Genomic DNA, 72,089 nt, shown 5'->3' on the forward strand with positions numbered 1-72,089 from the left:
CTGCAAAAAGAATTTTTTTTATGTTAAATGCACAAATTCACACACACAAGAAAAAACACATGCGCTGCCAAAGACATGTAGACCTCAATTAAGTAATTTTTTTCTTATCTCTTGCCTCTACTACTCTACACCTTATTCCCACTTGTCTAAGTTTTCACTTATACTGTATGCTCTCAAGAGAAGAGAAGAGACATGGCTTTCTTTAAAATATCTTCAGCGGAGTGCCTCGCACACTCACTGGTACTATAAACATCACCACAAAAGAAATGGGAGGTAAGGCAAATGGGTGAGTCCTCTGTTCAACAAGATCCTGAAACATTTCATAAAACATGAAAATAATTTGCCCACAGAAATGCAGCCTCCACTTAGGCAGAACTCTTCAACAATTTGAAGCATCCAACAACATTATGTGCTGGTTCAGAACAGGCAATAAACAAGAATAGCATATCCAAATGAAAGAGTAGGTATGGGAATTAGTCTCAAACTGAGGTCAGGCCAACACACCATGATTAACACTTCTATCCATATGAAATATGCCAGGGGATTTTTAATAGCCAAAGATATTGGGTCTTGGTTTTCCATCTCATCCAAAACAAGGTGTTTCCCACTCCACAGTGCCTCCCAACACCAAACTGAATTGCAGGAAAGAATACTACGCACAGGATTAATAACATCACTTATGCAGCACATAGGGGTTGTCAAGAGGTCCCCCAAACAAATTACTAGACCTTAGCATGGCTAATACTGTAACAAAATGAAAATGGAACAATCTAACATCAGACTGACAGTGTGAAACAGCTTTAGATTGGCAGCTTGGAAGCTGGTTGTGCCAAATTGACGGTAGCTTTCATGTAGTCCTTCACCCAGAGCCAAACCCCTTCACTGTATTAAGAGCTAAAAGCAGAAGTTATTTAAATGTGACAAAGAGGACTTTATTTTAACTGAAAACTAGAAGTAGTTTAAATACAGGCAAAATTATATTTAAAATTATACTTGGACTGTCACTGAAGGGCGGTGAAAGGAAAGGGAAGACTTTTTTTCCCTTTCAAGAAAGTAAAAAGACTTACTTTCAGCTTTCATTTGTTCATCATGTGACCAAGCCACTTCTAACTGTCATTTCCTGTTGTGAAAGCTATATATGCGCTCCTGAGTCCCCTTTACTACTAGGCCAAGCTGACTTGTAAATATACATCTCCCTGCATCGTACAAAAGAATGAAATCAATAAAGACCCTCCTCACTCATCCTTCAAACATTCCATAAACAGGGCTCCTGTTGACTTAACGGGGAGGGGGCTTCTAATATTTTCCAATGACCAACATTAGTTCAGAAGAATGACAGATGTTCATAGTACCATTACTGTATATATGCCTTGTAACCGACTTAAAGGGCTTCTGCACTTAGCTTAATTAAAAAAAAAAAGATTAAGTTCCTTTCCTTACACCCTCCAGTATATTGAATAAATTTTTTTTGTAAAAGTTCTGTCAGTTTAATAAATTCTTCGCTGCATTTCTTTTTTCCGTCTTTTGTCATTTTTGTCTCAGTGTCTTTTGGCGCTATCCTGCTCCCAATGAAGTCAATGGAAAGACTCCTAATGGCTTAAATGGGAGCAGAATTAGCTCCTTTTGATGCAGATGACTTTGTCAAAGCTCATAGGATATTTGTGGTACTGCACATATGTTTTATAGTAATTTTTATATTCATTTTTGCTTGACAGATAGTCCTTGATGATAAAGCATGATAGATAGCTGCCAGGTTAGGTGATCCTGCCTCAGCTACACATTTGGCGGGGCAGAAGGATGTGAAATTATTAGTAGCTGCAGGCTAAATCTTCATCAACTTCAATAAGGGAGAATATGATTGCTGTACCAGTGGCCTGGTCAGCCAGTCACAAATAGGGCACCCATAGCGTCAGCCAGCTCTGGCTTTGCACACCCCAAATGCTTCAACGACAGTGAGGCTGTTCTGCAAAATGGGCCACAGATCAAAAACACATTGTGGCCTCCTGAGTGTAGTTACTAATATTATGGGTAAAGAATTGTTGGGTTTGTTTTACATCTGGTTTATTTGGTTCAGTTGGTTACTCACTAAAAGCTGCTCTCTATTTGACTTCCAAACCATCTGAGTCTATTGTAACCTTGCACTTAGCAAGTGTCCATTTTATTTTTCCTTCAACCATAACATGCATATTGTTAATATTAAATCTTTCCTGATTACATTTACAATTCACAAGTCCCACAGAAAAGACTGTGCAATGTTTGCACACTGTCAGTTACAATTTTCTTTGGATGAGAATCAGGTTGTCATTTAGCAGAGATTATTGTGACAATTGAACACATAAAAATAACATTATGATTGTAAGTAAAAAAGAAAAAAAAAGACCAAACAATTTTAGATGAAATACAATAGTTAAAAACTCCATCCTGGTAGCTTGTGGCACCATAGCGCCCGCAACATCCTCCAGGCTCTCATTCCATAAACCAGAGCAGCTCAGTTACATTGTACAGCACCTTCTACCCATGGAGCAGCACTGAGGTAAACTTCTGGGGTCACTCTCTGTCGTGTGTCTGTATGGGACAGGATTCAAAGGTGAGTGAGGGGGGTGACGATGGTGATAGAATGGAGTGGTGTTTAATATTTAATAGGCCTGCCTGAATTGACTTTTAGTTCTGTCCAGATATGTTGAGAAAACACCTGTTTCTTGGTGAAATTGTTTTTATTAGGATTGATGGTAAAGTGCTTGTCTTCTTATACAGGAGTAGGGAAACACTTCCTCTGAAAAAAGAACAGGCACCTTAGACACTAACAAATATAATTGAGCATAAGCTTTCATGGGCTAAAACCCACTTCATTGGATGCATGCAGTGGAAAATAGAGTAGGAAGATATATATATAAACACACACAGAGAGCATGAAAAAATGAGTGTTGCCATACCCACTATAACGAGAGTGATCAGTTAAGGTGAGCTATTATCAGCAGGAGAAAAAAAAAACCTTTTGTAGAGAGAAGAGTTGACAAGAAAATATATAACCAGTTTTAGTTAACTTACTGTCCTATATTGCTGAGTTGGTAAACTAGTAATCAGCTCTGCAGTGCAAGAGGCAATGCTGGTTAAGCATCACACCTCTTCATTCTCCCTGTATCAGTCCACACAGTCACTACCCCTTGCTCCTTGAATTCTATCCTCTACAGATATACTTCCTTCAGAAAAATGCTCAGTTAGTATTACAGGTGAGAGCAATATAAATAACTGGGCAGACAGACTTTAGCTTGTTATGCCTTCTGCTATGTAAAATATTTGTATATTAGTATATTGTATATAAATCTCATATATAAAATACCAGATTTAGCACCAGGAAAAAAAACTACTCAAAATATCTGATGCTATTTAGCAAACCTTCATTCACATTTAAATCACAATATTAAATTACACACTCAAAAGTAATTCAGATTCCTTAAATTGAACTTTTTTTCTTATTGTGTAGAATTACTATAGAATTTCTATATTCTATAAAAATACAGAAGATGTGACTATGAGTTACAATAATTATATAGCTACAAAGTTCATTTCAGACATTTAGGCCAGTTATTTTAAAACAAAAAAGAATTTTATAGAAGCATTTACAGTCGTATGAGCCATTTTTCTTAGCTGTTCACATTCCCCATGTGTTAACACAGAAGCTTCATGAGTAATTTTCTTTTCTAAGTTAAAGGACATGCTGGGTATCTTGTTGGAGCTAAACAGGCTAACAAATTAAAACAATTTTTCCCTTTGCACTTATCCCTTTCTGTACTCTCAGTCCAGGTCAACAATAATAGCATAACTATAGACATGTATCTTTCCAATTATTGAAGGAAAAGGACACCATAGGTGGCTAAAATAAAATAGGAAAAACAACAAACAACTCACCTGGGTAAATATTTTATCAACTGTCCATCTTTTCTCGAAAGTCTGGGTCAATACAATTAGTTACATTAAAAGTAAAGATAAGAGAAGAGACAGAGTTGTTCAGTGTGTTGGCCTGCTCCACTTCTTTTGATTTCTATTTCTGTCCCTTAAGCACAGAATCTGATTAGTATATTTAATTCCATGCAGCATCAGGAATGGTCTACCTTTAATCAGCCTATTGGAATCCACCTTCTTTTTCCTTCACATATTTTACAGATTGAAAGATAAGAATTTGAGATGTTTTTGTCACTATTCAAACTTTTAAGATACTTATGAAATTTATCACACAAAATTCAATTTTTGATAGTTATTTATCATGTTAAAATGTGCAGCTCACCAAAATTTGCAAATTGAAACTACTGACATTTTATTTTTCACAAGTTTACATCTTCATTATAATATATTTTAGTTACAAGAAATATGCTTAAGGGAAGGGTTCTGGTACACATCAAATATTTAGTTTTTGTATACAAATGTCACTTCTGAAGCCTTAGATCATATATGCTATATTTTTAATGTGAGTTTATCCTGATTGCTCAGTGTTTCCTCATATATTTATATTCTATTGTTTTGTCTCTTTTTGACTTTCATACATCAAGTACATATGTATTGCATACATTATATTTTTATGTTTATAATTACAAGGTATTTTATATAGGATAAACATTAATAGTAATCAATGTAAATGTGAATAGGAAAGAAAAAGTATTTATGTCCTCAGAAACAGCCCTTCCGCTCTCACATTTCCATACAATCACAAATGCTTTTCAGTTTGCTGTGGTATCAAAATGAAAGTGTTTTAAACAAGCACCAAGGAATTTTCTTTCGTTTCATACATTGGGTCATAGAGATGCATCCTTATTGGGATTGAAGCAAAACCACTAAACAGTATTAGCAGTTCAATAGACAGTATTTCTCTCTTTCCAACAGTACTAGTCCAATGCACTGTCATGGTTCTCAGGAATACTCTGCTGTAAGTGCACTCTACTGAGTGAGACATAAAACATTAAAATCGGTCTAATCTTGGTCAAATTCCAATCTGAGTAATTATATTCTGTCTACTTTAATTCTCCATGCTAAATTTCAGTTGCATACATTCCTAATGTGCTGCAGTGCAGCATTTCATGCAAGAGGTGGCAACATTTCAGCTGATCCATGTATATAATATTTGCAAATAACTATCCTTAAGAAAATTACTATATATGTACAGTAGATATTTTTCAAACTAAAATTCAAAATGAAGATTCCAACAATGACAAATTTCATTTCAACTAAGTGGCAGCAGAGTATAAAGAAAGCCGTGGCAAACAGCTAGCTAAAATATCCTTTATTTCCCATAACAACATATAAGTATTAATGTTTCATTACAATCGTGTTTGATGTAATAGATAGAGGGGATGTAGGCTTTTTGACACATCAGCACCTTCTTGAAATGTACAACTTTTGGGAAAAGATGGGATGGTCATTTACATGTTGCAGAGAAGAGGGTTAAAAAGGCCTGTCAGTTTAACATGTATATAATGTAATATTTAAAAAAATAAATTTCCTTATATGTTACAAATAAAACCAGAGAGGATTAAAACTGAAAGATTATTAACACAATACTTTGTGTTTTTACCTTTCATTGTCTTTGGGGGAAGAAATACAAACATAGTATAAGTGACTAGAAAATAATGGGTCCTTTTACAGTAGTAGTACATGGGTTCTCAAATTTTTCATTGCGTGGTCTGCATCTTAAGAAAGAGATTGTCTTGTGGATGCCCGCCTATGAACTTCACTATTCATTCTATCCCTATGGCAACTAACATGAAAAAATATTATTAGGAAAGGGCTGTACATCCATATTTTTAGCTGCTTAATGTGATAAGTGATTTGTCTTTACAATGTCTACATTTGCTCTTCCCTTCTTCTCCCCCTCCCATCTGGTCCAGTCTCTCCCCTTGCTTATCTTTCTCCACTCTTAGTCGTCATCATCATCCCCCTGCCCATGCTTACCTACATCACTTAGTCCTCCTTCCTCCTTCACATGCTGCCTATTACTCTTCTGCTTCCCTGAACACGCTGCCACCTGATTCCCTTCTCTCCACCCTCCTCTGTCAATAGGAGCAGCAGTTCCATTGGTGACACTTGGTTCCAGTCCTACTGGTGGCTCTGGCCCCTGAAAGCGTTTCCTATATCCTCTCCACCTGTGCAGCAGAAGCTCCTAGTGGAGGCAGATAGGCTAGCTCACCCTCCTCTCTTCCAGATGATTTAACAGACATCCAGGTTCTCCAACAGTAGATGCAGCTGGAACAAAGGGAAGGGGTCAGCAACATATGACTTGTCAGCTCTCTGTGGGCTGCCTGGACCACAGTTTGAGAACCACTCTTAATAGTAAAATACTGCAGTGTTTGCATTGCAAACAATGCACAGGAAAACTTATTTCTACTGGGATTTGAAAAAGGCCATACAAATATTCCTGTTGGACTCAGACTCTGCAATTAATGAAAGAGTCACTTACGTCAAGTTTGGTCTCACATTTTCTACAAAGACATCTAATTTACTCTGACTAAGTGAATCCCATAAAGCAATACACTATTTCTGTTTGAGTCTGATATAATTACAATTTCTTCAGGTCATTTGCATTTCTCTTCAGGCCACTACATTCTCTGTGTAACCACAGTTTATTAAATAAAAAGCTTTCAGTATGATGCTCGCTAGTAGCCCTTTTGCTATGTTGCTCCTAAGCGGCTGTTGCTGTTACTGGGAGTGTCATCTGACCAAAGGTGTATGAAGTGTTAAGGATGTTTCAGAAGGGGTGGGGCAGCCATACTGTGTGTGTAGGGAGTTTGGGGGTGGGGGAACCCCAAGAATGGGGGAATGAAGTAGCTGAAGAGAGGATTACTCACCCTGTGCAGTAGCGGAGGTTCTTCCAGATGTGCATCCTTAGGAGTGCTCCACTGTAGGTGTGGCACTTGGGATGGGACATCTTTGGTAGCAGTGCCCACTGGCCCACAGACGCACTCCTCCCTGTCTTGCGCCATGAGAGGCATGCATATATGGCGCTGTGTGGTCCAAAGCCCCCCTTCCCTCCACTACTTCTCCACTGCAGAGCTTATCTTTCAGTTCCGAAGCAGAGGGGAGGGCAGGCCGTGGAGCCCCAACAGGGACACAAATCTCGAAGAACCTCAGTTATGGTACAGGGTGAGTAACTCTCTCTTCTTCTTTGAGTGATTTCTCTGTGGGTGCTCCACTGTAGGTGACTATATAGCAGTACCTCTAATTGGAAGACTGAGGCTTTGGAACAGCATTTAATGCAGATGATAGGACAGTGTATCCTAGTAGGGCATCTGATGTAGCGCCATGGGTATTTATATAGTGTTGGCTAAAAGTATCTGTGGAGGCCCAGGAGGTCACTTTGCAAATGTCAGTAACTGGGAGATTGTTGAGAAAGGCAATCGCGGTGGATAGAGTGTGTTGAACGTGCTCAAGTTCCAGGAGGAGGTTGTCGATTGTGTAGTTGGTAGAAAAGGTGTATACATTGCAAGATCCACTTGGAAAGGTGTTGTTTGGAAATGATTGTGCCTTTTGATCTTTTGGCTGTTGAGAAGAATAAGTGTGGCAATTTCATAAAGATTTACAATTTCTGTCCAAGTAAAAGGCTAATGCTTGCCTGACATCCAATATATGTAACCGCTTCCTGCTGGTTGCTATGTGGTTTTGGGAAGCAGCAGGGAAGGCAGATAGGTTGATTTAAATGGAAAAAAGACAGTACTTTGGCTAAGAATTTTGGATGTGGACATAATGTGACCTTGTCTTTATGAAAAACTTGGGAGGTGGGGGGTGGTGGTATGCCACGAGAGCACCAATTTCTCCTACCTGTCAGGCAGAGGTGATGGTGAAAAGAAATGCTGTTTTCAGGGACAGATGAATATAAGAGTATGTTGCCATGGGCTCGAACAGTGATCTGGTGAGACAGTGCAAGGTGAGGCCAGGGTTCCAAGCTGGGGTGGGATCTCGTATGTGAGGGTGAAGGTTTTGGAGATCTTTCAGGAATCTCTTCATGAGTGGGTGGGTGAAAATGGAGTGGCAGGCTATATTGGAGTGGAATGTTGTGATGGTGGCCAAGTGTACACAAATGGAACTGGTGGATAACCCTGATCTTTTACGATGTAAAATATAGTCTAGGGTGAGCGGTAAAGGAGCATTCATTGCTGTGATGTGATTGGTGGTGCACCAGGATCGGAACCAGGTCCATTTTGGAGAGAAATGCAGCAAGTTGTATCACATCTGCTATTCAGGAGGATGTCTTTTACTGCCTCTGAACAGGTCACCTCTGAATCCCAAAAACATGGAAGATTCAGTCTTTCAGATGGAGGAGCTTCGGATTGGGATGGAGGATTTGACCCACACCTGTGAGAGGAGGACACACTGTCATGTGAAGGAGGTAAGTATGCCAAATCTGTTGTGGCCATGCTGGAGCTATGACGACGACTCAGGCTCAGTCCTCTTGCATCTTATGAAGCAATCTGAACAAGAGAGGAAAGGGTGGGGGAGGGGAGGTGTACAGTAGCAGAGCATCCCATGTGAGGAGAAACACATCTTCCAGGGATCTGAGATCTAGGCCTGCTCTTGAGCAGAACTGAAGACATTTGGCATTCTCTGGTGTGGCATAGATTTGTAGATAGCAATCCCCAGCGGCTGAATATGTGGCGTAGGGTTTGCGTATCTAGCTACCACTCGTGGTCTTGGGAGAATCTCCTGCTCGATAAATCTGCTGCAGTGTTCTGGTGTCCAGGTAGGTATGTGGCTGAAATGCTGATGTTGTGCTGGATACACCAGTTCCATAATTTCAGTGCTTCTGAGCATAGAAAGTGAACTCTCACTCCGTCTTGCCTATTGATGTAGAACATACTGGTGATATTATGTCATAACTCTTATAGTGCAATGTCTGATCAATGGTAGAAAATGCCAGCAGCCACTGCACACAGCTCATAACTCTAGTAGGCTGATGTGTAGGGTGGATTCTACTAAGGACTACCTGCCCTGCACGGTATGGATCTGAAGGTGTGCTCCCCAATCAGTTAGGGAGGTGTTGGTTCTTAGTATCAGAGACAATACTGGTTGAAGGAAAGGGTCCCCGGCACAGATATTTTTGGGTTGTGGCCATCAGAGTAGCGAGTCCTTTATTTTGATAGGCATGGATAGGAGTTTGTGAAGGGTGTCTCTGTGAGATACATAGACTATGCCCTCAAATGGTAGGTCTTCAACAGTAGTTTGTGCTTCCTTAGGGAGTCTGAATAGGTGTAGCCATGATGCTCATCTCATCACTATGGCTGTCATGATGGAATGGGCAGGTATATCAGCAGAGCCCAAGGATGCTTGTAAAGCCATACAAGCCAACAGCTGTCTTTCAGATATGAGTGCCTGGAGTTGCTCTTCCTTGTCGGGAAGATCCTGGCAGAATTCCGGTATCTTAGTATGCATAGTTGTATTTGACCATGAGAGCCTCATAACTGGAGATTTGGAACTGAAGTGTGACACAGGAATAAGCCTTGCAACTAAATAGTGCCAGTCACTTCCAGTCCCTGTCATAAGGGGTTGACCTTGAGTGGTATTGGCGTCCCTTCTCATGAACTGCATGGCAACCAGAGAGTTTGGAGTGAGGTGGGAAAAGAGAAATTCCATGTCCTTAGCAAGGATGTAATATTTCTTGTCCACCTGCTTGCAAGTTGACAGGATGGATCCTGGGGTCTACTGGAGAACCTTGGCCGGGTCCAGGAGGGCCTCATTGATAGGGAGGGCTACCTTTGTCAGTGTTGAGGCATGCAGGATATTGAGCAGCTTGTGCTGTTGCTCTCTCACTTCCTCCAGAGGGATCTGGAGGGAGTCTGAGATCCTGCCAAACAGCTTCTGGAAATGTTTGAAATTGTCTGCTGACATAGGGGGTGGAAGCATGCTAGTCTCACTGAGGGAAGAGGAAGAAAAAATGGAGTGGTGGTGTAATCTTCTACTCCTATTCTTCTTCATGGTCCTCTATTGGGAGTGGATTGGCAGACTGATGAAGATGGCAAGCGTGGGTGTCTCCAGCTCTGTTCTATGGGAGGCTTTGGGAACTGTGCTCCGTACATGGCCCATGGACCCCAGTATGGCCAATGTGGAGGGATTGGCACATATGGTTGCATCCATGGAGGTCCATAACAGGGCCCTGGTTCAGTTCTGGTTTGTGAATAATGAGGATGCGTAGAGGATGCTTTTTGTGCCTGTCCTGAATATGAGGGTGGGATGGAGTATTCCCCCTCCTCTTCCTCACTGGGGAAAGGTGGTGCTGTCCTCGAAGTGGAAAGGGAGCAGTGCTGTGACTCTGGAGAAAAGGCATGAGTGGAGGGATCTTGTGTCTGAGTAGCAGTGAATCAGGCATATCAGATACCATCACATCTTTAGGGTATCTGAACTCCTGTGAAGGAGGGAGGAGCATCATCAACACTGATGGTTGTGTCGGTGCTGAGGGAGGTATGCATTCACAGTGCAAGAAGGGGAGGAGCACGGGTACAGTCCAATGGCCACTGCTACCGAAGATCTCCAATCCCAGGTGTAAAGGGTGCTGCTGCACCTGCAGTGGAACACCCATAGGGACATCATTTGAAGAACCCTGGGTTTGGCAGGGACCCTTCAGTCAGCAACGTGGCTGAGCGAGCCTGGCTGCTGGGGACAAGTTGAGGATGCTCCCACTGGCTCCACCTTCGTGAGGGATGGATGGCTGGGGAGGGCACTGTGCACAGCCTGCAAAGGAGGGTGGTGGGCTCCTAGCATGAACAGCGGAGACTGAAAGGGGGCAGGTCAGTGTTCTGTAGTGTGGGGGGGTCCCCCAACCTCTCAGTGCAAAACAGCACATCAACACCCCACTGTTGGCAACAGAGATGGTGGGGCCAACTCAGTGTACAAGGGGAGTCCCCGATAATCCCCACCACAAAATAGCAACACTCCTCCCCACACCACCTGCAAGCCAGACACTGAGGGAGGAAACCTTCCAGCTGTGCCTCTACTGCTGCTCTGACCCCAGCTTCCCCCCCCACAAAAATCCCTCTTCCAGACCCTTCCCCCAAACTGCCCTCTACACATGCTCTCCATGCAGGCTCTGTCAGGCATGCAAGTGGATGGAGCTATGTGCCCTGGAGCTACGCTGAAGGGCCAGAATTGGGAAGAGAGGAAAGATGCACCCTATGAGTACTGGCCCGCTGCTGACTCCAGTCCTTGAGTGCAACCCCATCTGCTTTTCCTGTGCACGCTTGATCAGACAGGTCGAGTGGATGGGGATGTGTACTCTGGAGCTGCAGTGAAAGGCCAGGGTTGGGAGTGGAAAGAGGCAGTGCGGGGGAGGGGGAGGGGAGCAATGCTCATACATGCTCCCCTCACCCCCCCAATCTCCCCTCATACATGCTTCCCTCACCCCTGGATGTGATGTCACAAATGTTGCTCTTATGCAGCAGCTATGTTGCTGTTACCGAGTGGAAAAATCGCAGTAAGGAAAGTGTTCCCAGGGGAAATGTTGCTCTTACAAGGTGTTGCTGCAAACAAGTGTATACTTTATAGCCTTCCGTTTTGAAAGAAAGTAATTTGAATTCTCGTCACTAATTTACAATTAAGGCACAAAATCTGAAACAGTACTGTAAATTGCTAACTTTAAACATACAGCAATAAATTAATATTTTATTTTTCAAAAATGTGTCTTCTCTTCATTACATTTAGATTTGGTATATTTAAGTTACCTAACATTTTTGATGATACATTACTTATATATGCAGCATTCCTTAATGCCTCCAATTTTAGAAAACACTATTTTGTATTTAGATGAAATGTCACTCATTCTTGTGTCTTTTTTGTTTAGTTTAATCTACTTGTCTTCTGAAGTCTCTACACAAATTTGCACTGACCAAAGAAGCCAATCAACCGCAATCTTGTTTGCTGTCTACCAGTCAACAAGTCTGTGACTGTTTATAACAGTATCTAATATTTAGGCTTATGGAGCACCCCCATTTGTTGCAAACACAATATTGCAAAAGGTCTTTAAAATAATTTTTGGACAATACATTAGTGGGTTGACAGGATCCACATAAGATTGCTGGCTCAAACTCTAGCATAAGCAACACTAATCATGTAAGATATAAAAAGCATTACACACCTAGCTTCCAATGAATGTACTACCAGCATGTGATACCTGTTGCTAATAGAGCTTCGAGAATTAAATGCTAACATTGTTGCTAAAATTTAATGCTAAGTGTTCCTTGGGCTAGGGGGGAGTGACGAACAGCCAAAGGGAGGGGGAGCGTGGAAAAGGGAAAGTGAGGAAGGTATAGAACAAGAAAGAGGAAACAGGAGAGAAAAAGGAAAAACAAACAACTAAACTGCAGGTAAACAAAGAGGAAAAGAATCTCAGTCACAGCAGGCATAATCAGCGGACTTGTCACAACTTACACCAGGGCTGATTTTAACCTAATGTCTCAAACAAAAATAGTAGATCCAGAAGAGCTCAGACAAGTGCTGGAAAATAAAAGGAGGGATAGCGAAGGGCAGAATAATAACCTGATTATAAAAAAACTTCAAAATGATACTTTAATGTTGACTTTTTTGTTTGGGGTAATCAGTGGGTCACTGTCCCATTCCAACAAATTTCTGAAAAGAATCACTGAGTACAAGTATATCTTAGGAGTCAAAGGACTAAAACTCAGAAATTACTGTAGTCACACACTTTACTAAATGACCAATTATTTTTAATTTATTTACGTTAGCAGTCACTGGAAACAGTAATTTAACACAAAGAACTCAGTTCCTTGAATTTAAAGGTGAGCATTCATTCCAATCCAGTGTTTTATCAACTGGTATGCAATAGCTTGACGCGGTGGCACAAAGAAAGAACGCTGGTTTCCTTTAATGAGAACGTCCACGACCTGCAATACATACAGATTTTGTTTTGGTAAATTAATCTTATAAACACATGGAATCTATCATGAACGCAGGAATTTCCGTACAGGAGTGATCTAGTGGTCTTCTCCAAGTCCAGTATCATTTCTCTGACTGAGGCCATTACCAGATGCATCAGAGGAAGGTGCAAGAAACAAGAGGAAAGGCTTTTTAACCCATCAGGTAGCAAGTGAATTATGTCCTAAAGCCTGCAAGCTTATTATTCTAAAGTAACTGTGTACACTCTCACTAACCATATAAATGTCTAATCTTTTTGTGTAGCTGATTGCTAGGGCAGGAATCACAAGATTCCTGGTGTTACACTATCTTACAAGTTCTTTTTCTTTGTGTGTGAACAAGCTTCCAGTTTCGGAAGAAAATGTTGTGTTGTTTATTTTTCTGATACATATTTTTGGGGAGCTGTGGTAAGCAGTAATGGAATTTACTAATTAAATTCTTGAGGCAGAGTTGCTCCTGAAAAGCAGATCTTGGTGTCTGCCTGAAATCCCTACAAAAAGGGATTACCCCACATGCTGTTTATGACATCTGTGTTTAAAACCTGCACATATCGTTTAAAATAAACAAGTTGCTCTAAGAATATACCCAGACTCTACGCCAGTGATTTCTTCTTTAATGGGAAACTGACTTTCAAAGTCCCAACATTTGCTACTGCTTTGAAAGATGGGTGACCCTATTAAGATCTTGGCCTAACGGTCCCTCGGGGCAATGAGATTATATGGTGTGTTTATTAAAAGCATTTCCTTTTATCAATTTTAAAATTGCTGTCTATTTTTATGAATGGCTCCCTTGGTTTTGTATTCTGAAAAACAGTAAAGAGGTGCTCCTAATTTACTTTCTCTATATCATTCATTAATTTATACCTCTATCGTGACCTCTCTTATTTGTATTTTCCTTAAACTGAACAATCCTTTTCAATCTTTCCTCACATGGAAGTCTTTTTGTTCTTCTAACCACTTCCATTGCTTGTCTTAGGATCACTTTCTATTCTGTTGTATCTTTTTTCTGGTGGAATGGCAGAACTTGAACACAGTCCAGTTGAGGGTGCATCTTTGATATATACCTATAGTGGCATTATAATATTTTTATTATTATTTTCTATTTCATTTTTTCTTCTACCATTTGGAGTGTGGGGCATTGACCTCCGATGAGGACTGAGAAGATATTTACACTGAATTCTCTGCAACAATGCCTTGGTCTTTTACAACGTGGTCACATTTAATTTAAAACCCAGAAATGTGTACATTAGGTAAAATTACTCCTCCCAATGTGCATTACCTTGCAATTACAGTAAGACATTCACATAGGACCATCACCTTATAAAATTGTGATTTACATGCTATGAACATATTTACACTATTTTAAAACTAGTTTCTGGTAGACTCTTTATAATTAAGGATAAGCTATTGTCATGGAAGTCATGGATTCTGTGACTTTCAGAAACTTCTGTGACATTTTCTGCTTCAGCCCCGTGCCCTAGGGTGGCGGGGGCCCCGGAGCTGTCAGCCCTCCCCCCCCCCCATTATTTTTAGTAAAAGGTCACTGTTTACTTTTACTAAAAATAATTGTGACCAAAATTTTAACTTTATTTATAATACACAAATCTCTTACAACATGTAAAGCCAAATTCAGAACTGGTGTAAGGCTGTGAAACTTCACTGAAAGTTTACATTTGCCCCATAATCTTTCAATCATCTTTTGAGAAACCTCTACTGTATTTAAAGTATCCAGTTCATCCTACTTTCTGCTTTATGAAAATAATTGGCAAACAGATACCTGAAGTTAGGCTTCTAAATAAAAGTGACCTAAATAAAAGATTTTCAAAGGTGCTGAGCACCTGCACCTCCCCTTGACTTTCATAAAATTTGTGGGAACTCAGCACTTCTGAAAATCAGGCTACTCTTATTCAGTGCCTACATACAGGTTTAGGAACCTAATTTTAGACACTCCCTTTTGAAAAATCTGAAAATAAATTATTCTCCATTTCCATTACAAATTTAGACAGAGAAACAAAAAAAAGTAATGCACAGGTAGGCTAGGTTTAGGCCCTATGTATCGTACAATTCTAATTTACTGAACTCTGATAACCCTAACTTGCCTATTCACTAAACTACAGCATGTTGCCTTGTAAAAATGGAGGTTCACATAGGATTTCAGTACATGGGGAGTGGAGCTGCATGCTTCACGCCTGCACAACTTACGTCATACAGAAGACTGAAACCAGCAAGGAAATTTACAGTCTAAAGACAGGAGAATCACAATATAATAAACTTCTGATTATTCAAACTGAAATGCAGATGAGTAGGTGATTCAGATAACTGGGGTACTCCTGTATTACTCAGACTGAACTGGATGCATACATGTGTTTTTCAATAAACTTTATTTTAATTTCTATCATGACCATACAGGATACAGCCCCCCCCCCCCCAAAAGTCCTGTTTTAATATGCTAATAAAATGCACACCTGCATAGTATATAAATGCTGCACTGATGCTACACACTAACTCCTCTTTCCTTCAGATAGTGAAGAATTCTGTAATAAAAACAGTGCAGGGATCTGTAGGAGATGGAAGTGAAAGCAATATGAAGGTGGAAAAGAATGTACATATCTTTCCCCATAATTTATTTCCATACTTTTAAGGTTTTAGGTGGAAGGATATGGCCTGATGCCATCTTCACTGTTGCTGAATGTAGTTTTTGTTTGTTACTTATACAAAATGTATAGAGACACATTTGCTTCACTTATATAAGACATTAAGGACCCTACTGCAGTTTGAAGTACATATAACAATGTAAATGTTAACCGACAGAAAAGGTGGGGGAAGGAATTGAGCAACAACAACAAAAAAGCCTTGTGTAATTTGTCTTACAGTTATGCTTAAAATTCCATCCATTGTGTTTTTTATTAGTTTTCTAGTTTTACCCATTTAGACTCTGATCCTGGAGTGTGCTGCACAGTACACAGGGCATGCCCATGCACAGTGAACTGGATGACTGGGGCCTACAACTGTATGAAAAATATATGTAAAAAAATAACAAATCCTCTTTTTTAATCTCTTAAAAAATAGTACAAGTATTTCTAAAAAAAATATTTTTTTTTAGAAAAAGCTCAAAAATGAATGCTACTTAACCGTTCTCTAATCTAGATCCAAACAAAACTCAAGGAAGTAAATAGAAAGGTACTAGAATAACTAACAATAAATACTGCCCCAAGAAAAGGACTGAATAGTTAAGAATGGCAAGAATGTCTTCAAATGGGCTTGCAGTGGGCAGAGCATTCATCACGCAGTCTTTTATGAGTAGCTATCTTTCTCTGGCTATGTGTAATTTACAATTACAATGTAATCACTGTATGATGTGGTGCGTATAAACACCTATTCAACTTGCTGAAAAAGAGCGCATCCCTATTGTATACCAGAACCGATACAGTCACAGAACAATCAATGAGAGAAAGAAATTAAATGGAACTTTACCTGTTCTCTAGTAAACCAGCGGGCATCCTCTATTTCATTCTGGTCAACTCTTATTTCTGTAGACACTGCAACAGCTAAGCAACCAATCATTAGGGAGGAGGGCATTGGCCATGGTTGACAAGAGACATACTGAACATGGCCAATTTTGACTCCACTCTCCTCCTCTACTTCTCTTCGAACAGCATCTTCTATTGTTTCCCCTAATCAAACAGGGCAAAGAACAAGCATCTGATGAAAATTCTCCAAGCAAGGATTACGTTCTGTGCTTTGAACTGACTCAAAAGATTTAAAATTGCCTTGAACAATTATCTACAGGCATCCAGTTCCCAGGGTAGCACACAGATCTGAAGTATGAGAATCAGCAGTGTAATAAAAGAAAGGCAGGCACCAAAGCAACATTTTCAAAATGAATAAAAATAAAATAAAATAAATACTATAAAAATATCAGAATACCAGCATCATAATGTATATTTCCTATGTAAACCTAACATTAGTCCTTGAAATTGCTATGTGAAATGTACAGAAAATTTAACACACTTTACCTCAAATTAACTTTGAAACAAATAATCGTTTTCTCACTATAACAGATAAATAATTTTGTTAACTTTAACTTAAGGTTTGTACTATGACTATAATAGTGTGGAATGTTACAGTTTAAAAATTAACAAAGCCTTTCGAAGTATGACAATCAACAGTAAAAAGATGGTAGATATTCAAATACACTCGAACAGATGCCTACATTACCCACTCTGACACATTCTTCCTCTCTTCAAGGAGCCTCCTTTGCACCTCACAATATAAAGAAACATAAAACAGACACTAAATTCCTCTAACTCAAATTATAATGGAAAACTTTAACTCGACCCTCAGGAACATTCATATTTATATACTGTGGGCATACGTGCACTGGATAAGTTTATAATATATTATTTGTACATGGGAAATGGCTGAAGTCAGTTACATTTTTCCTTAATTTTCCTACCTTCTGGCCCTTATTTTTGAAAATCTTGGCCTACATTCTTTAGGATTCTAGTACCCTACATATTTCCCATAAAAGAAGAAGCTTTGTTCATCAAAGGATGAGCTGTCAGGTAAGACTAAAACATGAATAAATGTCACCTTTATCTTGGAAGATCTCTAGCATAAAGAAATACACCATTCTTCTGCCAAACTGAATGGTGACTAGTACCCCTTGGTACAGTAATATGAAACTCAGAATTCTAGCGCTATTATATCCTGACAATGCCTCTTGTTACTTTTCTTTTGTGGATAATATCCAATTATTTTCTTCCATCTTTGCTTTAGATATGCAAGTGACATCTTCCCTGGCCGAATTAAATTACAACATAGGCATTACTGTTACATGAGATAACTCCTAACCTGTTCCTTAAATTCTGTGGTCAAAGGCTCCTTAAAGTAGATAATCCATGCATCAACATAGTCCCTTATCTACAGATATTTCCAAAATTCCCTTCTCTGAAGTTTAAACTGGATCTGCAGTCATTGGAATTTCTCTCAGGCAGATCTTAATATACTGTGCATCTTTTATGTTTTCTATTCTGACTAGTAAGAGACTAGCCCATTAATGCAGAAGGTTGAGTTCAACCAACTAGGCGCTTAGCTGCCAGATAACAGGCTGTTCTTTCATAATTTATGTTTGTTCTCCAACACTTGATTGTTATAAGGTTTCTCAAGTAAATAAATAGCTCACGGGTGAACCTGGAAGAGTTGGGAAGCTCATTGGTTGTTTATCCAAACTAGCCAAATCTCTTTGATAAGCAAAACTGGTATGAAGATAGCATGAAAATATGCTGGCTCATGAGATTTCCAATAATACAGTCTTTAATTCAGCCTGGAAATACTCTGATAACAGGTGTCCTTGTATTTCAGAACTTTATGTCCACTCAAAATGAAAAAGTGCAAAGAGATACGACAATGAAAAATACAAGGGAAGGTGGAACAAGTGAGGAAGTGAAAAAAAAAAAAATCCAAACTTTTTCTACCTCTAAAATAATATTTGAGTCAATTCTTACTTTATCTGAACCAGTTCATTCAACTACATAGCAGAAGTCAGTCACACATATAATTTTTGGACCTAGCTATGCATTATGGTCTCTTTAGTGAATAAGATGCATTAGAGTAAGTGTTTCATGAAATAATTTTTACTCCTTTTTTCCAAAACAAAGAAAAGTCAATACAAAAAACTATGTTTAAATCATAGTTGTAGATAGTGACAAAAAAACAAGTAATTCAATATTAAGCCTTAATCTCTGTCCTTAACATGCGCAGCCAAGTGCCCTCCTTCTCCCCTGCTGTTCATTTGTACCAAAACCTCATAGTAGTGAATGAGTACAGTTTATTTGTACTAAATTCTCTAGACAATAAAGGAAAAGAGATTTCAGCTGAAACGGATGCCAACAAACTGAAAATCTCATTTCTGTCTGAAAATTTTGTACCCACTATAATTATGTTACTACCTGAGACTATTATTGCTGAAAACAGCTAGCAGAAAAAAGTATCTTCACTTTACCTTGTGCATTTTACAAAGCTTTTTGAACTTTCACTGTTCCTCTGCACAGTCATTTACGCCTTGATCCTGCAAAAACTTAAGCACATGCTAAATTTTAAGCATGAGTAGTCCTGCTGAGTTCAATTTCAGTTTCTTCCTGGCCAAAAGTATTCTCATAAATACCATGAGGGGGAATAGAAAAAAATCCTTATATAGATGCGTAAAGATTTTTTTTTTTTAACTTAGGGCATGGGATGCTCTATCATAAAATGGAATTTTTTGAAATTAACCTTAAAAAATATTCAAGTTGACACATGTTCCTTAAAAAAACCCAACTGCCAATATGTAAGGTGTGTGGAATGTTTATTAAAAAACACACCTAATAGATAATATACACATTTAGTTGACCTAATGTAGACCAAACTTCTGACATTCTTTTCAAAGTACAGTGCTATTTAAAATCAATTTGTAGGAAAATCCTTTTGAAAAGCTCCAGGCAATTTCAAGTGTAAGCTGGGATAGAAATATAAAATGAATTGACATTAAAGTCATGAAAAAAAATCTCACCAGGCTCTACAAATCCAGCAAGGCAGGTAAACATGCCAGGAGGAAACCTCTTCTGCCTGCCTAAAAGGCACTGGTTCCCATCTGGATGAACGACTTGCATTATCACTGCAGGATCTGGAATGCACATGAAAGAAATATATTTAAACTTTTTTGGGGCTCAAAATATAGTAACAAATTGCAGGCATGTATAATCCTTTGTTCAATATTCATGGTGTAAATACAGATTTAGTTTATTTAAGAGCTTGAAATTCCAATTCCGTAGATGCCTCAATGCAGGTATTATCAAGATGTGTTTTTTAACGAGATCTCTATTCACCTATTTTTGTAATATACATGCCTAATAGGTGTACTTATCTAGCCCAGGCTTGAGAGCCAGGATATAAATTACCTGCAACTGCATGCAATTTCTTGAAATAACCACAGCTTTAACCTAGTTACACATCCAACAGAAAGCAACAATTTCAGCAGCAAGGATGATAAGCCATCACCTCTTCCTCAGTCACAGATTTGTGGGATGTATTTCCAAATGAAAAGTACTATAAAAGAGCTAGATATTATTATTATAATGATCTAAATGTTGTCATGTTTTTTCATTTTTACCCTTTTATTTCCTTCTCTTGGTTTCTAGTTCTCATTTTCTCCTTTGGATTTTATCCATTTACCTCTCCTCTTCCTTTTTGTGTCTTTTTCCTTCTTTTAATTTTCTGTTTTATTTTCTCCACTTTCCATCAGTCATATCTACATTGAGCCTCTCCCCTTTTTCTATACCAGTCTTCAGTCATCTCTTTCCCTTCTTGGTTGCCTCTCCCTGATTTAACCATCCTAAAATCTATGTTTTCTTTTTGCCTTCCCTTTCTCTCTCTCTGCCTTGGTATTCATCCTACTTGCTTTATCTTCCCTGCCTCACTGATCCTCCTTCTTGTATTTTCCCCTCTGTTAGAATGACTGATTTATCAAACTCATTAGGCAAATGCTTCTCAAAGATTGGTGCCTTATTCAAAAAGTACCTGCCATGGAGCACATGGCAGAATTTCAAGTCCTGCTGGCTGCCAGCTTTATTAGAAAAAGGTATCACCATCAAATGCTGGCTCAGCAATCTTTCATTTTATCTTACTCCTTTTCTTAGTGTGTCGTGTTGTAGACTGTAAAGAAAAAATTACTAATGATTTTAGTAAGTTGCACAGTCCACAGAGGACAAGAGACGAGTGGAGCAGGTAGGAGTAACAAAAAGGTGAAGCAACAGACAAAAAGCAAGAGAGAAGGGCCAGACATACAACGTACTATGATTGGGAGGGACATACTACAGAGTGAGGGGAAAGGAAAAGAGGTCAAAGGGTGAAGATACAAGAAAAAAGATGGGGAGACAATGAAATGAGAGGAAAGATGCAGTAACTCAAGCTTTTGAAAGGCTAAGGAGAGGAAGGATGGTCCAGTGATTAAGACAGGAACTTAGGAGACTACAGTTCAAGTCCCTGCTCTACCACAGACTTCTTGTGTGATTTTGGGCAAGTCACTTTGCTTCAATGTGCCTTAGTTCTCTACCAGCAAAACAGGGATAACAGTACTTCCTTCCTTTAAGGGTGTTGTGAGGATTTAAAAACTCTGAGGTGCTTAGATTCTAAGGTAATGAGGGCCATTTAACTAACTTAAATGGATTTAAAAAAAGCATAGATTTCAAGAAAATAAATGTGGAAAATATATTATCCATACGGTAAAGGGCCAAGGGGGAAAGAGAGAGACTAAGAAGGAAAGACAGGAAAAATATGATGACAAGGCATAGGTAGAAAAGCTGTTTACTTGTTTAATTTATTCATGTTACTTCAAATGTTTTATATTTCCCTGGCAGAGAGTCCAGAACTCTGTAACTGGAGAGAAAGGATAGAATTCTCTCATTTGTTACCTATGGGCACATATCTTTTTACATGACAAGGGTTCAGGAGCAGGCAATTTCCCCCCTGAATTTTACCTGTTTGTTACAAAAGCTTGCTACTTAAAATAGTTTTTTTAGTCTTTGAAGTAAGTATCCTCTCTATTGCACAGCTGTCCCTATTCTAGTTCACAGTACAGATCTAAATATCTTTTTACAATTAAATGAAATAACTACCTTTTGTACAATATGTACGACATTCAGAATGCCAAGCAAAACAATTCTATAAATTAACCTTTACAGTAAAAAGACGCTAGATTCTGGATTTTGGCACAAGCTTAAGACAACAAATTCTCAAACAACTTTCCAAGTGCAGATGTTACATGGATAACAAAAGAAAAGATTCTAGTTCTATGAGATCTCTTGCCAGGGTCACCATTTATCATGGATTTTCTAGAACTGTTGCAGTTCTTCTGGGGCAAGCCTTTACACACTAATTGCAGAATCATTTTACTGTCTTAAAAATTATTTAAGACTGTAAGATGTAAGCACATTGTGATGCCACACTGTAATATTTTCTGTATTAGAGTAGCACCTAGAGGCTGAGGCCTTTTGTATGAGGAACTGAACAAGTATATAATACAAAGACAGCCCCTGCCTTGAAGGGTTTACAATCTAAGTACCAGACCACAGACAACAGGTGGATAAAACAAACAGATGGCACAAGGAAATAATAGCATGAAACAAAAGCATTAAAAAGAGTGTTGGCAGCAGTAACAGTCGCCTAAGTACTGTAGAACTTCTTTTGTAAACAAAATGGCAGATGAATTTTTAGAAAGATCTGAAGAAGGATGATGAGGTGGCTTTGTGGATATCTATGGCAAGCCTTTCTTATGATGAAAGACAGCATGAGAGAAAGCATGAAGGTGCTTGCTGGAAAATTTAAAAAAATGGGACAACCAAAACTGGCATCTTTTGCAGAATGAAGGCTTGAGTCAATGTCCCTATATCATCTAACAGAAGACAGGTTGGGCAGGGTTAGGTCATGAAGGCCCTTAAAAGTAAAGACAACTAGATTATGACTGATGCAGTGGAGAAAGGGGAGCCAGTGGAGGAACACAGAGAGATGCGTGACGGTGGTCAAAACAATGTCCCAGAAAAATGATTGTTGCACCATCATTTGGATTGGACGTAAGTGGGGATAGATAGGATTTGTCAAAGCCAGAGGGAAGGAGGATGCAATAATCAAGACCTGGGATGATGAGGGCTTGGATGCTTGTGGATGAAGAGGAGAATGTTAATAATGTTATGTTAATAATTTGCTTACATTGTTGTAACATAGGATTTCTAGTGCCCTGCATTGAAACACAAGAGGCTGAAGTTGAATTAAAATTTTTTTTTTTGTCATGCACAACTCAAAGGTAGAGAAGCTTGGACTACTTTATCTTGAATAAACTGACAGAGTGAGGTCTGGCGAGATAGTTAAAAAAAAGAGTTGGAGGGACTGAGTGAAGAGGATTGGAGAATTAAAAGGGATTAAGATACATGAATACAGTGAAGTAAGTGGTGAATAATAATATAATGTGAATAAGATAACGGAGCAAACAAAAATCAAATAATCAATTTGTAAGCACCTAGAAGATAATCAGCTAAGTAACAGGCAACACGGATTTGTCAAGAACAAATCACGTTAAACCAACCTAACATTTTTCTTTGACAGGGTAACAAGCCTCGTGGATGGGGGGGGGGGTAAGCAATAGATGTGATATATCTTGACTTTAGTAAGGCTTTTGATACCTTTCTGATGCTGTATGATTGAATATGACCATATATACCACTGTTACGCATTTGCAACAAATCTTGTACAAAGTATATCATTTAAGGTGTCAATGCAGAAGTTATGATTTGCTAAATGAGATTATCCTGTTTAAATCCATGTGAAGTTATGAATATTGGCTATGTATCTCTATCTCAAATGTGTTTGCTCCTGGTGTAACAACAACAAGATAGCTTACATTCACTCTCACCAGCCCATTGTGAGTGGACTCGTCAAGCTTGATGGCCCATAAAGGACACTTCACTCTAACAGTGGGCCACAGAAGAAACTCATTGCGCACAATAAGCCTTCCTGAGGATACCTCAGCAAGTATATGGGTAATGGCTACCCATGTGAGTCATCAAAGCAGGTAAGGATATGTGATATGCTCATGTGACTCTGGATTCCATTCTGAGCCAGTAACTTTCCAGGCATATGGCAAAGAATGTAAAAGACCCCTGAGGTATCTCCATTTTTCCTTTCCTACCCTGATTCTCTGGAGTATGGACTTACAACAAAACAGAGCATTTTAAACTATGGACTGAGGACTTTCCAATCTTTTGGAAGTTACCAGGGAGACTTTACAAACTAGCAGTCTATTCCATTCACTGCTACAAACATAAGAAAAGGACTTTGCAACTATTTGTATGTATATGATCTATTAACCATTTTTAACTCTCTTCTTTTTTTCTTTTATTAATAAACCCTTAGATTTTAGTTACTAAAGCATTGGCAGCAGCATGATTATTGTGACAGATCTGAGTTATATATTGACCTGGCTATGTGGCTGACCTCTTGGGATTAGAGGACTCTATATGTGATTAAATTGATTTTCAGTAACCATTCATCATAGAGGCCAGTGTCTGGGTGGTAAGACAATGACTGGAATGCCTAAGGAGACTGCATCTTTGACTTCCTGTTAACAAACGTGGTGAGACAGAAGTTTACTTTTGTTACTGGCGTGGTATAAGAATAGAATAACCACCAGTTTGGGGTTAGTCTACCCTATTTCTCAGCAGTTTGTCCTGAACCTGGTATTCTCAGCTGTGACCCACTGAAGCATGCTGACAACTGTCTCATCTGACCTTCTCATTAACAAACTAGAGAAATATAGCTTACACAAACCTACTATAAGGTGGGCGCACAACTGACTGGAAAACTGTACTCAGAGAGTAGTTATCAGTGGTTCATAATCAAGCTGGAAGGAAATATTGTGTTGGGTCCGGCAGGGATCTGTCCTGGATCTAGTTCTAGTCAATTTTTTCAGAAATGATTTGGATAATGGCACAGAGAGTATACTTATAAAGTTTGTGGATGACACCAAGCTGGGAGGGGCTCGAGGACTGGAATAAGAAATGGTCTGAAATAAATAAGATGAAATTCAATAAGGACAAATGCAAAGTATTGCTGTTAGGAAAGAATACTCAGTTGCACAAATACCAAACGGGAAATGACTGGCTAAAGAGTACTGCAGAAAACGATCTGGGGGCTACAGTGGATCACAAACTAAATGAGAGTCAAAAATGTAATACTGTTGAAAATAAAGCAAACATCATTCTGTGATGTATAGCAGGAGTGCTGTAAGAAACACATTAGAAGTAATTTTTTCCCCTCTGCTCAACAGATAAGTCCTCAACAGGAGTAGTGTGTCTGGTTCTGAGCACGCTTTGGGAAAGATGTGGACAAACTGGAAAAAGTCCACAGAAGAATACCAAAAATGATTAAAGGTGTAGAAACCACGACCTATGAGGCAAGATTGAAAAAGCTGGGTTTGTTTAATCCGGGGAAGAGAAGACTGAGGAGGGCACATAAGAAGTCTCAAATAGGTAAAAGAATGGTATAAAGAGAAAGGTGATAAATTGTTCTTCTAATCCATTAAGGGCAGGACAAGAAGTATGGGTTTGAATTGCAACACAGAAGATTTAAATGAGACATTAGGAAAAATTTCCTAACTGTAAGGGCAGGTAAGCACCGAACAAATTACGTAAGGAGCTTGTGGAATCTCTATCATTGGAGGTTTTAAAGAACAAAGTTAGACAAACAACTATAAGGGATAGTCTAGATCAGTGGTTCCCAAACTTGTTCCACCGCTTGTGCGGGGAAAGCCCCTCGCGGGCCGCACCGGTTTATCTGCCGCATCCGCAGGTTTGGCCGATCGTTGCTCCAGGCCAATGGGAGCTGCTGGAAGCAGCGGCCAGTATGTCCCTCGGCTCGCGCTGCTTCCAGCAGCTCCCATTGGCCTGGAGCAGCAAACCGCAGCCACTGGGAGCCGCGATCGGCCAAACCTGCGGACGCAGCAGGTAAACAAACCAACGCGGCCTGCCAGGGGCTTTCCCTGCATGAGCGGTGGAACAAGTTTGGGAACCACTGGTCTAGATAATACTTAATCCTGCCTCAATGCAGGGATTGGACTAGATGGATTCTATGATATAAGCCAGTTTTCTTCAGTCAATTGTTTATTTTTATGATATTCTTACCAACTCTTGGGTACGATGTATTGTGAACACCTTGAAGACTGGGACAATCTTCTTTTAAGCAGGTCGTCTTGTAGCCTCCTTCTTCAATCTTGGTTGCACTGCCACATGTTGGGCAGAATTGGTATCGGTTATGCCATGCTAGAAGAGATCTAGCCTGGGCTACTACTCCTTTAAAAGAATGCACCAAAATGATAGAATCACATAAAATCAATTTACAAGTCTTCTAATCTTTTAAAATATATAGCATAACAAGAAAATTCTCGTAATTCAACAGGAAAATCAAACTAAAACCACCGTTTAAAATGTCCTCTTGATAATCTCATATTGTTCAAATTCCCTTATCTATTTTCCCTAACTATGTTAATTTAAGAGCTGCATTGTCCTGAACTCTGTGCAGTCATTTACACTAGTGCAGGACATAACAATTTCAGGGTAACTGTATTCCCTCTCCCATGGTCTCTAGATAGCACCCATTATAGGTTTCAGCGCCTAGCAAGCACCTCTTCTAGGGGGAGTCCCGTGTCTCTCTCCTTCCTGACCAGGAGTTTTAAGACTGCACAGCAACCTATCTTACACTGCAATATCCCAAGCAAGCCAGTCTGCCTAAAGGCCATTGCCTTTGCTTTGCTGTCTCTCCAAGTGCTATAAACAGTGTATTTATAGCTAGCAGCTACAAATTATAACAGATTTTTCTAGGCAAGCACATTTATTCTTAAGGTAAAAGCATTACAGAGAAAACAAAGAAAACATTAAACATACTAGGGAGTCACCAATCAGTCTTATGGGGCCCTAGCAGGCCAGACTTTCTAATCCTTCTGAAAGGGTTGGGGCCCATCTTGGATAGAAGGTCCTGCCTGTTTGCTGGTTCAGAAAGATGGTCCTGAGTTAATTTAAACTCAGTCTTTTTATATTAAAAGCTCTTTCTTTGTCTGTTGGTTTCTGGAAAACCCAGTCTAAACCAGTATATGAAAGCCTTCCCAGGGGGCAGTACTTCTCTGGGGGGTATTTATCATTAAGTGATTCACCTTAATCACCCCCTATTGTTTTTAGTTCCTGGTGGAGCAGTAGGGAACCATCCCCACTTAGAGGTAAATAAAATCCCTGGGCCAGTGTTACAAAAACCACTCATACACTTAACACAACATGTTCCCCACAGATATTGCATACAGTTACAATATTATTGCCTGGTTTTGCAGACATTAGTATCTTTCAACTGTGTATGCAAATTTTTATAAAACCAGTTGTAGCTAGTGAAAAAATCAGGTCATAGACTTTTAATTAAAACCCCTGGAAACAATGGAATTTGCCTGTACTAGTTGGCTCTCTTTTTTTAATTCAATCGTTCTATAAAAAACATTGTACCTTTTATGCGAGGATCTCAAGACATACTTCAAACAATTAAACAACAAAACTCTCCTATGTGGAAGATACATATTATTACAGCTTATTATGGGCATCACGGAGGCACACAAATTGGGTAAGGATTTGCTGAAGATCATGCAACTAATCAGAAGGAGAGGGGAAAATAGGAGCCAATACAGGAGCCCTTCCATGGCCCTGCTCCCACTTCCCATCCACTCTTTTCTGATTAGACAATTGCTAAAAGTTACATTTTGGACACCTTACCAGCTTCTTTTTCAGTCAACTGCAGCAGTGCAGGCATGGGAGGATGAAGAAAATAACAGTCTTCATGCTTCTGTTTAAACTGTTCAGCAAAGGTAGCATTTATGCTTAGGGCAAACCAAGCAACCAGTCCATCTTCTTCATCTTCCTTCAGAACTCCTCCACTCAGAGTAGCCAACTGAAGTTCTACTCCAAGAAAAATCAAGGTGACTTCTTCAGTCTGGCTCATGTATTCCTTTACATCCTTGTGGCACAGCCTGCAAAGCCTGACTTCAGGCTGCTGGGAACCATCTTCCCCTCCACCCAAAGTGACCAATGGGTTTAAATTTGAGAAAAGGATGTATACGGTGGCTGGATGGTTTTGTTTTGTGTTTAACCATTTAGAATCTGTTCTTTTATCACTCCTTCTATCCAGAAGTGTCCTGCTGAAATAATTTTCATACTCTATTGCATCATTTGGCAGGAAAAAAGGCTTCTGTCCACCCTTAACATTTGCTAGTAAATTAGCTATATGCTTATACCCCCAAAATTTAGCAATGTCTAGTGCAGTCTGGCTTGATTTATTGACAATGGACCTGTCACACCTATAAACAGAAAAGAAAAATGATGGTTACCATAGTGACTGTGATTCTGTAAGAGTCTTGCTGGAGCATATTCTCACGGTGAGATACATCCACACTGCCATAGAGCTTTGGGGGCCTTTAGAAAAGTAGTGGCAATTGGGGCCATGTACGTACTCTTTCACAGCACTGAACATTTAGAAATGTGATCATAAAATGACCAAATGGTCCCAATACCTTCATTCTCTCCTGCTAAATCCAACTGTTGGAGTCTTTGATTCCAAGGCCAGAAGGGACCACTATGATCATTTAGTCTGACTTTCTGTAACAGCTTTGTTAGTCTGTATTCGCAAAAAGAAAAGGAGTACTTGTGGCATCTTAGAGACTAACCAGAGACTAAGACAGAGAACTTCTTCAAAATAATTCCTATAGCATACCTTTTAGAAAAACATCCAAATATTATTTTTAAATTGCCAAGATGGAGAATCCACCATGATCCATGGTAAATTGTTCCAATAGCTAATTACCCTCATTGTTAAAAATGTACACCTTGTTTCCAGTTTGAGTTTGTCTAGCCACTGGATCGTGTTATAACTTTCTCTGGTAGACTGAAAAGCTCATTATCAAATATTTATTCCGCATGTAGGCACTCAGTCAGTAATCAAGTCACCTTGTCACTTTCTCTTTGTGAATCTAAACAGATTGAGCTGCCTGAGTCTATGAAGACAGGTTTTTCTAATCCTTTAATCACTCTTGTGGCTCTTCTCTGAACCCTCTCTAATTTATCAACAACCTTCTTGAACTGGACACAGATTTCCAGCAGTGATCACATCTATGCCCAATACAGAGGTAAAATAACTTCTCTACTCCTACTCGTGTCACAGGACAGTAGGACACTGAAAAAATTCATAAATACCTAATTAACTTTAATGCAATACAACACCAGAAATTAAGGAAGTCTTGGATCAAAACCCAGAAATTGCTCCATGCCTAGAGAGAACAGATTCCTCTGCAGAAGGGAAAGAACTAAGGCAGGTGGACCACATTGCCCTTTTTTTGCTTTGACTCCGAATGTTCAGTGCTGCAAGAGGGAGCTCATGCAGCTGTAGTAGGCAAAGCATATAATCTGTTTCAGACTAGGAGGAAAAGATTACAAGCATAAATAATATGAAACCATTCCATCTTCCCATACAATTTGACTTGTGAATTTTCCTTTTCCGATTAGAATTACTTGTTCATTGACATGCAACACCAGTTTTCTCAACTGGGAGCTAAGCACATGCCCTACGAATCATCTTGAATAGGGAAAATCTGACCCTCACTTTGTAAAATGCTTCAAGTTTAAAATATTTTCTTATAAAACAATTTTAAAATCACAGAGCAACAGCATGCTGTGAATTCTTATATTGAAAATAGCAGTCTTGGTAAACAGAAGGTTCTGAAATTGAGAACTCAAGAAGTCAGGAAAAGAATGCATTTGTTTTTGTAAATACAAAGCCTGGTGGATTATGGACAACAGCATCACCATAAATTACAAAAAAAAATAGTTTTCAGAGTAACAGCCGTGTTAGTCTGTATTCGCAAAAAGAAAAGGAGTACTTGTGGCACCTTAGAGACTAACCAATTTATTTGAGCATAAGCTCAAATAAATTGGTTAGTCTCTAAGGTGCCACAAGTACTCCTTTTCTTTTTTAAAAAAATAGTAGATATTGGGTCAGATTCACCTGTATGTTCCTACTGCTTTGTGTTTCTCCATGAGCTATTTTCTGTTGGTACTGATGCTTGCTTATAACAATTAGTGGAAAATTTATAGTAAAGATTGGATTGGGAAATATTTTTTTAAACAAATGTAAAAGAAAATGATTTCATCTTGTAATTCTACTTTCTTGAAGCTTCCACCTTTCAGGAATCTCAGTTCTGAGTTTTAGCTCCTTAGCAAGAGACGGACAAAACTTCCCTAACTCTTAAGGTTTTTTACCCTTGAGGGTAATGGGGCAGAGTGAGACGTAAGCCCCCTACTTATCATGTTTAGCACAAATGCTGCCCCTCTGAATATTTCAATAAACTCCTTTGACTGCTTGGAAAGCAAAGCTCCAGAGAAAAATGTCAATTCAAGATGAAAATATGTGTCCCACAAAAATGAAAATAAAAGTAGAAGAAAAAATACTTTTAGTAGACTTTAAGACCAGAAAGGGCCATTAAGATCATCCAGGCTAACGTACAAGCCAGAGTATTTCACCCCACGAGTCCTGCCTTAAGTTCATTAACTTGTGGCTGAATTTAAGCATCTTTTAGAAAGACATCCAATCTCGATTCAGACTTCAAATGATTGAGAATATACATTCAGGGTAGTCAATTATTTTTTGTTGAGGTCCAAATTTCTTGGTCAAGGTATAGTTAAGGTCCAAACTCCAGAGAAAATAATAAAAATGATAAGTAAATAAAAGGATTTTGGGGACCATTCAAAAGCCTCTGGCGGTCCAGATTTTGGCCCACGGTTCACCTATTGACAACCCTAAGCTACATCCTTTAGTAATCTGTTCCAGTGGTTAATTAGTCTCACTGTTATAAATTTGCCCCATATTTCCAGTTTTATTTTTTCTAGCTTCAAACTTCCAACCATGGGATCTTGTTTTGTCTTTGTCTGTTAGATTAAAGAGCCCCATCTTCTGCCTGTGTAGGCATCTGTAGATTGTGATCAAGTTGCCTCTTACCCTTCTCTTTAATAAGATAATTAGACTGAACTTCCTTGAGGCTCAGTGTAAGGTGTTTTTGTTTGTGTATAATGTTTAAAATAATTCTTGTAGCCTTAAAACTCCCTTTAATTTTTCAGTATCTTTTTTTTGTGGAAACAAAACTGGATACAGAATTCCAGTAGTGGTCTCACCAATGTTTTATACAGATGTAATATCAACTCCTTACTCCTCATTTATATCTCCAAGGACCATATTAGTCCAGGGGTGGGCAAACTACAGCCTGCGGGCCGAATCCGGCCCCTCAGAGCTTTGCATCCGGCCCACAGAATTGCCAGCCCAGCCCCACTCCCGGAAGAGGCTGGCACCGTGGCCCCTGTGGGGGACAGGAGGGCAGAGGGCTCCGCGCGCTGCCCTCGCCTGCAGGTACTGCCCCCCGAAGCTCCCATTGGCTGCAGTTCCCCATTCCTGGCCAATGGGAGCTGCTGGGGTGGTGCCTGCAGGCGAGGGCAGCACATGCCCTCTGCCCTCCCCCTCCCCCAGGAGCCACAGGGCCATCTGCTTCCGGGAGTGGCGCAGGGCCAGGGCAGGCAGGGAACCTGCCTTCGCCACACTGCCACCCCAGAGCTGCTCCAGGTAAGCAGCGCCAGGTTGGAGCCCACACCCCAAACCCCTCTTGCACCCTGCACTCCAACCCCCTGCTGCACCCCGCACCCCTCCTGCACCCCGCACCCCTCCTGCACCCTAACCCCCTGCCCTGCGCCCCTTCCTGCACACCGCACCCCCTCCCACACCCCAACCCCTTGTCCCAGCCCTACTTTCATGGCCCTGCATGCAATTTTCCCCACCCAAATGTGGCCCTTGGGCCAAAAAGTTTGCCCACCCCTGTATTAGTACCTCTAGCCATAGCAATACACTAGGAGCTCATATTCATTTCATTATCTAACATAAGACGCTAAATCCTTCTCAGAATCACTGCTTTGCAGAATACAGTCCCATATCCTGTAAATATGATATGCATTCTTTGTGACTTGATGTGATCTTGCATTTGGCTACATTAAAACACATTGTTTGTCCCCAGCTTATGAATCAATCAATCAATCCAGATCGCTCAGTATTCGTGATCTTGCCTGTCATTTTTTACCTCAAAGAAGGTATCCTCCAAACTCTAAGGCAGGTGTAAGGTTTCCCATCATAAAGCACACATAATCCCACCGCCTGAGGTAATCCAGTAGTAGGAGAGGGTCACAGTACTGGTTCATTTGACAGTCCATGATGGGCAAAGAGGGTGTAATGAGTTAAAAGAAGATGTGGACAGACCACCAGTGAGTTTGGCCAATTTGTGGCTGCCAAAATGGTCCCTTGGGGCTGTGGATAGCTTTGTGCAAATTATAGAAGCCACCAGATGACTTATTTAGCCAGAGACTGGACCAGGTATGGCTGACTCCAGGAATGGGGGGAGCAAAAAGGTGACAAAGTCAACTTTGCTTCCCTCTGCTCTGACACAAAGCACAGCTCAATCACATTAGAAAAATTTATCCCTTACTCAGGCTTTAGTTTTGAGGGTTTTATACTTCATAGCATTCCAGTCCAGCTTTGTGTTGGATTTGCCTGGGATGTCTAAACAAGAGCTTTGAGGCAATCTTTATGTTCCTTCAAAGCTCACAATTTTATTAGCCATATCTAACAGTACTGTGGTTGACTTCAAGGCAGACAACACAACATACGTGGTGGTCAGCCTTTGACATTGGTTTGGTGTGCTGACATGGTATGAAGATACTATGTGTTCTTCCTCTCTTCTTAGAAGCCACACTTAGAAGTAAGGCAGTGGTGCACAGAGATAAGAGTTGAACCAACTGAGACATAAGTGCCAAGTGACAAAACAAAGAAATTCAGCATCAAGTAGTATTAAGATCCTCTAACAAAATGTGTGGCACAGTAGTGTCCTAACTCAGTTGCCAGTGAGAACAGTGCTAGCACTGGAGTACTAAGAAATACAAGTAAAAGAAAATACTGCAGAAGTACTGAGGTACTAGTCAACAACTGTGCCAAGAAAAGCACTGAAACAAAACTGTTTGCACTACAATACAAAGGGCAGTGCTGGATTAGAGTTAAGGCTTTGAGGAAAAAAAATAAATTTAATAAATCTAAATATTCCAGTTAACATTCAATTTATACATGCAAGGAGAGGTGTGCAATGGCCAGTTTAGGGCACGGCACATGCTCTACCCTGTTACCACTACTCTCAAGAATGAAAATAACCTTAAGAGATAGGAGAATTCCACCAGTCTGGCATGAGGAATTGACTGAGACCCCAACACAGAAGGTAACTTCAGAGAGGAAAGACGTTCATAAGGATCTGTATATAGTGGTCATTCAGAGACATCAATCAAAGGGGCAGGAAGGGCCTGATTAGATCCTAAGTAAAGGATCCTTTAACTTTCTTACCCTTTTTCAAGAAGAATCTGCACAATCTCAAAGTGTCCATTTCTGGCAGCATACATCAAGGCTGTCCAACCATTCTCAGCAGCTTCATTGATAAGGGATGGAGAATGAGTGCACAGCGCTGTCAACCTGATCTTGTCTCCAGTAGCAGCAAAACTGTGCAGCTGAGAAATCATTTGCTGCATGGGGTTCCTTCCGGTGGTTGTCATTGTCTCAGCTATGTTAAAAAAAAACAAACAAAACAGAAATATGTCTGAAATTTGGATTTTATATTATTTAAAAAAGAAAGGATAAAGAAAAAATATATAACTTGTAGAACAACAAAACTCACCCACAATGATCACCTTGAAAATGATACAATTGTAACAATGTCATGTGTAGTGTGAAATCCTTAAGAAAATCAATTATATTCAGTGTTGATTAATGTCAAGTAATGTATACTGGAAAATACATTCCAAACTAAACATACAAAATAATGGGGCCCAAATTAGCTGTTACAGCTGAAGAAAGAGATTTTGGAGTCATTGTGGATAATTTTCTGAAAACATCTGCTCAACATGCAGCAGCAAGTCAAAAAAGCTAATAGAATGTTAAGAACCATTAGGAAAGGGATAGATAATAGAGTAAATATCATAACGCCACTATATAAATCCATGGTACGCTCACACCTTGAATATTGCATAAGTTCTGGTTACCTCGTTTCAAAAAAGATATATTAGTATTGGAAAATATACACAGAAGAGCAACAAAAATGATCAGAGGGAATGCAACAGCTTCCGTTTGAGCTGAGATTAACGCGACTGGACCTGTTCATTTTAGAAGAGATGTCTAAGTCGGGATATGATAGAGGTCTATAAAATTCTGAATGGTGTGGAGAAAGTGAATATGGAAGTGTTATTTACCCTTTCACATAACACAAGAACTCAGGGTCACTCAATGAAATTAATAGGTAGCACATTTAAAAGAAACATAAGAAAGTACTTCTTCATACAACCCAGTCAACCTGTGGAGCTCACTGCCAGGGGAGGTTGTGAAGGCCAAAAGTATAACTGGTTCAAAAAAGAATTAGGTAAGGAGGAGGATAGATCCATCAGTGGCTATTATCTATGATGGTCAGGGATGCAACCTCATGCTCTGGGTGTCCCTAAGCCTCTAAGTGCCAGAAGCCAGCACTGGATGACATGGGATGGATCACTTGATAAATTGCCCTGTTCTACTCATTTCCTCTGAAGCATCTGGCATCAGCCACTGTTACAAGACAGGATACTGATCTAGATGGACCACTGGTCTGACCAAGCATGGCCATTAATTTCAAATGAAATTGTCGTCACCAAGCAAGTTTCTTTATATCAAAACTCACATGACAAAATATCTTTCCTCACACATTTTCCTCCAGGAAAGAAAACTAGCTTTAGGAGAGGCTTGAAGATACAGTAAATTGAAAGTAAACACTGGTGCTCAAATAACAGACACCATCAAATGCTTATTGACCGTCTTGGAAGCTGAGACAGAAGACACAGCACTGAAAGGCCCAGGCCAGGAGTGACACCCCTGCTGGCACCACAGCCCCAGCAGCTGAGGTGGGAGGTGGAGAGTTGGCTGTGGACTTGACTCCCCCCCTGCCCCCAATCAGGCTGTGAACGTCTGTTGTGGCCAAAGGGGCTGTCCCATGCAGCCAGGGCTGTGGACAGCTCTGCTGGCAGGGGAAGCAGGGCAGGTTGGAGTGCAGGGGGTATTCCAGGAGCCACGCAGCAGGCGGGAGGTGGGGGGGGAAAGGGTGGCCTGGGGACCCACATATGCATGGATGGTGATGGAAATGGAACCATTTCTCTCAGAGGTGGTCCCCTTTATTTAGGTTGTCAGAAAGGCACACTCACAGGTCAGTTTGGAAGCTTGCGCAACCACTGCCTCCTTCTGAACATGCTGGACTTTCAGAGCACTAAATAGCTAATCTAGCAACTCTCACAAGCACTACATTTATTATATATATAGTTTTACAGTCCCAAGAAAAAAAGGAAAGTTTCAGCCTCAGATTTACCAATAAAGAATCTAGATTCTCTACATGTTAAATGAAAATAATAAAGTTCAGAATTGTGTGTAATCTCTAGTATATACATATATTTTTTAAGAAATACGTTCATTGCCATTTTAAAAGGCTCAATTCAATGACAGCCCACAGAGGATGCTTTCTCCTGGATACCAATTGTGAAGTATAATGGAATAAAATAAACTGCCATGGACCAAGGCTTAGAATCTTAGAACTGGAAGGAACCTCAAAAGGTCATCTAGTCCTGTCCGCTTCACATAGTATGATTCTTACTAATTTCATTTTGCTAGTGTGCCACACAATATGAAGAGAGAAAAAAAAGGAATACTCCCAGAAAAAATATACTTGAGATAAACTTTTTACTAAGTCTAAAAAATTTATTTCAAAAACATTAAAGATGGAAATATTGATACATGTACCTTTTCAGGAAAGAGCACAGAATCAAAATTGTGTATCATGATCAACCTCTGTAGATTATGAAAAATATTTCTGGGCACGTTTCTATGGCCTGGTCTGCACTGTGGGTGGGGTGACTAATCTAAGTTATTCACCTAGCTGAAGTTGCATAACTTAGCTGAAGTTGACATACTTAGACCTACTCACCAAGGTGTCTTCACTGCGCTGAGTCAACTGCTGCCACTCCCCCCAGCTCTGCCTCCGCCTCTTGCAGCGTTGGAGTGGAGGGGAGAGCGCTCGGGAATCGATTTATCGTGTCGAGACTAGATGCGATAAATCCACCCCCGCTGGATCGATCGCTGGCCGCGGATCTGGCGGGTAGTATAGACATATCCTATAAAATCAGTTTCTATTAAACTGTAGATTTCTCCCGCTTTCGCACCTTCCCAGCCCCTGTGTACAGGCCAATGAATCGGGAATGGAAGGTGCTAACCCCCCCCTTACTCTCACAGATGGAAGACAGGACTTGTGCTTCCTCCCACCAGGGAGGGGCTCGAGCAGGTGGAGAACCACGGGGACACAGCCTGTTCCTGGGCCTGCGAGCGCTGCTCTGGAGAGGTGACAGCCGCACCTCACTGGCGGCAGCTGCCTGACAACTGCTTTTTCAACAGGGCGGGGGAAACCCACGTGCCCGCGCCGCAGCCGCCGCCGCCGGTTTCCCTTCGGCAGTTTCCGGTCTGACAACCGCTGAGGTGTAACCGACCGGCTGCGAGCCCACAGGGGCCCGAGGAGGGGGCGCACCCGGCCTGCTAAGCGGCGGCTCACAGGAAGGCGGGGAGGGCAGAGGGGGCTGGTTGGGGGCGCTGGGGACCTGCCCGAGCTGGGCAAGCCCCGGCGCGCTGCCGTTACCGTTTTGGAGGCGGCGGGCGCAGGCGGAAGAGAAACAACCGCTTCCGGTCGGGCGGAACCGAAGCCCCCACACTTCCGGCGGCGCGCGCGGCGGGGCGGGGGCGTTGCCGAGCCCCCCGCGCCTAGTTGCCCACGGGCGGCAGGCCCCGGGTCTGTTCAGTCGGAGCTCTGAGTGCAGGACCCGGGTGTGGAAGCTTGGTTGCCCCGAGCCTGGTTTGTGCCGCCCGGCCCGGCCCGGCCCTGCCGTGCGCCCTGCCAGCTGGCGAGAACACGCCGGCCGAGCGTGGGTAGCGCCTGGCTCAAGCCGGGCTCAGCTCTGTGCCTTGCCCCGCGCAAGCCGGTACCGGGCACTGAGGCCTGGGTCTGCACAGGGCTTTCGGGGTTGCAACGCCCAGCGTTAGGCTTAGAAAAACGTCAGAGGAACAGTCCTGTTAGCGGCAAAGCTTCAGTTGGGAGCCTTGGCTCCCCCCCATACAACGAATGGGGAGAGCTGGGCACCTAGTAAATAGGGTTGTCAAGTTTGTTTGGATGTATTTCTGGAGATTTAACCACATGACATAATCTTTAATTCCTGGAGACTGCCGGCCAATCCTGGAGGGTTGGCAACCATACTAAGAATGGGGTTAACAGAAACCAGCATGCTAGATTGGGAGTTGCCTCAACTAGCCAAGGGGAGATGCTGGCAAGAGGGGCCCATGACAAGCCTTTCCTCTTGCATTGAGCTAGGCACCTAAGTTGCGACTGGCAGGAGGTGCTTGTCTCTGCTAACCATCCACAGACTGGGAACCCTTCTATTGAAGTCAGATGATTTAGGCACCTAAGCCATTTTTTGTGAGAATGAGTTATATGCCTGCCTTGCTCCACACAAAATGGCTAGAGGCATGAAGAGGTGATGCTGCTGCCCACCTTATAACTTTTAGATTAGTAGTTAGAGCACTCACCTGGGAGACTTCAGGTCAATTCTCCCTTGTGTCTTATGAGAAGAAAATAGGTGGGAATCCTAAAGGAGTGCTGTAAGCACTGAGCTATGGATTATTCTGATGAGGGCCCCTCATTCTCTCCTGTTAAAACTGTTCCACTATGTACAAATAATGAAAGAGTCACTGGTGCAGGAGGGCTGGACCCTGCATCTTGCACTTTACAAGTGGTCATGCTCACCCCAAATGTACAGATTCATCTTCTCTCTCTAATGACTCTCTTTGGCCTAATGACTCTTAAGTATTTATTCAAGGAGCAACAGCTTCACCAGGAGAGACCGAGAGTGTCCAACATTAGAATAGCCATAGCTCCATGGTCAGAATATTCACCTGAGAGGTTGGGCAACAGCTCTCCATCTTCCTATCAGTCAGAGAGGGAAATTGAACCCAAGTTTTTTCCCTGCATGCCGGATGACTGCTTTAACCACTGGGCTGAAAGTGGCAAGGTGGATACCGTCTTCTCCTCTGGTTAATTTTGAATGGGACCTGATCTGATATATGGCCTCTAAACATGCTCACCGGATTGGGCCCCATGGATGAGATAAGCACTTCTCTGCCTATCTTTCTTTGTTCCTGGATTACAGTGGGATTTAGTGGGGAGATAGGGATCCGGACACCTAGAATGAGACAGCAGTGCACATGCTCGGGGGCAAATATGTAGGCACCTGGGGAATTTTTACAATGGAAATTTAGGTGCCAAGTGAGTTTAGGCACTTACAGGATTAGGTGGCAGCTGAGCAGGGATTTTGTCAATTTCAGTGGTGTCTAAAACTGATTTAGGTACCTTGCTTCACATTACAGAGAGCTAGATGTAAAAGCAAAGTTTATTCCGAAATAATAATTGAGTTAATTACAGAGCAGTATGTCCAGTTCTATGTGAATTATTTTAATAGTCAACATTAATAATAGAATCATAGAATATCAGGGTTGGAAGGGACTTCAGGAGGTCATCTAGGCCAACTCCCTGCTCAAAGCAGAACCAATCCCCAACTAAATCATCCCAGCCAGAGCTTTGTCAAGCCTGACCTTAGAAAACCTCTAAGGAAGGAGATTCCACCACCTCCCTAGGTAACCCTTTCCAGTGCTTCACCACCCTCCTAGTGAAAAAGTTTTTCCTTATATGCAACCTAAACCTCCCCCACTGCAACTTGAGACCATTACTCCTGGTTCTGTCATCTGCTACCACTGAGAACAGTCTAGATCCATCCTCTTTGGAACCCCCTTTCAGGTAGTTGAAGGCAGCTACCAAATCCCCCCTCATTCTCTTCTGAAGGCTTAATAATTCCAGTTCTCTCAGCCTCTCCTCATGAATCATGTGCTCCAGTCCCCTAATAATTTTTGTTGCCCTCTGCTGGACTCTTTCCAATTTTTCCACAACCTTCTTGTAGCGTGGGGCCCAAAACTGGACACGCTACTCCAGATGAAGCCTCACCAATGCCGAATAGAGAGGAATGATCATGTCCCTCAATCTGCTGGCAATACTCCTACTTATACAGCCCAAAATGCTGTTAGCCTTCTTGGCAACAAGGGCACACTGTTGACTCATATCCAAATTCTCGTCCACTGTAACCCCTAGGTCCTTTTCTGCAGAACTGCTGCCTAGCCACTCGGTCCCTATTCTGTAGCAGTGCATGGGATTCTTCCCTCCTAAGTGCAGGACTCTGCACTTGTCCTAGTTGAACTTCATCAGATTTCTTTTGGCCCCATCCTCTAATTTGTCTAGGTCCCTCCGTATCCTGTCCCTAACCTACAGCGTAATTACCACTCCTCCCAGTTTAGTGTCCTCTGCAAACTTGCGGAGGGTGCAATCCATGCCATCCTCCAGATCATTAATGAAGATATTGAACAAAACCAGCCCCAGGATTGACCTTTGGGGCACTCCGCTTGATACCGGCTGCCAACTAGACATGGAGCCATTGATCACTACCTGTTGAGCCTGATGGTCTAGCCAGCTTTCTATCCACTTTATAGTCTATTCATCCAGCCCATACTTCTTTAACTTGCTGGCAAGAACACTGTGGGAGACCGTATCAAAAGCTTTGCTAAAATCAAGGAATAACACATCCACTGCTTTCCCCTCATCCACAGAGCCAGTTATCTCATCATAGAAGGTAATTAGGTTAGTCAGCCATGACTTGTCCTTGGTGAATCCATACGGACTGTTCCTGATCACTTTCCTCTCCTCTAAGTCAATCAGCTGGCTTGTGGCGTTCAGGTGGCAGGGGACGGAGGGGGAGCCTGCGCGCTGTGTCCTCGCTCCTCCCCGCTCCCTCCTAAACACCGCAAGCCAGCTGATTGCCACTGGCAGGCCAGGAGGCAGGGGAGGAAGGGCTAAGGGAGGAGCAAGGACGTAGTGTGCAGAGTAAAGGGTGGGGGGGGAGAAGAGGCGGGTTAAAGGTGGGTGAAGGGGTGGAGTGGGCGGGCCGAGGGTTGGGCCCCCAGCCCCTGGTGCTTGCAGAGTAGGGGAAGCTGCTGCTGTGCAATGTGCTTCTCCTAGCCTACAGCACCTTCAGCCTCCTTGCCTGCCTCATTGTTTCCCATGCCAGTTCGCTGTGCCTGTGTGGGGTAAGGCGGGGGCACCTCCCAACTATAGTACTGTACTATATGACAAAAAAGAATTTCCCTGGAACCTAACCCCCCCATTTACATTCATTCTTATGGGGAAATTGGATTCGCTTAACATTGTTTCACTTAAAGTCGCATTTTTCAAGAACATAACTACAATGTTTATTAAGGAGTTACCGTATTTGGAAGTTGTACATTGTTCTGACTTGCCCATTAGGGGTCTTTGACATATAAGCACCCAGGATGAAACTCCCTACAGAAAGAGCTGGAATGCCTTGCAATAAGTGCACTCAGTCAATAAGGAAATTATGTGGGTTAAAGCACTCACCTTTGTCAGGCATCTGAAGCTCTGAGGTTCCTTTGTGTTGAAAAGCAGCTGTGCAAAAGGAGGGTAAGCACTTGACTGGGCCATGTGGTCTTGATGAGCAGCCTTGAAATAGGGATTCTCCAGGTGTAAAAGTCTCACACTGAGGTAGAAAGAGAATATTGTGTATTAGGCGGAGATATGATTGATACCGCGGAGAGAAACAGGTGCAAGACTTCTGGGCATATATGTTACCTGATGTTTCTACAAGATGGAGTTGCTGTGTGCTGTCTGTTACCGCCTCTGTTCAAGGGAACAGGACTTGTACATTTTATAAATAAAAGTACATTATGAAAATATCTGACTCTGCATCACTGATTTATGGTCCAACCCGGAAACTGATTTGCAAGGCACTGAATTCTGCTCCTCCTCTGCAGTTGGTAAAGTGGCAGCAATATCAAACAAATACTATAGCTTGGAATATTAGGCACAGTTTAATAGGCTTTGAGTTGTTAATGTTCCTTTTGGCTATACCTTTATTATCCCTCGCACATGGCAACTTGAAATAGCATTTGTGATGGGAGTATAGTTAAACGAATTCACCTCAACACCCAATAACCTGTGAGATTCTACATTTCTCTTGCTCTTAAAATAGCTGATTTATGTTCTCTTAGGGTACAAACAAACACACACACACAAATCACTCACTCATGTGAATGGTAATTTTATCTGAGTCTTGAATTTATTTTACTATGTGTTTTAGGATTTTTCTTCTTGCACGTGCATGCTAATATACCTATATATATTAAACTACCCCAGTATCAGTTTGTTTATTTCTAAATACTTATAATTTGTTACTTTGGCTACGTTTACACTATGCAGGTTTTAGTGACACAGCTGTGTTGCTATAGCCGTGCTGCTGTCTGTCAGCAGGAGAGAGCTCTTCTCCTGATAAAAAACTTCCACCCCCAATGAGTGGCATTTCCATGTTTGCTTTGTTGGCAGGAGAGCGCTCCTGCTGAGAAAGCACTGTTCACACCAGCGCTTCTCATTGGCAAAACGTTTGTCTTTCGGGTATGTGTGTGTTTTTTTAACACTTCTGAAAGACAAAAGTTTTGTCATTCAGTTGGCAGTTTAGACAAACTGCTTAGTGCCATATTCTGGGCCCCTGGGTGAAACCTGAATAAATAGGCCTTGGGCTATAGATCTGTGTGGGAGCTGCATCTATGAAATCCTTCCCCCCAAAGGGTATGGAATGCTCATCAGAATCTGCTAGGCCTTCTCCCTGATTTATAATTGCAGACTCTCACCTTTGTATCTCCCATAGTCTACCTGAACTCCCCTGTTCTGTCTTGCTGAAGAGAACTGCTGTGGAACAGTTTCCCTGAATGACCTCTCCATGGACAAATCTCCCCCAATAGAAAGGAACTGTGGCAATTGTACAGTCATTAAGGGCCTTCCTTACTTATATAGGGGTAGTTAGCAGGATTTGAGTCTTAGACCCAGGGGAGATTTTGCTGTTAGTTATGAGTAGTATCTTAGCTGTTGTAAGAATCTATGTACCGCAGTAGTGCTATAGAGATAATGACATTTAATTTTGTTGTGTATTTAATAAATTAGCCACCATGACACAGGAATGTGCCTGAAATGGAACAAAATTAACATTACTTGAAATATTTTTGTGGGTTTGGTGAGATTAATTGATACAATAAAGTCATCATTGAGTTGTTCACATTTTATGTCAGTTACTTGGCTTGATTTCTTCTTAATATTTGGGCTAAATAGCTCTTTGGTGGCTTTATTGTATTTTAATCCACTTTGTGTAAAGTATTACAGAACTGACTGTAGCACTCAGTTACCATATTCAAATTGAGTCACTATATTTCGTCCAAATACTATACCATTTACCCATGTGAAGCTTTGATTCCCCACTTCTTTTTACATTAGACTCTCTCTATTTATATGTGTATGAGTTTTAATGAGGGTTTAAAAACGTTATTTAATCATGTGTTTATGCTCCAAACACTGAGGCTTTAAAATAATTATTTTATTACTATTGTTAGATATGGATCTGAACAGGAAAATCAAAACTACCCACTCACCCTAATGAAGTTTTAGGGAAGGTTAGATTAAATTCTCTGGCTACATACTGATCTCTACACTTTTGGTTCTGTATTGTATCCAAACCAGAAGGGGCCTCTTTCCTGGATCTGATCAGACATGTCCTATGCTGGTAAAAATATTGCAAAAATAGCTTGTTTGATTTCATATATTACAAATCCTATAGTCTACACTTAATCCAGATGCAAATTGCATCCTCCTATCTCTAGTTGTTAATATTTTCAGGCAGTTTTAAGTACTATACAGTATGTCTTTGAATGCACACAAAAGCAGAGTACATTTTCTCTCATTTTCTTAATATGTATTTTTTGATCGCCTATGCTTTTCCCTTTGATTTGAGTGTGATCACAACACCTGATCTTTCACCTGGAGAGACACAAAGCAGTTCCTTTCAAGAGCGGTGAGCGCTCAGTGTATTCTCTAAATTGGCTGGTAGGAAATGTTGCCCAGGCAATGCAGTCAGTGACCCTATACTGAGTGAATATCTGCAATGCACATTAATTCCTTCAACACAGTGGTCGAGAGCTCTGAGTCTTCTACACTCTGCAATGGATGGAATCCATGCCTGCTGCACTGAAGGGACAGATAATATTTAAACCCACAGAGCTTTTGCCTTGCTATGTATTTTCTAGTTTTGGGTACTGGTAAATTTATTATTAGAGAACAGTAATGTGTTTCTGAATCAGAGAACATTACAGAAGTAAATGTGGGAATGTATATCTGGAAATAACTTTTTAAAAAGAGTTTTCTTCACGCTGATTGAAGGGTACCTGGCAGCCTGAGAGTTTCACTGTATTATCTTCCAGTACTCCAGAGTCAGACAAATTATGGAGAGAAAGCTTGTCCTCTGCTAGTGCAGTGAGGAAACAATATACACAAATGGGTAGAACACATTTGTTTTATAAATAAGACAGTTTTTTCAACAAATTGTGTGATGTGTCTGATTACGTAGATTCAGAGTTTGTATTAGAAGAAGCGTGAAATGTGATATTTATTGTCTAACAAAAAAATAAAAGAAAGAGGAAAAGATGGATAAATCACATTCTAGCCTGAATAGAGTCTTAGAGTTGGAGTCCGATTACAGACAAAAATAATTTCTTTTGAAGTTATTCAGACTCATTCTGAAACAGCAGCAAAGTCATAGAAGTTCATCATTTGTGCCTGTATTGCATTCTTATTACCTCATTTTAACATGTTTTACAGCAACTCCATTTTTCCCAAGGGTTACCACACTCGGTGAAGTCTAAAAGGCAGCTTTCATTATAAATTGTTCATTGAAAGTGAAGAAAAATAATAACGATGGATCTGGGAAAGGAGTATGTTGCCAAACATTTTGGTTTTTGTACAGTGCATTATAATGGATTAATCTTACCACTTTTGCTTCAGTTCAGAACTGTAAGGCATACCTAGGGATTTAAGGGTGTATGAGGCAGGTGGAAATCAGTATGATCGGACGGGGATTCTTGAATAGCGATTGTAATGCCCCAGAATAATCCTCTCAGTGTTTCTAACCATGACTGTGCTACAATCAAACTAGACACAGTCCCCACAGACTCCATCCTAAGAACTGATGCTTGCTGGCATATGACATGTAGGGCCTAATCCAAAGCCCACTGAAGACAACAGGAATCTTTTTATTGAGTTCAGATTAGGTCCTTAGAGATTTTCAGTTAGTTCACTGGAAGATCTTTAGCAAAGTTGGATGTACTCAATAAAGCTTCTTCTTCCCTCAGTCAACTAAGTGGTATTAATGGAAGGCTTTTTGTTAGCTTTGACACAACCATGACGTTCTATTCTTGACAAGATAGAAGGAATCAAATATCATTTGAGTTGGTTATGTCTTTGTTTCTTTACATGAAAGGCATCGCTGTGTTGAAACCTTGGCCTTTTGACTGTTTTATCTATTTAATAATGATAAATATATTTGACTTCTATAGGTACTACAGTTTTAGAAGCTACCAGCCCTGCCTATCTTCCTAAAAAGATTGTGTTTAATAAATAGTTTGAATGGAGTGTAAAACAAAAATATTATCCCTAAAACTTGCACATATTTGATTGTATTGTTATTTTAAAGGAAGTAGGTAAAAGTGCTGAACTTGAAATGTAATTAGAGGATCAGCATCTGGCATGAAAGTTGCTAAAAGGCAAACCTATTTGTGAACTATAGCCATTAGTCATAATGTTTGAGAAAAACTCAGCGTTTTGAATGTCTATCTACTTCTGAAATATTCAGATTTAGAAAAACTGCAACACCAATGAAATATCTGTAATTTCTGCATGAGTATTGGCTACAAAGTTCCAATCATATGGGGGTATCCAGTACTGTAACATCAGTCAAAAATTAGAGAGAAGGTAGATACTAAAAATTCCTTGCCTTTCCTTAATGCCTGAACAAGCTCCCTTCCTAATACCCCCCCTCACCCAAATACCATCTCTTTTCTTTGGGTACTTGTTGGGATACCATAGTCTACCTACTTCCTCAAAGTGGCACCTCTGTCATTACAGTATTCATCATATCAGCAACCTACATACATTATTAGAATACTCAATATTTGCAGTATCACACCCAAAACTACATTAAAAGGATTATTAAGGTTGCGAAGTCAAGCACTCAACCGTTAAGAAATGCCAGAATTAATATTGCCTGTACAACCTTAACTTAGCCCTCATGCAGTCATCCCCTCTCTAGCTCCTTTTCCAAGGCTCATCCCACCCTGGTTTCTTGTCCTAGACTCTTTGCTCAGCCAGTCCCAGTCCCCATCCCAGCTCCTTGTCAGATCTATCTCACCTTTCCACTCCTGGTAGTGTTCTCCCCCTACTGGTTCCCAGTCCCCTTGCCCAACCAGTCACCAGACTCCCATCCGTGGTTCCCATTCTTAGAAGTATCCTTGTCCAGCCAGTCCCAGTCTCCCTTCATCCCCCTGTCCAGCTTCTGTGTCCCAATCTTCTCCTTCACCCCCTCTCCATCCAGCTCTTGCCCCCTCCCCTCTGCATTTGAGTCAGGTAGGTCCCTGCTGGTGTGTGGAGGAGGAAAGTGGGGGTACTGATAGCAGAGGAGGAACAGTCTTCCTGCTCTTAATTCCAGTGCCTGGCCCATCCTGGCCTGAAGCAACTGGGAGCACCAATTACAGGGAAAGTCCAGCTTTGTCCCTGTAGCGATAGGTTAGAGTATACTCACTTTGTGGGGATGGCACTGTAGTCTGGTTGCACATAGGAAGTGTTAGGGGCTGGAGGATGCTCGGTATGCATAGATTCTTTGGAGAGTTTAGCTGCTCAACTCCGCAAAGTCTCTGAAAAAAAATCTCACTATGCACATACACAAAGGCATAACTTGACCAAAACTGGGCAGATTTTCACAGAAACAGCAAAAGGCACATTCTTAACGGGAGATCCACCTCCTTCCATCCTTGCTCCAAAACATGGGGGCACTAAAGCTTCTCGAAGAAAAAAAGTCACAACATTACAAAACATTTTTCCTCAGCTTCATTCTTATAAATGGCTGAACTGTTTTGGCTGAAGCTTCCAAAAAATACTCAGCTTGAGGTAGACACCCAGGATGGAATTTTTTTTTAGCCCAAGCAGTTAACATTTAGGAAATCTATAAGCAACTGAAAACATGGAAAGTGCTAGGGCATATTAATAATAAACAAGGAAGTGCTAAAATTGTAGCTTGTAATTATACTAGATATTAAATGAGTAATGTTATACATTGAAATAAGAGAAAAGAACGACTAGCAGCTCTCAAAAGTGGAGTTATAGTGGACAATAAAAATAAGCCTTAAAAATTAAAAGAAATTTGACTAAAATGCAACAATTAGTCTTCAAAGCTAACAATGTAAAGGTTTACTTGTGAATGTTATGCCGTTTTATAATTTATCATCATATACTATTATTGCTCATTTAATATAGACTTTATTTACCTATATCTATCCACTTGTATTGTGTTCATCATATCAGATTTTTGTTGTAACTTTGATTTACTGGCGGGCTGAATTAATGTGTTATTTGTATATCTTTTTTAAGCTGCTGACGGAGTTTACATGTTATTTGTATATCAGTACTGAATGCCAGAAGGTGGTCATAATTATGTTATCATACATTTAAGTAACTGTTAGTGCCTAGAACTTTTTGTATGGGTAACTTTTTTGTTAAATCTAAATACATACATAATAAATTATCAAATTCAGAGGGTTATCATACATTCTAGTGCTCCTTCACAATGTATGCACATTCGCCTCATGCAACCTCAAGTGTTAGGTGTTTTATGATGGAAATTAGCTGTCTTTTTATAGTGTTTTAAAGTAATTTTCATTATTTGAGTGTTGCCTATTATATTACTGTTGCCACAGGACTCCTATGAAATACTCCTAAGCATATTCAGTATGATGATTTAACCCGTAGTCCCTGTCACTTTCTAGAACACCATTCAAGGCTTCGCTGTGAGCTGCCTTATGTGCTTGGGCAGGGTAGTATGGTTACTTAATCCCCTGTATGGGATGTGTGTGTGTCAGTCCCCCCAGTACTCTCTGTACCAAAAGTGCTGAAACAATTTGTACAGTTTGGGTGCTGAGAGCCATTTAACCAAACTGTAAACCTTTTATATGATGGAAACCACTTCAAACCATGGGGTGCGTCTGCATCCCCAGCACCTCTAGTTCCAGCAACTATGTTCTGTACAAGAGTTAGCTACCTTCTAGTCATACACTCATGGTAGGGGGTAACTTCACAGGCATCCTTCCCCGTTAGCCCCCTCTTGCAGGTTCCTTACAAGCTCCACACACTCTAATTTGAGGCTAACAGTGCCCCCACCTGGGACTAGTTTAATAACAGAAATGGTTCAGACAATCATCAGATTCCCAACACAAACAGAACACAAAAGTTCACACTCAGACCTAGTTCTTCTGCCACATACAAAGCTCTTCTTCTGTGCCAATCTGCTTCACCCAAAATTGCCAGTCTCAGCCTTTCCTGGCGCAGTTCAGCTCTCTAGGCCCTAAATTACATCCACCCTGTTTCCAGCCTGGAATGCAGACCCTGGACTAGGCTCAATAGGCTGCTGACTGGACCAGCCAGAGTGGTTGCAACAGTGCAGAAATTTGGCTTAATCCAATCTTCACAGTGTGACTGTAGGGCAGCAATGTGGATGGTGAAGAATGTGGTGGAGAAGGGCACAGTTAGATGGGAAGGTGGACCTTGTTATCCTTGATGATGCAGCAGTTAGATTGCTGAACAATCTATATATCAACTTTCAGAGTAGCAGCCGTGTTAATCTGTATTTGCAAAAAGAAAAGGAGTACTTGTGGCACCTTAGAGACTAACAAATTTATTTGAGCATAAGCTTTCGTGAGCTACAGCTCACTTCATCGGATGCATTCGGTAGAAAATACAGCGGGGAGATTTTATATACGTAGAGAACATGAAACAATGGGTGTTACCATACACACTGTAACCAGAGTGATCACGTAAGGTGAGTTACTACCAGCAGGAGAGTGGGGGTGGGGTGGGGGGGAACCTTTTGTAGTGATAATCAAGGTGGGCCATTTCCAGCAGTTGACAAGAACGTCTGAGGAACAGTTGGGGGAGGGGGGATAAGTTCCTGGGTTAGTGGTTCTGTTGTGTGGTATGTGGTTGTTGGTGAGTATTTGCTTCAGGTTGCGGGGCTGTCTGTAAGCAAGGACTGGCCTATCTCCCAAGATCTGTGAGAGTGATGGGTCGTTCTTCAGGAGAGGTTGTAGATCCTTGATGATGCGTTGGAGAGGTTTTAGTTGGGGGCTGAAGGTGATGGCCAGTGGCGTTCTGTTATTTTCTTTGTTGGGGCTGTCCTATAGTAGGTGACTTCTGGGTACTCTTCTGGATCTGTCAGTCTGTGACTTGTACTCATACAGAAGTGGTCTCTTATGCAGGGTTTGTATTAACTCCGAAATCTTGCTGTAAAAGAGTAATAGAATATGATTACAATTACATTGTATTGTAATGCATGTGAACAAGGGAACATAATTATGCCTGTGACAATAGTCCTTGATGGTCGAACCAGGGCTCTCTGGATCTAAAAGTGTGGGTCCCTCCTGCTAGAGCTAAAGGACCAGCTCTGCTAGCTTGGAGACAGTAGCTGATTCATAACCTCTGTATGTGATCTAGCCACTAGAGGTGCACAAAAAACCCAAACAAACCCAGACTATTTGCATAGCACTCTTAGCTTTTGTATTTCTAGGCTTCTGATTGCTTAGCTGAGCAAATTTAATACTGCCCTAATACAGTTTATGCCTCTACTATGTAAACCTAAAACAGTATTTCATTGTTCTCTATATTGCCTTAATACATAACATATGCTAAATTTTCAAAAAGGGTACAGTGAGTGCAATTACAGATGTATGCTAGTATATATTATGCCTGCATTGGTGCATACAGGCTGACATTGGAGGTAAAAATGGGAAATTGTGCATGCAAATGAGTCATTAGCTACTTAATTACCTGATTTGTCCATGCACGTATCAAGTTGTATGGGTGCGAAAGATGCAACAGCATTTTTTAAAAAATAATTTTCCTGAGAAGCTTATGGATGTGATATAATAGATATACAATGGACTCCACTATGGTGTCCTTTGGGAAAAAAAATTGCCTCTGTGATACAGTATGGTTAAGCCAGTGTTGCTGGGGAAATCAGAAGTTAATTTTCTGACTTCATCTGACAAAAATATCTTTAATGTTGCACAGATTTTAATAATTGTACTTAATTTCCTTGTTTCAGTTGAAGCCCCTTCTCCTCCCTACAAACCAATGATTTTGGTGGAGGATGGTGAATAGGCCATGGAGTCTCTGCTGCTTTCCATACTCCTGACTTCAAGAAGAGAAGATCTACTTTTTTTGGGGGGGAGGTGTGTGTATATGTGCAAAGTATATTTTCCTTTGTGATGACAATGAATGTGCCAAGTTTGAACTTTTAAAACAAAACTAATTCTTGATTTTAGCAGAATATTGCCTGTATAAGAAATCAGGACAGACAGTAGCAGGGGAAACTATTAATCTCAAACTCATTTTAGGTGGGTAAGAAGCATTTCAGCTTAAGTTTTAAATACAGCGCACTTCTTGCATGAATTGTTCAGTGTTAGATTAGCATTAAAAAGTTTAACAATCCAAGGATATGGCCTGAGAAATAATAAAAATCCCACTATATCCTCCTAATACATTTGTTTACTTCTATCAGGGCTAGCTTTAGTCACGTCTTATTTCTATAATTTAAGGGTTATTTATTACTTTGAAGCCTTACTCTTTAAAACTTTTAATTTATTTGTTTATATATATATATATATATATATATATATACAAGAACCACATAAAATTACAAATACCAGAAAATAGGGGCTTTTTAATATCGTTATTCTGTTTAATCATCTGCAAAAACAACAGGAGAGACAAAGATTGTCACATAGCTTCTGCCAGTGGACTCTGAAACAATGAGTGATGTTTAAAAGGTTTGAAAAAAATCAATATAGATGATGCTTGTTCCTTATTGATTAGGCCAGTTTAACTATACAATATTGGTGTTCAAAAACTAGTCAGCTGGAAACCAAATTCATATCAACAGCAGGTGGCAGTGCGAGCAAAGCTTGTGTCTCTGTGTGTAATCAGCCAGGACTGGGAATATGACAGCTCAAGCCAGAAGTGAGTTAATTTATTTTGCATAGAGCCAAAGTCATGTGACATCTTTGTAAATGACTAACCAGACTCTAGTTACAGCAGTTGTTTCAAAAGTTATTCAATGCTGAAAATTTAAACTGATAAGGTTAGGTGCATATATTTTCAAGACTCTTATCCTGAGTTCTTCCAACAGGTTTTTCTTGATCAGCTGTATCTATAAAATACCAAGCTTGGGTTGTTGCTTGCTTTTAAAGTATAATTGATTTTTAACCCTAAAGGAAGTATCAAAAATAATCAGAGCTGGGGCTCTGAAATTTGGGTCTCAGAGCCCTTCGTCCAGCCTAAGCATGAATGTTTATACTGCTGTTTTTAACCCTGTAAGTGAGCCCCAGGAACCTGAGTCAGTTGACCTGAGCCCTGAGACATGCTGCCCTGGGCTTTTTTTTTCTTCTTTTTGCGATGTACATGTACCCTCTGTGTCTACAGCCTTGGTTCATTATGTGCATGGGAATTACTAATATATTTCTGTTTTAATTAAAATATGTATTTTTTTTGCTTCTCTATGCACACACAAGGAAAGTCATGGGCTTCTCACATTGGTGTAAACTAGGAATAATTTGATGGCGTTACACCACTGTGAGTAGAGTTAACACTCGCTGGCGAGCATGGGGCAGTTCATTCCTCTCAGACCTGATGTCTCATGCTCTCTGCTGACACAGGCAGACATCCCTTTTATAAGTTACAACCAAGAGGACTAATTCCTTTTTAAAAACTGAAAACTGATTCTCTAATGTGATCAACTAACTACAGAAGCCAGAGGCCCAGCAATGGACTAATAGTTTCTATACCTTGATCTAGCTCTATCTTAGTAATTGGTAATAGGGTATGGTAAGAAGTGTAACAACTGCATACTATATAAGAGGAAGAGTTTCTAAATTGAAAATCTTTCAAGGAGATTTTCAACAAGGTATCAGCAGGTTTTTAAAGTTTTTTAATATTCATCTTGAATTCAGTTTCACATAAGTTTTGTTAAAAATTATTATGAATGGTAAACAGTGTAATAAGCCCCTGATTGATTGTATGTGATTGTCATTTATAGAAGTAAAATGAAAAGCCAGGCAAGTCACCATTTTCTGTAGTATCTGGCTGATGAATCTTGCCCATATGCTCAGGGTTTAGCTGATCACCATATTTGGGGTCTGGAAGGAATTTTCCTCCAGGGCAGACTGGAAGAGGTCCTGGAGATTTTTCGCCTTCCTCTGTAGCATGGGGCACGGGTCACTTGCTGGAGGATTCTCTGCTCCTTGAAGTCTTTAAACTACGATTTGAGGACTTCAATAGCACAGATATAGGTGTGAGGTTTTTTGCAGGAGTGGTGGGTGAAATTCTATGGCCTGCGTTGTGCAGGAGGTCAGACTAGATGATCATAATGGTCCCTTCTGACCTAAATATCTATGAATCTATTAATCTATTTCATAAAGAGGCTCAGGTCATCTTCAAAACTAAGGTACCATGCCTCAAAAAGTCTGACTTTATCAAGTTCGGCCTGTGGTAATCTACGTTTTAAATTAAAGCACAGCTCATTCCAAATCAATATAATTAATTGATTTGTACACATTTCAAGTAGAACTGCTTTCTTTGGATTTTGGGTATTGAATGTGCACTGCAGTTAAAGCATCTTTTCTGCATAATTAAATCTATATTTGTTGGCTTTTTCATTGAGTTGAAATGGAGTTTAAAAGGCAGAAATGTAAGGTAAAGCAAAAATTATGCACCCCCATTATTTAGTCTCTCTTTAAGGCATGGATGTAATTTTTTTTTCTGTGAAAAATAAAAGATGGAAAAGGAGTATCCTGTGTTTTGATTTAATTTGCTAGAACTCTTTTAACTGTTTCAAGTCTGGATGCAATGGATCAGAGAGCCTCTTTCAATGGAATTGCCAGGGTGCCCAAACAGACATTTTGTTGTTCTGGTGCTCAGCATCTTTCAGTTCAGGCTCCTTTTGAGTAGTGATGCCTTTGCTTAGAAATGTAGCATTGTGTGGTAATGTGATGCAATTTTTACACAGTACTATGGGATAAACAATGGATGGTAAAGGGATAACTTCTCTTTTTGGGGTTACGGAAAGATTTCGGTGTTGGTCTTCTGTGGGGATAAAAGGAATCATAGGATCTGATGATATGGGTGACTATGAATTTGTATGAACCAAAATCAATAGTCAGTATTATCAGAGCTTTGCTAAGGCAAAACCTGGATAAGTGTCTGATCTGTTAATAAACTTATGAATCTGACTCCTTCAGCATTATTATTTGTGTTTAATAATGCCTAGAGGACCCAGTCAGAACTGGGTCCCCACTGTGTAACGCACAGTAAAAAACACATTTTTAGAGATGCCCCCCTCCCCAAAGTGCTTATAATTTAAGAAAACAAAGAACAGGCAAAGGAAGGTGGACCAGGATATTACATGCAAACAAAAGGATGACTGGCACATATGTAGTTAATTGACTTTTATCAAGTTTGTTTTGCCTGTTCCCCAGAAGATAAGAAACATTAAAGTTGGGAAAAAGGGAAACAGTTAAAAAAACAATATACATATACACTGACTGTCACAGTGTGGGACTCACCCCTGCGGCGCCTCCTGCTGGTCTCTCAGGGAATTAGCTCTTCCAGCCTCTGGAGTGCCCTCTGCAGGCCCATGTCCCGCTTGCCGCTGGCCCCCGTGTCCCTCCTGGAGCCTGGTGCCCCTTTTACCCAGGGTGCTGCCCCCTGGCAGTACCCCCACAGTCTCTGAGTCTCCCCTCCCTGGGGAACCCGCACCCACTATCCCCACCTCTCTTCAGTCTTTGGCTACTGCAGTCACCATTGAGCCCCTGCACACTGGGGTGGACTGCAGTGTATAAGCCAATCATCACAGGCAAAGGGGGTTTGGACCTGCTGCCTCTGCCTACCCGTGGGCTGCCCCCTGCAACCTCACTACCCTTTTTGGCCTTCCACTAGGCCTGCAGCCTGGGGGATTTCCAGGCCGGAGCTCCCCAGCTCCTCTGGCCTTCCCCCAGCCCTGCTCCACCTTAGGTACCCAGGTACACTTCCCCAGCATCCAGACCCTTCTCCCTCGAGAGAGAGAGAGAGAGAGAGAGAGAGAGAGACTGCTCCTGGCCCACTGTGCTCTTATAAGGGCCAGCTGAGCCCTGACTGGGGCATGGCCACAGCTGAGCCTGCTTCCCCCAGTCAGCCCAGGCTGCTTTTAGCCCCGTCACAGCCCTCTCCTGGGCTGTTTTAAGCCCTTGAAGGCTGGAGCGGGTGACCACCCTGCTACACTGACCATCTGTTTCCGATCCTCTGTCCGTTCACGTATCCAGGCAGAGTTCCTCTGGGTGGGGTCCACTGGCTCCCTTGACGTCTTCGAGGAGCAGTGGGTGCTGTCCACGGTGTCCCCATCAGACTCCCTTCTTTTGACCCTTTGACCGCACTCCTGTCGCTGTTATTTCATTAGTTGTCCCCCAAAATCATTTGGTTTCCAGGTCCTGTACAGATCCTCCCCTTAGGCTGGGTGGTGGTGTGGGTCCTTCAGGGGTGGGCCTGCCCCCGCCCCCTTCCCGGAACCCAATAGGTACACTGACCGTCTGTAATTAGTATCACTATCTCGAACATACCTACTCACACACAATCTGATGTCTACACTGTCTGAGACTTTGTACTAGAATCTGTATTTCACAGGAAACACTATAATATATTCTGTTTTTAAAACGTCTGGTTTGTTTAGCTAAAAACAGACACAAAAGAGTACTTACTATAGGAAAACTTTTTCTGCTTTAATAGTTACTATGAAGAGCCCTTTTAGAAGACAGTGAGAAAAAAATCAGGGTAAAATAAGTTAATGTTCTCTGTGAATATCTCTAGCTGTGTTTAAAACAGGTAAGGATTTTTAAGTTATGCATTTGCATTGATTGGAACAAGAATGTAAGAATGTTCTAAGGAAGCTGAGGTACTTGGTAAATAATATTTGCATAAACACTAATTACTAAATATTTGTTTTATAGACCATTACATTGTATTGTTATACAGCAGAGAAAAATGTCATCAGGTGCCTGATAAACGCTGGAAATAGAAAAGATTCATATGGAAGGGGAAGAATTTTTCCTATAAGCAAAAAGAGATTAAATGCTAGATCCTCTACAATGTAGACACAGTGGTTTGAACACTTGCTTTGCTCAATTGCAAAACTGGCCTGCATCACTTTCAGGATTATAATAAGCACAGGAGAGAAACTTACCATTTCGTTGCATGTAAACCAGTATCTAGTTATATGCTAATACCAAAGCAGTAGTTTTTAGGATATTAGTATAAATAGATTTTGTTGAACCATTGCTCCCACATTATACTAGAAAACCAACCATTTCCATTGCTGGTATTACATATGGATAAAGACTACCTCATTGTTTCTTAATACAATGCAAAGGGTTCAGTGGACATTAAGATTTATATGCAGACTTGATCCTCAGTAGAAGTAAATTAGCATAACATCTCTGACTTCAGTGGAGCTATGGCAATTTACACTATCTTAAAATCTGGCCCATTCTGTTCAAATGCCATGCATTTGGCAGTGTGATAGCTTACCTTTGAAACCAAGCACACATTAACTACAGTATAGTACAGGAACCTGATCAGTTAGTTATTTGGGGAAAACAGATTTACTCAAAACAGAGGCTTTCCTCGCTGTGGACACAGTTGAGCTGTCGGTTCAAGAACAAAATATGTAGTAAAGGATGAAATGATTACTGATGTAGAAGGGAAACCAGACTGCACAGAATTCATGGTATGAATCTTTTGAAGGATTGCTAATCTTTGCATAAAGAATTACCCTGGCCATGCCAAAGTCTGTTTATTTGGAACCCTGTATTCAGACCTGATATCTTCATTTACTGTCATTCTGGGTACCTAGCACTGCTGAAAATAAGGCATCTGTGGCATAAGCCTCAGTAGTGTAAACTAAAGGTGCAACATGGCCATTTAATGTGATTATTCATTGTTAACTAAAAATTACTGGGAGGCATTCTTCCCTTTGTTATGATAGCTGTACATCACAGGGACTGTTTTTCCAGAGGCTTTAAAAGCTCCTCCACCAGTGAGGGAGAATTTCTCTGGCTCAGGCTCAGGCTCAACATAGAACAACTTTAAGCTGTTCTACACAGTCCTCCTTGCTTTGGGGGAATACCTGTGGACAGTGATACCATAACACATTCTGATGTGGCCATTCTGGGCAGCTTTGGGTTGCAGGTCTGCTGTAACTTACAGCAGCTCTCTGGGCTGCCTCCGCTAATGGCCCCTGACCAGGTTGAGGCTGTAAAGGTGGCTTGTAGCCACCTTTTCTTCACCACCACCTGGGCTCTGTCTGTTTGCGCTGCCCCTCTGAGGCACCACACACAATCTCACTAAATGAGTAGTTTTAGAATTAGTATTTCTTGTTTAGTAATTATAGTTTCTCTTTCGTTCCTTATTTTCTTTCTCTGAGATGGATTTATATGCTCCTATGATTAACTAGCTTTGTATTCCAGATGTGTCAGAAAATCCAAGCGAGCAGATTACCTGTTTCACCTATTAGGAGAGTCACATTCCACAATTCTACTTTGCAAGCTACAGAAAAATTCGGGCATATTGTAGCATGTCCTCAGTGAATGTTCTAGGCTTTGAGATGAAAAGTGACTAAGAAAGCTCTTCTTTGATTATAGATGAGCAAATATTATGTTAATGTGGAAATGGAGTCTGTGACCTCCATTACAGCAACCATTCTTACCAAAGCACACTATCTGCACATTAATACTATCATGACCAGCTACTTATATTAAAGTGTTGCTGCCTTAATTAAAAATTCCTCTTCTAAATGTGCTCAGCTGTTGAATGGCATGAACTATATTAGAGCTATAACACAGACGAAAAGACACAAATATGTTAAATAAAAGCTCAGCACAAGTCCTCTTGAATACCTAGAAATATAAATTTACCACTAGAGGGTGCACACTGGCCAGGTATTGCAGAAAAGAACAAACATTGCTCCTTGGATTTTTGTAAGGAGCTGAGAGAACCATGTCTGAGGAACCCTAAATGTTTAACATTTCAAGGGGCATTCAAAGGTTTCTAGAAAATTTTTCTGAGCATCTGTCTGAGCCTACAGCAGAGTATACTCAGGGCAACTTTAATGTTAGCTTTCTTTCACAGTTTCTTCTGAAAAACAAGTTGTCATTGTGTTCATTCTTGCAAATCTAAAATATGTTTGGTTTCAGAGTAGCAGCCATTTTAGTCTGTATTCACAAAAAGAAAAGGAGTACTTGTGGCACCTTAGAGACTAACAAATATGTTTGAAACTCTTTAAGATTGTAGAGTCAATAAAGAGTTCAATTTACACTTTGATAGTTTCAGGTATTGCTCCTTCTTACAATCTGAAGCTTGTAGGATTATTGGCTGAACTACAAGTAATCACAGAAAGTTCACCTACATTTCATATTATGCCATTAACCTAAGAAAGCTTTAACGAGAACTTCACTTCCCCTGGGGAGTCGAGATTAAGTGCACCATAGAAGCAGGGAGAATTTGGTAGCATTGGGAATCAAAGAATATAATAATTGAGGCAGAAGATTATGTACCATGAAAATTTCTGCTTTGAAATTTTCAAGTACTGAGAAGATTGGATTATTCAGTCTAGTTTTTAATCTATTGGGTGAAATCCTTATCTTTGCTCCAGATCCTGCGTGCTGTGCAAAAGTCAGGAGACCTTTCAAAAGGCCCTAAAAGCCCCATGTCCAGCTGTAGAGCGGGGATTCCCCCAGTGCAGAAATTGTGGGGGGAGAGCCATTAGGCTGTCTTCTGAAAACATTCTTGCAAGCCCTAGCAATGGGAGCCTGCCAGGGGTGGAGCTGGATACAGAAAGCATATGTCGGGGGTGAGGCTGCATCACACAGCACTGCTGTGATTCCAAGTAGTGCTGTGGTCCATAGGGCAGCCGGAGGAGGTTTCTGTAACTTAAACAAGCCCTAAAGGCTGTCTCCATCCCCCAGAGCAGCCCAGGATCATGTCTTAAAGCTACCTTAGCCCTGTCTTCCCTCAGGCTGCACGTTCAGTGCTGCATCTCATAGGGTGTGTCTACATTGCAGCTGGGAGCATGTTTGTACTCAGGTGGCTAGCCGAAGCTGCCACTTGAGCTACTCCCAGCTACGCTGCTATTTTTCATGCACTAAATTAAGCAGAGCTAGCATGTGGCTAGTATGCTCTGTGAGGCATACTCATAACAGCAGTGTAGACAATCTTAGAAGGGCACCATAGAATCTCACCATTAGCTCTAGGCTTTAATTATATCTATTTTTCAAAATAGATACATTAAAAAATAACCCACTTTTCATTCTTCTGACATACTGGTCTGGATTCAGAGGAGTAGGTAACAAATAGATGTTAATTTTGCCAACAATTCCAGCTTACCAAGTATAGTGCTTACTACCATGAATATTTCAAGTGACTTCAGTGGGACTTCATCTGATAGTAAATGTTCAGAGGATTGTGCCCTTAATGATGAAGAATCAGATTTTCAAAAGAGCTCAGACCCCAGAAACTCCCATTGAGGATGCTTTTGGCCAGTCTTTTAATTACAGTTGCCGGGTGTCTGGTTTTTGAACAGAACACCCAGCTGAAAAGGGAGGCTGGTGGTTCTGGTGTGCTGACCGGGCTGTTAAAAGTCCAGTTAATGCAGGACTGTCAGGCTCCTTACCCAGCTCCGCATGGATCCCAGAAGCGGTGCCATGTCCCTTGGCTCCTAGGCGGAGGGACAGCCAGGGGGACTCTGCCCCTGCCCTGAGCACCGGCTCTGCAGCTCCCATTGGTCAGGAACTGTAGCACAGAGAGTCCCCGTTTCCCCTGCGCCTAGGAGCTGAGGGACATTTTGCTGCTTCCACCTGAGTCAGGTAAGCACCGTTCAGAAACTGCACCCTCTCCCACATCCCACCCCCCGGTCCCAGGGGTTAGTAGAACTTGAGTTAGCAGGCTCTGGCTTTGTTAATCTGGGGCTTGAGCCCACTCCAAACTCCTTCCTGGAGCCCTCACTCTGACCCCCCTGCTGCAGCTCAGAACCCCATCCTGCACTCCAAACCCCTCACCCCAGAGCCTGCAACCCTAGCCCAGAGCCCATACCCCCTCCCAAACCCCAACCCTCTGTCTCAGCCCGGAGCCCCCCTCCCACACTCTGAACCCCTGGGTCCCAGCCCAGAGCCCCCTTCTGTACTCCTCATCTCCAGTCCCACCCTGGAGCCCACACCCCCAATCAGAGCCCTCACCCCCTCTCACACCCCAACCACCTGCCCCAGACCACAGCCCCCTCTCACACCCTGAACCCCTCATTTCTGGCCCTACCCTGGAGCCCACACCCCCTGCTGGAGCCCTCACCCTCTCCTGCAAGCCAACTTCCTTCCCCAGCCTGGTAAAAATGAGCAAGTGAGGATGGGGGAGAGCAAGCAACAGAGAGGGGGGTATGCAGTGAGTGGGGGTTGGGGCCTTGGAGAAGGGCAGGGCAGCAACAGGGCCTCAGGGCACGGGGTTTGGTTTTGTGCAATTAAAAAGTTGGCAGCCCTACTTTTAAAGTATGAGGTTGTATAAGCAGGGAAGTCTATTGTACAGATTTGACCAATAACAACACACAAGCTTAGGTGCTGTGATCCTTTTAAATATTTATCTGAACATAATTTGTGTTCCAGAAACATCTCTCTGTTTTATTAAAAAAACACAGTAAAAAGGTAATCCCCAAATTATCTGCTTTCAACCTTTAATGAATAAGAATGTTGCTAATTGATTAAAATGTAAACAATAAAAATCCTTTTGTTAAGTATTTGATAAATTGGGCCCTAAATATCATGTTGCATTACGGTGGTTTTGATCACGTTGGCTTATGGAATGCATCATTTCCCTTCTTATTTTTTTTTATTTTTGTTACAGATCACTGCAGATGTCAGTTTTGTATCTTCTTTATATTTTGATTACTGAAATTCTTGTTGGTAGAAATAAAATAGGTACCCCAAGCCAGCCCTAGGATGTGTGAATTCTGTGGTTTCTTGTAGTACCCTGTTGTGGGGCAAGTACACCCCATCAGCCTTTGGGGCAGAGGGAAAGGTGTTATAGCCCCATGGCTGAGGCCATAGTCAATATGGCTGCCCTCTCTTGCAGGGTCACAGGGCCTAGTGCCCAGAGTCAATATGGCTGCCCTCTTAGTCAGGGCTGTGTGGCCAAACAATCACTGGGGAAGTGGACCACCATCCAGGGGTGGGTGGAGGCCAGGGTAAGGAGACCCAGGCCCTCCCTGCTCCACCAGATCGCAACCCAGAGCCCTGATAGCAGCAAACAGATTCACTACTAGGACAGTGGGGATCCATCTGAAACACACTGCCTTTGTCTCAGTCCCACAACTGAAACTACGTCTAGTTCCCCTGGGTTACTTCCTACCCTGTTTTCCAACATTGATGTCCACAAGCCTTCTGGGCCTCTGGGGTCATTGGCTTGCAAACCTCCTCATGACTCCATCCCCTTTTGGGCTTCTGCAAGCAGCCAGGTATCCACCTGGGTCTCAGCATGCTTGGCCTCTGCAATCTGGGGCTCCAAGAGGGAGCCTGCAATGTGTATCCTCTCTCCCCAGAAGTCCACCCCAACAGAGCTGGGCTGCTCCCTTTTATACTGAGGCTCCAGTTTTAGGATGCACAGGAGTGGCAAGCAAGTGTGGCTTCCTCTGCCCACAAGGTAGGGTTAACCCCTTCTTCTCCAGTGTGGGGCAAGTACATCCCGTCACATAGCCATTTTCCTATGGTACTCATACATGTCTAAAATAGCAGGACTGGGTGCATCAGTTGTAAAATTTTCCTCTTAGAGTATGCCTATAGTGTAATGCAAGCCATGGGTTGGTAGAACTTGGGTTAGCAGACCCTGGGTTTGTTAACCTAGGGCTTGAGTGTCTACACTCATTTGTAACCCTAGGTCAGGGATTGGCAACCCTTGGCATGCGGCCCACCAGGGTAAGCCCCCTGGTGGGCCAGGCTGGTTTGTTTACCTGCCACATCCACAGGTTTGGCCGATCGCGGCTCCCACTGGCCGTAGTTCGCCACTCCAGGCAAATGGGGGCTGCGGGAAGTGGCGTGGGCCGAGGGATGTACTGGCTGCAGCTTCCCTGTCCTAGGTTATGAATTGTTGAACCCTGTGTCTCAACCTTGGAGTCCAGCCTCTACATGGCATTATGCAGGCCTGAGTCCGACTACCCGTATCCCAGATTTCCTAGTGACCTCTCAAAATGTGACTGCTCTAGCCCTTTGTTAGTGGTGCAATGTGGGAAAACTTGATTGTCCTTCAAACCTGAGGACAAAGAAAGTCATCTCATGAGATCGTGGAATACTTTTGGCATTCTCCCAGAACATGAGTCCAGATGGGTTGTGTCTACACTGCAAAGCAATATGGCTTGAACCCTGGTCCCTGCTTGACTTAGGCTTGGACCCTCCATGCCTGTGGGATCCTGGAACCCGGGGTCTAAGCCCTGAGTTAGTGCAGTTTGTGTGTAGGTGGAAGGAGGATTAGACTTGAGCCTGAGTTCAAACCACTGCATTGTAGGCGTACTCTGAGCCTAGAAGGCTGAAATGAGGGAGAGAAGCAGGAACCAAACTGGGGCCCTGATCATCCTTTCCCACAGAGAAACCTACAAGAGGGGATGATTTAAGGGAGAAAATATCTATGGAAAAACACCCCCGCAACTTTGTCCTGTCAGGGAGTGGTGGTTACCACAGAGCCTACCCACTAAATCCATCAGGCCCCTGAGGATCAGTGGGAGTTACTGATGCCCTTTCCTATTCACTGGCTCTGACCCATGACTGGCCTCCTTCGTCTCTAGTTCTTAGGCAGATTGGGAACTATGGTACCAGGCCTTCTCTGGAAGTGGCTAACCCCAGGAGGAGGGGGTGCTGTAAACAACTTTAAGAGACCAGCAGACTTTATTATCTTTTTTGACTAGTTTCTTTGAGGCCCCACCTCTTCTTTGCACTCCAACCTCTGGCCAGCTCAGTTCACACTGACTTCCCCTGTGTGAACTCCACACTGCACAGAAATCTTGATAGAGTCTAAGAAAGAGGGGGTGATACTGTGGAGTTGGCCGTCTTCTCCTTCCATGCTGAAAGGGTTCACTATCTGGCTCTGGGGAATGGATGGAGGAATGAGGGTGGGAGCCTTCTAACAGGGATAAATAGAACAGGATTAAAGTCAAACTGCAGGAGCTTGGTGGATCAGCAGTTGTTATTGGGGTTATAAAATATCTGATTATCTCTAGCTTAGAGGCAGACTCTGTTTAGTTCTTCTTCTTCAGATATAGCATGGTGCCTATTGCTTTGCTGCAGAAGTAAATGCTGCCCATTTGACTTCCAAAGCCAAAGTGCATTGAAAGGACCAGAGCAGAAACTGAGAATTTAGAATAGGAGAGGTGATATTTGGCAGGAGGGGAGGGGGAATCATGCTGAGAACTCAGTTGGGGAAGAGGCAGTGTTACACCGCCATGTGTGCTAGACATAAAGTCATGATTCAGCTGCAGATACACTTAAAAATAAATTATTAGGGACTCAATTCAAGATGCTTGAACACTCTGACAGATAGAAATGACTTACACTGCTCAGAAAAAACAACAAAAATTATAACAATTTGATTTCACATTTTTAATTCTTAAAAAGTTCATACAATAGGAATATTCTTGTGCTAATCAATTAATTACATTTGTAAGTTACCTTTAAATATCCCATGTGAGAATTTAGTGGTATAAAAGATGCTATAACATCCTTGAAGAAGGAAGCCCTCTATTCACCCACAGAAAGGAGGGCCATAGTAAAAGCTTCCCTTTACTGCTCAACCACTGTACCTAAACTCTGAGCTGAAGTCACCAGCTCCAGGGCTGAGCGAGTGATTCATCTCCCAAGTGCATTAATTATTTGTCCATGCTACCGAGACTGCCAGCAATTGTAACTCACACCAGTCATGGTGGATTTCTTGATATGGAATGGACACCTGGGTCACCAAATTCATTTAATATAAAACCCCAACCATACACTAGATGGTAATGACATTTAGTCATTATCACTCTCACGTGGATTTGAACTTGTCACCTAGAGGAGAAAGGCAATAGATATAATTATTCAGCTTCCTGAGCTCTTCAGTTCCCCCTCTTTTGTAACCTGTTCCAGTTTCAAACTACAGGCTTTTATTAAACAGTCAGTTAAGGACTATTAATAATACACACCATTTTATCAAGAGTACAGAGCAAACAGTTTTGGGGAGAGGGGAGGGAAGATCAAAGCAGGACACACATTTTCAACATAAAAAAAATGATTGAAGTAGAATCAAGAAAATTCCTGTTCGCTGTGACATTGTTTATTTCCTGATAATTGATTTGGGAGGTCAGAGGGAGAAAATATTTCTTGTTCTCTTCTGAAAAGTATCAGTGGCTGTCCTCTTACAGTCTTTCTTTCTTTTTTTTTTTTAAAGTCATGATTTGAGTTGAACTGCTTTAGAGAATGAGGAATAACAGAAAATGGAGAACAGCTGTCAGGCAAATTATTTAGGGAAAATAAGAGGCGGGAGGAACACCTGAATACTCTTCTGCTCCTTGGCTTTTATTCATAGCCCCCTTTCTGCCTTTCATCTGGTCACATCTGTTTCTCACCATTGGTGTTTCTCTCACTCCTGCCATGATGAGTCATCGAATCCTTGTGCAGAGCTTTCAGTGGCAGGCAGTAGATGATTTTTCCATTAACGCTGATTGAGAGTGGGGAAAGACTGGCACAGCAGCTAAAAAGGCCTGGAAAACTGAAGCGTCTGCTGTGACCCCTATACTCTGCACTGGTGTGTAGGGACTGTCTGAGAACAGTAAGTGGTAGAATTCCATTGGTGCAGGAGCAAAATAGAGATTATATAATGGACCCTAAGATGCTTCTCCTTTCAAGCCTTGCTGTAGGAGGTGTGGAGGACAGACTGGGGTCAGGACTAGCAGGAGGACCAGTGTCTAATTATGCTGGGGATTTGGACTGCTGCACAGCTCATAGGCAAACCTAGGAGGTTGCCATAAGTTAAAGTAGCTCAGAATCTAGACTGAGTAAAGGTGATCTAAACCCATCCTTTCCTACTTACCCTTGGGCAGCCTCTCTCAAGAGGCTAGAATAGAGTCTAGACCAAAGGGGTCAGCCCCAATGGGGGCAAAATATGAGAAGGGTGAGGAGTTTGCACAAAATCTATGACTCCATTCTTACATAAATACTATCAGATCTGCACCTGGCAGGAAAGTGTGCCACTCAGCAGGGCATGTGGCTGCTTTGCAAAATGGCTGAACAACTTGAGGCTGGACTCTATGTGTCTGGCTTAGAACAAACTCTAAGACAGGAAACTCTTTTTGTTATATTTCCAGAGTTTAGTTAAGAGTAGTTCTTTTCCTGGTACCTTAAAATTCTCCCTGAGAAAGGGGCATGACTCTGACAGTGTGGGACTTCTTTGGCTGAGTTGGTGTGCTATTACAAAGTAGGATGGTTTGAGAACACTGTCTGTTGCATTATTGTACTTCATGCAGAAAATCCCATTTACAATAACTGTGCTGCATGTCTGCATAATGACAACACATTTTGTTTTTAATGCACTTGTTAGAAACGTGACTCATCACACCACACCATTTGTAAACCAATAGATATCACCATGTGCTAACAAGTCAAGTTAGCATTTGCAAGATGGTGTAACAGATACATTACTAGTGTGAAAATTGCATTGGAATGGAATGGAATATAGCAGTGACAACCACTACAGCAAAAGTCATTTCAGTAACAAGTAAAGGCCATCTGGCCTACATACCTGCCCTTTTATAGCCTATTTTAATTCCATCTTTCTACTTTTTCAATCTCTGCCTTCTACAGAAATCCATACGTGTCTCTTGACCTCATTTACACTAATTTATTTACTCTCCAAAAGCACTAACAGCCTTACTCTGCAACACACTGAACAGCCCATAACCAATAAGTTGAGGGTGCTTAGCACCTGGCAGGATCAGACCTCAAGTATTGTTCTGCTGAGAGCTGGTAAGCAGCTGCTGTGTTGCACTGCAGAGGAAGATGTATTTCACCGATGGGTGAAGCGATCCCTAAATATCCTTTTCCAACCTCACAGGGGTTTTGTCAGGATGAATTAGCAAACTATTCTGAAATGTTTTGAGATCTTTGGGTGTAATGTGTTATATAAGTGCAAAGTATTATTATGATTGCTATTAATAAGAATTATTAATGCTAATAAGTAGGGAAAAGATTTTGGTGAATGAGTTTGATATAATTTCACTGTGTTAAAAGCTATTAAGATGTGGTGCCATAGCTCCTTGAAAGAGTAACACAATTTACAAGACTATTTGTAAAAAAATAGGTCATAACATTTTTACTAAATACATTTAATATCCATTTTATTTTTAAAATGTACATATTACCCATGATTTGCCTAAAACTACAGGGTCATTCACTGATTGCTCATAATTTTTATTAACCATGCATATGGTGAAAATATTTAAAGTGCATTATGATTAATGAGGAGAAGCAGGTGAACAACTTTTGACCTTCACCCCCCCTTCACTAACCCTGCTAATACCAACAGCTTTAACATTTTTGTATTAAAACTACCCATTGAAAACTTATTACAGCACAATTTAAATGTAATGCTATTATAAATGAACTCTACATCAAGAAACTGGAATGGAGCCAACCTTTCCTCCCAGATCCTGAGTGTCAAGGTTTCAGATGGAACCTGCATTCTCCAGTGCTAGGCTGCCAGTCATCTCACGTAAAGCAGTAGTTACACTTTCTTTGGTGGGAGTGAAAACTCACCTTTCTGTGTAGGCTTGCTCCCTGAAAACATGGGTGTTCTTTGCAGTTGTAACTGTTCATTGTTTCTCTTCTCTGTAAGAATAAAATAAAGCAGAATAGAACATCTCAAGGAGCATAAACAAAGGGGGAACAGGAAGGAGCTTTTAAGTGGTTTTTATTTTACAGAAGCACAGGTGCACAAAAGACAAAATTTGCTGCTGGCACAGGTAGTCAATCGCATTGAGTTCAGCGGCGTTAGACCAACAATACATTTTACCTGAAGTGTTAGTATGAATAGTAGATACAAAGTTTGTTCTCATAATTAAAACCTAGGCAAACCTAGGGGTATGAGGATGTATTATGGTTATCATTGCAGTTATATTTCATTATACACACTAATGTAGATGGGAGTTCTGCATGTGCAGGGAAAACTGGCTTGGGCCTATATTGCGAATTAACAGATACCTAATAGCACAAAAAAGAGCATTACTAAACTGGATTACATGAGGTCAGCCAAAGAGTTGCAGTAGCTTTTTACCTTCCAAACAGGTAATTACTAGATTCCAGACTATGAAATATAGCCAGTCTTTGAACTAGGGTTGCCAACTTTCTAATCACACAAAACCTAAACACCCTTGCCCTGCCCCACCCCTTCGCCGAGGCCCCTCCCCCGCTCACTCCATCTCTTCTCCTTCTGTCACTTGCTCTCCCGCACCCTCACTCAGGGATTGGTTTGGAGTTCAGGAGGAGGCTCAGGGCTGCGGTATGGGATTGGGGCATGGGAAGGGATACGGGGTGCGGGCTCTGGGAGGGAGTTACGGTACGGAAGGGGGTTCTGACCTGGTGCAGGGGGTTGGGGTGCAGGTGGGAGTGTGGGGTACTGGCTCTGAGAGGCAGTTTGGGTGCGGTAGGGGGCTCAGAGATGGGGCAGGGGGCTCGGGGTGTGGGTTCCAGCCAGGTGGTGCTTACCTCAGGTGGCTCTCAGAAGTGGCTGGCATGTCTGACTCCTAGGCGGAGGGGCCAGAGAGCTCTGTGCACTGCCCACACCTGCAGACGCCGCCCCCGCAGATCCCATTGGCTGCAGTTCCCAGCCAATGGGAGCTGTGGAGCTGGCGCTCAGGGCAGGGGCAGTGTGTGGAGCCCCTGTGGCTGCCCCTGTGCCTAGGAACTGGACATGCCTGCCGCTTCCAGGAGCCATGCGGAGCCAGGGCAGGCAGGGAGCCTGCCTAAGCCTCACTGCACTGCCGACTGGACTTTTAGCGGCCTGGTCAGCAGTGCTGATCAGAGCCGCCAGGGTTCCTTTTTGACCAGGCATGCCTGGCAACCCTACTTTGAACATTCTGAAAGTTTTAAAGTGCTTTCATGAAGGGCCACATATTTACACAGCTTGAAGGCAAGAATAACTCAAAGCATGCAAGATGGGAAGACTTGTTTGATATATTCCCTCTATCATCATGTTCGTTCAGTTCTCTCCCCATCCCCCTTAGGAGAAGATAATTTTGACTTCACTAGAACTATTCTGACTTTTCCTATCCTCTAAGTTTATACTTCTTGTCCATTAGGAGGAAATCCCAGATCACAGTGCAACCAGAATGGTATATGGAACGGAAGGAGGAAGGGCAGGTTTCAGAAAGGTATTATTGCACCCCTTGTGCATAATGGAGTACAGCGTGACAGGGCCTTCTTTATTCCACTGTGAAGCAGCATTTAGGGGTTTTGGAAGTGGCTATTCCATCTCTGGAGGGGCTCATGTTGCTGAAGGGAGGGGAAGGAATGTTATGGGATTTGGGCACCTAACTCCTTTATGTCCTTTTGAAAATCCTAGCCTAACTCTTTTAAATCAAGTAGTCAAACACTTGAGCACTATACAGAGGTACTGGTGATGTTTAATTGACTAGTGATCAGGGGTGGTTCTTGGGGCAGGCGAGCAGGGGGTTCCAGACTGCTGTGCTACTCATCTTTATTTTATTTTGTGTGTGTGCGTTTTCTGCTCTGATGGTCTGGCTGTTTTCTGTTTTGCTGATGATTGGTTGGATTTTTTTGTTTGCCCCCACAGAAGGGGGCACCAATTTTCCACCTTGGCCAGCAAAATGGATAGGGTAGTTCTTGCCTGTGATATACAGATGGTCAGACTAGGTGAGCCAATGATCTCTACTGACCTTAAACTCTAGGCTCATCCTTTCAGGCTTGAAGGTCCCAGATGGGCTTGGTTACACTTTGAACCCATGTTCCTAAATAATAGATGAGAGAAGAAACAGACACAACAATTCATTCATTGATATTGCTAGAGCACTTTGGGTCATTCAAGGAGATCCTGCTTTTAATTCTTGACAAATGTACTGTGGTTTGTTGTCTCTTTCATGTCATCAATTCAATTTCTTTTGAGTTCCAGTCGTACCACCCTTCTGTCCCAATTCTACAACCCATAAGTACTTGAACTGTACTTTATGAGTAGTCCTTTGACATCTCTTGCAGAGGTAAGTATTGCTCAGTGGGAATTAGGGTTGGAGAATCTGTCCCTTTATCTACACTATGACACAAAACTATCGCTGCTACTGAAGCAGCTTTTAAAATATAGTTGTTTCCATATAAACATAAGTTCTTAAGAAGATTTGTTTTCTGAATATCTTCAGAAAATGCAATAGTTTACTGAACTTTCAGATTCTCCATCACATCCTCATTCTTTTCTAAGATGGAGCTAACAGGGGCTTTTTTTTTTGTTTTGACCTCGAACTCACTGATACACCTTCTCCCCATAGCAATTTAAAGCACTGCGAACAAAAGATGCTTTTCCATGTGTTGAATCTGTCAAGCCTTTAACTAGTTTCTCCTCAGGTGTCCACTGAAGATGAAGCAGGTTTTGAACAAATGTGTCTCGAGGACTATTTGTTAGCTAATTTTTCATCTGAGTTTCCAGCTGCACCAGCAAACTGAGTAAGGAAAAAAGAAGGTTATTTTCAAGACAAATCCTTTCTCAAATGGAATCAGCAATATAGTGCTTGCTATAGATGGTTTGTGATAAATTATTTTCACCAATTATTATCTTTTGCTTTGTTACCTATACATTTATTTAAGATAGTCAGCAACAAAATATAACTAAAGATACAGGCACAGCTCTTTAAAAGCAGATTTTTCTGTCATCTCTGTCATCTCCTGGAGACTTAATTCTGAGGCTGCTGCTGTTTCTGCCATTGGAAGACTCAGTGATTTTGAAACACTCTCTAGTAACAAAGGACATTCATCAAGAATTGGGAGTATCTATCTCTACTGAAGTTGCAGAACATAGTAAAAATCAGCAAAAAGTCTTTGTTTCAGATGACCATGTTAAGAGCTACAAAATTCAGGACACCTTTGCTAATGCCTTTAAAAATGGTCAAAATAGTTTAGCGAAAGTAGCATTTTTTACTCTCCTACTGGGGCTGGCTTGAGAGCACCTGCACATCAGCCACACAGGAATACAAATAACTCCAGGGGGAGGCACAACCCAGGGAATCAGAGGGCTATGTGCTAAAATGTGCATACCATGCTGTTTAGCCCCTGGGGCTGCTTATGGTGCCTTAACTGTGAGTTTTGCTACAGAGGTCCTGAAGAGTGTGAGTTCCACAGGCTTCTTTGGAGGACTGAGTGTGAGGTGTGATTGTTGTAAGCTGTGGTTCCCTGCTTGGCCATATATTGTAGAGTGTGCACCTACAAACAGTCCAATCAGTGAATTTGGCTCTCCCTTTCTTTAACTCTCTGCTGAGGTTATCGATGAGGGTGTCAAATGTGAAGGTTGGTTTCATAACATGGACATCTGTAAGCTAGGAACTGGACCAAGACCACCAGACAGCCAACACATAGTAACAATATTTGGTTGCTACTGAAAATTGTCCAATGGATTCTATGTTCTATTTTGTCCTTTAAGACTAAATGATCACTTCTGACATGATATCAAGATCTCCATGGATGAGTTCCCACACTTTCCTTAGTCTCCTATCCAGATTAAGTCAATCCAGGGTTTTAGGCTCACCATTTTAGGTTTTTGAATAGTGCTCTATATCCAGCATAAGAAAGGAGAATTTAAGATTGCACTAAATTTAATAAACTGACCCAATTCTACCTGTCTTAGTTAGTTTTATATGGTCTGCTGTCATATGTTCTCATTTTTTCAGCAAATCCAATGTGCAATGAAGCATCAAGACCCATCATTTCTAGTTATGGTTCCTCAAGGACAAAGTTGGGATGTGTGTGGAAATTTGCACTTCTGTTGCTCCTGTTGTACCTGTTTTGTGGATGACTCATCTCCAGGGCTGTCAGCCCAGCACCTTTCACAAACTCTAAAATACACTTATTTATTTAGCTATATTTCAGAAGCTTTAACAAGCGACTTAACTCCGTGTTTTGACTTTAATAAACTGGTTGCTCCTCTTTCTCTTGGGTTTTCTTAACTCCATCAGTGAAGATACAAGTGAGATTTGAGCTTTTCATGTCACAGGTCCCCTTGCACATTGAAACTAAGTTACTGAGGCAGAAGCAGTCATATTTCAGGGATGCGGTGTCACAGTGCTATTATGAAATCTTTCTCATTAAAGCCCTGTGACTATGAACCAACAGTCTTACTTCTTGGAATCAGATAATTTTAAGGCAGAGATTATATAGGCCTAGCTCGTCAGTGAAATGGGAAGCAACATCAGACTGTTGCAGCTTCAAATCAGACACTGAATTACAAGGCACGGCCTTGAAACCACATTGAATTTTAAATAAAGAATAAAAATTAGTGAAAACAAATACAAATTTGGGCCCTGATTGAGGAAAGCACTTAAGCATATACTTAAAGCTAAAAAGGTATTTAAGTGCTTTCCTGAAGTGGGGACTAAACTGAGAAAACTATAGCCTCTTGCCAAATAAACTTTTTTCATAGTCTTCTAACTGACTTCATATATTGTTCAGAACACTCTGAGTTAATAAAAAAAGTTGTCTTATGAGAACACCTCCCTGTAGTAATTTCTGTGATGTACTATTGCCAAGTTTAAATTATTTAGAATAGAAATCCTTTACAGAGGTAATAAAACTACCTGTAATAAATTCAGGGACAATATAAAACATTTTATGGTCAGTTCAGGAAGATAGTATTTCTGATAATTTTTCTGAGAAAATGAGAAAAGAATAAGATGAATGGCAGAATGTGAAGGGTTTGTACTTTGGAACAACAGAATTTCCATTGGACTGGCTGGTGTCTGATTCAAAGTTCCTTCAGTGTACAAGTTTGTTTTAATATTGTATATTTCCATTTTTGCTTATGAATTTATAAAGAGCTTTATAGTTTGTACTTCTTATTTTGCTAACATGTAGCAATTAATATCTACCATATAATAAATATTTGGGGAAGGCTAACCTAACCGGTTGTTTTACCATTCCTGACATATCTCTGGATATGTATTGGGTGGTAGGTCTTTTAGAGAAAATTATGGTGTTACAATTCCAATACACATTACCATTTTGTAAAGAACGCAGGTTGAAATGAATGCACTTCTTGAGACAAAAACTTGTCATCTTGAGGCTAGTGAAACTGATATGTGTTATGCATCCTATGTGAAGTAGCAGCTTAATATGCTACAAGTATTTCTTGAACAATGGGAGTTTCATTTTTTCAATCTAATGGATAAAATGCTTACTATTATAGGTTTTTTTGCCAACTTTTTCAATCTAAATATGTTATCTATCTTCATAAACAGGAGATTTTGAGAGAAGAAAGTGCAGAGCCCAACTGGTGCTCATGCTTTATGGATTGCAAAGATGAAGGAGGAGATATAAAAAGATTAAAGTTAAAATGGAGGTAAATTCCTGAAAGCAAACAAAGGCATAAAAAAAATGCAAAAAGCTTTCAAGGTTAAACTCAGTGGTAATTCCTAAAGCAAAATGGACTTAAAGCCCCTTTTGTTTTGAATCACCACCACTTGTAAAGACTGTCATACAGACAGGCTTTGGTTAATTGTGAATGTTGATGCAGGTATTCTCACAAGGAAAGACTGCTTAAATAAAAAAGCCAACAGCATATTAATATTTTACTTTTTGTTTAGTGTTAGATCAAAATGATTTTTCCTTGAATTTTTGCAGTGTTCAGTAGTAACCCAGCCTTTTAAAAAATATTCTGGGTTTTGAATAACTGGCTTTAATTTACTGCCTTACCAGTTATGTCCAGATACTATAACAATTTATGAAAGACTATGCTGCTAGTTTTCAGAGATTTTATTTGGTATTAAAAATATTGATACCCTTTAAAGATAAGAATTGTAATCAGAATAGAATAAGAATGCCATACCATTCTAGACAGGCTCGGACTTAGGAAAGCAAGGAGCAGAAGGTTAAAACAAAGGTTGTCAAGCTAAAGTGTGTGATTTACAGAAAAAATCACTGCCTTATTCACTGGAGCTGAATTTTGGAATCAGAGCTCATCATCAGAGCTCATCTTTTCTGAACATCCATAATTCAAAAAATTAAATAATCTATTGAATTATATGCAATACTTCACAAAGAGCTGAAAAATATCCAATTGTAAATATGTCAGCATAAAAATCAGCATAAGTATTAGCATGCATAGCACATTATTGATAAAACACAAATAGCTTTAGAACAGTTCTGAAAAATTCCCAGTTTGTATTTGGCATTCATAACAGTGAATTATTACACAAAGGAATAGATTTCATTTGTGAATTCCTTGCACACCCCAATGGGAGTTTTGGGTGTGCAAAGAATACAAGATCAGGGTGACATTTTTATCAGCGTATAATCAATGTATCTTCTACCCTGCACTATTATGAATCATAACATGTATTATTTGCTATAGAAATGGACACAGGCTATAAACATTTATTCAGAGAGTTGTCTCATAATATTTGTTTGGTTTGTACTGATTAACCAGAAACAATAATTGCTGGATTAACTTTCTTCATTGTGGAACTTGTAGTAATTGACAGTGAATTCAAATTAAGCATCTTGTCTGTTGGCCAATGTTGAACCCATTATTCTATGTATATATGTATTAACTATAAGTGTCTGTTTAATCCCTGTCTAACGTCTCCTGTATCTAGTGTATTTATAATAATAACTTGTATTGCAGTGGCACTATTCACATAACTATAAATTAAAATCTGTGGATATTTCTTTGGTAAATATTTATTTTCATAGGTTTATAATTTAGCTGTAAAAATGTCTCTGGAAAGAAATTTGGCATTGAAGACATAGGCTTGGGAACATGTTTTTTCAGAAATGAGTCAGCTCATCCATTAAGGATTTTGAAGTCCTTTGTTTGAAATGGAATGGCTTCAGATGCTAAAA

At 41.2% G+C, this 72,089-nt stretch overlaps 1 protein-coding gene across 2 annotated transcripts; it reads right to left on the reverse strand.

The window, feature by feature from the left end:
* Positions 1-11,644: 11,644 nt before the first annotated feature.
* Positions 11,645-36,382, reverse strand: NUDT12 (nudix hydrolase 12). 2 transcript variants are annotated; one of them, XM_073344624.1, is made up of 8 exons: positions 36,289-36,382; positions 35,587-35,750; positions 32,940-33,153; positions 27,242-27,822; positions 25,616-25,783; positions 19,456-19,569; positions 16,380-16,579; positions 11,645-12,875 (listed from the first exon to the last, which is right to left on the reverse strand). In XM_073344624.1, the coding sequence occupies exons 3-8, from the start codon at positions 33,143-33,145 to the stop codon at positions 12,765-12,767; spliced, it is 1,380 nt and encodes a 459-aa protein (XP_073200725.1). In that variant the 5' UTR covers positions 33,146-33,153; positions 35,587-35,750; positions 36,289-36,382; the 3' UTR covers positions 11,645-12,764. The 2 variants fall into 2 exon arrangements, with proteins under 2 accessions (XP_073200725.1, XP_073200724.1); XM_073344623.1 differs by having other exon boundaries at positions 35,587-36,313.
* Between the last annotated feature and the right edge of the window lie 35,707 nt (positions 36,383-72,089).

This window comes from Lepidochelys kempii, chromosome 5 (assembly GCF_965140265.1).
Source record: "Lepidochelys kempii isolate rLepKem1 chromosome 5, rLepKem1.hap2, whole genome shotgun sequence".
NCBI lineage: Eukaryota > Metazoa > Chordata > Testudines > Cheloniidae > Lepidochelys > Lepidochelys kempii.

What these genes read in the sequence shown, in the direction of transcription:
- NUDT12 (XM_073344624.1), bottom strand. Translation starts at nt 33,145, where the DNA reads ATGACAACCACCGGAAGGAACCCCATGCAGCAAATGATTTCTCAGCTG. An exon ending in GTTGACTGAAAAAGAAGCTG is followed by an intron (nt 25,784 to 27,241) that starts GTAAGGTGTCCA and finishes ATTCTTTTAAAG; the next exon opens with GAGTAGTAGCCCAGGCTAGA. An exon ending in TGCTGGATTTGTAGAGCCTG is followed by an intron (nt 16,580 to 19,455) that starts GTGAGATTTTTT and finishes CTGTTTGATTAG; the next exon opens with GGGAAACAATAGAAGATGCT.